The 72,089-nt window shown below is 46.6% G+C and overlaps 1 protein-coding gene across 1 annotated transcript; it reads right to left on the reverse strand.

The window, feature by feature from the left end:
* Positions 1-41,827: 41,827 nt before the first annotated feature.
* Positions 41,828-60,076, reverse strand: LOC141050110 (olfactory receptor 1500-like). The gene is made up of 2 exons (XM_073546943.1): positions 59,726-60,076; positions 41,828-42,772 (listed from the first exon to the last, which is right to left on the reverse strand). Exons 1-2 carry the CDS (start codon positions 60,074-60,076, stop codon positions 41,828-41,830), a joined length of 1,296 nt encoding a protein of 431 aa, XP_073403044.1.
* Between the last annotated feature and the right edge of the window lie 12,013 nt (positions 60,077-72,089).

Consider the following 72,089-nt stretch of genomic DNA (forward strand, 5'->3'; position numbering starts at 1 on the left):
GTTTTCTTATTTTGACTCTCATAGTTGTGGTCTACCTATGATGTCAATTACAGGTCGCTCTCATCTTTTTAAATGGGTGAACTTGCACAATTGGTGGCTGACTAAATACATTTTTCCCCACTTTATGCTATTTATTTAACCAATAGAAACTTAGTATTTTTAATATAGCCTTGCTGACACATGGCAACTGCAGGCTAAGGCCGGGGTCACACTTGCGTATGGCATCCGATGCGAGCGCAAAAGTTGGGTCGAACGAAATCGGCTGATTATTGTGAAAAGTTGAAGTCCGACTGAAACACGAAACCCAATGTAAGTCAATGGGGAAGAAAAGTCGGCAGTGAGTGAAGGACAGGAAACACACCTACAGTGCCCATTTTAATGCCAAAAACATCAATTCTTATTACTTAAGTTTGTCAACCTTAATTTACTTTATAATAATAGTTAGGCATTGAAAACTGGGGGTTATTTGGCTAAAGTTGTGGGGGGTAGGGCTGGCTCCAGATTTTCGTGGGTCCAGGGCCAAAGAGTGTCACTGGGCTCCTTTAACACATGACACAATTCATGATCCTTTGATTCGGCAGAGAAATAGCGGTACAGTACAATGAAAAATACTTCAATTCCTACATCACATGACTTATATCCATTTTAAATTCTCCAATAGCTCCAAAAACAGACAGTATATTCCTCCATACAGTATTATGGCCACCGCATAGTGCGCCATAAAGAGTAATGAGGCCCATATATTTCTCCATGCAGAATCATTGGTCCCATATAATGTTTGATACAGTATATGATGAGCTCCATATAATGCTACAGTATATGTTGTTCACCATGGATGAAGCTCCAGTGTCTTATGGGCCCAAATAATGCTCCATATATAATGGGCCCCATTTCTAATGATCCAGTGTATAATGGGCCCTGTAAATGCTGCTCCAGTGTCTGATGTCCACCTTTGGAATGCTCCAGTGTATGGTGGGCCCCAGATATCATTCCCCAGAGTATAGTGCTCCCCAAAAATTGCTCCCAACCTTTAAAGCAATTAAATAAGTCTCCTCGCTAAGGAATCCCTGTACTCTGGACTCCTCGTCGCCCCCATCTTCCATCTCTCTGCACTTGGACTGTTTAGGCAGAGGGTGTACAGACGTGATGTCATCGCGCTCTTTGACCAGAATGTCACTGTCAGGAAAAGTGTTTGGTTTCCAGAGGCAGCATGGTTGCAAAGCTGAACCTTAAAGGAATGTCCAGAAGGACACGACCAGGAGTGGAGCCTGCGGCTTAATTGGACTCAACACGGGCAACCTCAACCATGCCATCCACAAAAAAGCTGCACAGATTGCAAGCTTAATTCCGTTAATGAACGAGACTCAGTCATGCCCCCGTGGTCCGTGTCCAGCTTACTAGAGGGACACACGAGGCTCTAGCACGCGAGATCGGCCAATAACAGATCTGTCAAGCCCTTACATGTCCGGGGCTGCACACGTGCTACAATGAAAGGACCAGCATGTATCGCTTACAGGTGCGGATAACACGCTGTACCCCGTTAGTGATGGGGATCTGGGATTACAATTCTTCCCCGCGAACAAGTATTTCCCTGTAAGTGCAGGTCAACAGTAATTCCGGAATTAGGCCTAAACGGCATTCCAGAAAGAATGTGAAAAAATTAAGTGTCCAAACCACAGGTGCTGTAGCTTGCTTAACAGCTGAGCTCCTCTGCTGAGTAGCACACAGTTCTTACATAAACAGGCGGCATAGCTTGGTTCACGGGTGGCCAACTCTGCTGAGTATCATACAAAGTTACTAGGCCCAAAGTCTTAAGTGGTGTAAATGCAGTCAAAAACTGGTTCTTTCATAAACAGGTGGCATAGCTCGGTTCACAGGTGGGCTCCTCTTCTGAGTAGCAGACACAGTTACTAGGCCCAAAAGGATTTTCAGGACAATATGCGGTAAAAAATTATTAGAAACACACACGGTGTAGCTCCTTCACAGATGTACTACACCGCTGGCTACCAGACACCGCTACTATGCCCTAAAACTGTCTATTATCATTGAAAACCATTATTAATGTGAAAAAAAGATGCGCTTTTGTTTAACAAAACGTTCTCGAATGGAAACTCGAACAGCCGAATTTTAATCAAAGTGTTGTAGTTCGACGAATGGGTCTAACACCACCCAAAACAGCTAGAATTTGAACTTGGCCAACAGTTCCACTCAAACACCACTCATCTGTAATCAGGAGGCAGACTCAGACGGTCTCAGGCACAGTATGGATTCGACAAGATTGCAGAAAGTTGAGAAAGGGTACAGTATCACCAGATAACAGGTATATATAGCATAGTTTAAACATTTAAAATCTCCTTGTTTATTTCCGGAGTCCGACAAAGACACTCACAGCCTCAGTATGGATTAGACAACAATCTAAAAAGTAGAAAAAAGGAAATGTTTTTGAAGTGTACACCAGTATACACTGTTGGGGTATTTTTAAATCTTCATATACATTTCTGTCTCAGTAAGACAGTCCAGACTCTCCGCAAGAGGAAACGAGATGGATAAAAGTACAGACGTAAAGTCGAGTGATTGCAGAAATTTAAGAATTACTAATCACGGGAAAAACTCCCGGGAGAATTCTCAGGGGCGATGCTGACCCTCAATTACTTTGTGTGTGGAGACAGTGAAAACAGTTCTTTGTGAAGAAAGGGTTGCTGTATCGCAGTACCGTTGATCCCATCACCGTTACTCATCTCCATCAAATTGTGATCACAGGGAGAGATGTAGACATGGTCCTCACTGCCTATCATGATCTGTCAGGTAACTTTGGAGTGCAAAAGGCACAAGCCACAGGCTGTACGCGATTCTATTGGATTGGAATGAGAGGGCACGTTTAAAAATGTGGGCAGGAATGTCACACGTCTGTGAGTAGGAAAACTGTGAAAGCTGATGATAAACCACCACTGCAGTCGATGTCCATAAGAAATGGAAGCCAGTGCTCATCTGATGCTAGAGCCCGGCCAGCAGGACAGGGCATAGTTATTTCTTAACCATCATCTATCAGTTAACCAAATTTGTAGTGGTAGTCCAAGGGAAGGATTTGACAGCCCAGACTACACTGCGGAAGAGCAGGGAGAGGTAAATATTGCAAATGCTGGGGCCCTGCCCAAGCAAGAGGAGCCCACTAGTGGGAGTCGGTACTCGCACTGGGCCCCTCATAGTACGCCGGTGTGTCTGACGGCGGGTTTGCACCCCCACCGTCAGAGACACTTGATTGCACTATGAGGGATCCTGTGCCAGTGCCGGCGCCCAAGAGTCAGCCCACCCACCTGTCCAGGGCAATGGCACTCGCAAGGTTGCGTGCGCTAGGTGGTGACCCTGGCCATGTGGGGGGGGCAGCCCAGTTAGGGAGGTTTAAAAAATGGCATATGCTGATGTTGGACATTCAGCAGCTGCAAATGGAGGAATTGGTGAAGTCCGAGGAAGAGGAGGGCAAAAGCGAGCCATTTTTCTGGCAACCTATGTGGCATCAGGGGAAGGTGGGGAAAAATCCTTAGAAACCCATGCATGGTTCATTTTAATGAAGGTTAGATCATCAACATTTTGGGTCGACAGACGGGTCCTTTTTTCTGTCAGGATTGATCCAGCAGCACTGAAGACTGTTTCCGATAGCACACTAGCAACAGGGCAAGCGAGCTCCTGTAAGGCATATTGTGCCAATTCAGGCCAGGCGTCCAGTTTAGAGGCCCAATAGTCAAAGGGGAATGACCTGTGAGGGAGGACATCGATATGGGACGAGAAGTAGTTTGTAACCATAGTTGACAACTGCTGTCTCCTGTCACTTTCAATCGATGCAGTATTACCAGTCGTGTGAGCGGGACTTGAAAAATCAGTCCAAAACATGGTCATGAAACCCCTGTTTCCAACGCCACTTCTGATGTGTGTACCACGAACACCTCTTCCATGTTGCCCCCTACAGCTCGTTGGAGAACCATCACCGCTGCTGTGTGCTGGGAATGCCTCAAACAAACCGTTTACCAGAGTTGCTTGTTTGTTAGCCAATATTAGGTCAAGGTTCTCCTGTGGCATGATGTTTTGGAATTTGCCTTTATAGCGTGGATCCAGGATGCTGGCCAACCAGTAGTCGTCATCGTTCATCATTTTGGCAATGCGGGGGTCCCTTTTTAGGATCTGCAAGGCATAATCTGACATGTGGGCCAAAGTTCCAGGTGTCAATGATGCACTGCGAGTGCTGGGTGGAGGAGCACTTTCTGGCAAATCCACATCCCTCCAGTCACGCACAAACCCTGTACCTGACCTTGCCACGCCAACATTTTCTCTTGCCCCAGGAGAAGCATCCTCCTCCCCTAAATAATCATTCCCATCATCTTCCTCCTCCTCCTCTTCCTCTTCTTCCTCCAACTCGTCCAGGAGAGGTCCCGGAGCAGACAATGGCTGACTGTCATCAAGGCTTCCCTCCTCCTCTTCCTCATCCTCCTTGGCTGCAGACGCCTGCTCCTTAATGTGCGTCAAAGTTTGCAAGAGCAGACGCATAAGTGGGATGCTCATGCTTATGATGGCGCCGTCTGTGCTTACCTGTCATGTGTATTCCTCAAAACATTGAAGGACTTTACAGAGGTCTTTCAGCTTTGACCACTGCACACCCGACAACTCCATGTCTGCCCTCAAAGTGCCTGGCTGTGTATCCTCCCACAAATGCATTACAGCCTGCCTCCATTCGCACAGCCGGTCAACCATGTGCATGGTGGAGTTCCACCTTGTTGCAATGTCGATAATTAGGCGGTGCTTGGGAAGTTGGAGCAATCGCTGCAGCTTCTGCATATGACTGGAGTGTATGGGCGACCGACGGATGTGCGAGCACAGTCTTCGGACCTTCTGGAGCAGGCCTGTTAACTCCGGATAATTATTGAGGAAGTACTGCACCATCGGGTTCAAGGTGTGAGCCAGACAAGGTATGTGTTGGAGTTTTGAAAGGGCTATGGCTGCCACAAAATTCCGGCCGTTATCACTAACTACCTTGCCTGCCTCAAGATGTAGACTGCCCAGCCATGACTCGGTTTGTCGCTGTAAGTAGTCGGCCAGTACCTCCGCGATGTGTCTGTTGTCGCCCAAACACATCATCTTCAACACAGCCTGCTGATGCTTACCACTAGCTGTTCGATAGTGGGACACCGAGTGTGCATCACTGGCAGCTGTGGATGGAGTGCTCGTGCAACTGCGCTCTGTGAACGAGCTTTCGCTTCTGGAGGAGGAGGAGGGTCGAACGCTTACAGCCAACTGTTTCCTATACCGTGGGCTAGGCAGCACTGTCCCACCGCCGCTGTCCCCTGTGGACCCTGCATCCACCACATTAACCCAGTGCGCAGTGATGGACACGTGACGGCCCTGGCCATGCCTACTGGACCATGCATCTGTTGTGAGGTGCACCTTTCCACTCACTGATTGCTTGAGTGCATGCACAGTGCAGTCTTTCTCATGAAGGTGGAGGGCTTGGATGGCTTTGCGAGAAAAGAAGTGCCGACTGGGTAGGTCATAGCGTGGTACTGCGTAGGATATGAGTTCGCGGAAATCTTCGCTTTCAACCAACCGGTAGGGCATCATCTCTAACGAGATTAGTTTGGCAATGTGGGCGTTCAAACCCAGTGAACGCAGATGAGAGGATGAGTACTATCTTGTCCTACTCATAGTCTCTGGTAGGGTGAGCAGGACTTGAGAGCTGCATATGGTGGAACTAGCAGTGGACATGGCGGACTGAGAGAGGGTTCGTGATGGTGAAGGAGTTGGAGTTCTTTCTGATGGCCTAGATTCAGTCTTTCGTAGCAATAACATTGTGGTTCCCTGACTGCTTTGGCCTTACGATGACACCTCATCATTTGCTGCTGTTGGTGCGCTAACTGGTGGGCTTACAGTGGGGGAAATGATGTAGCATTGCTGACTACCTTCATTGGGAGCAGTTGCACATGTGGTACGTGAGGTTTGGTAGTCCGTCCACGCTTGCAAGTGCATGGTGGTTAAATGTCTAAGCATGCAACTGGTATTCAAATTTCTCAGATTTTTCCCTCGGCTAAAGGTCTTTGCGCACTTCTTACAGATAACCTTTGCCTGATCATTAGGATTTTGCTCAAAAAAGTGCCACAATGCACTCTTCCTACTATGGAAGACATTTTGAGGCCTTGCACACTGTGCTAATTTTACCGTCTGGCCTAGAGGTCCTGCTACTCTTTTGGTTTTTGTAGCCCGTTTTTGGACTGCTCCGGGCCTGCCAGATAACAGCTGTTGCGATGTCGATGCCTGCTGCGGATGCTCCTCCTCCTCTTCTGAGCTATTGGCAGCGGCACTCTCTTCCCCCAATGGATGCCAATCTGGGTCAACAACTGGGTCATCCATCACCTCCTCTTCAATGTCATGTGCACCTTCCTCTGTGTCACCATGTAAGTTGGTATAGTATGCGGGAAGGGGCACCTGAGTTTCATCAGGGTCAAATTCTGGCTCAGTACACTGCGAGGACAGTGTAGTGCTCTGAGTGAATGTACCAGCAGATAAATCTAGCTGTGGCTGTGCATCAGTGCACTCCATGTCAGATTCTTCTTGGACTGGGTAATTCACGATTTGACTAGATAACCCAGGCATGGTATGTGAAAAGAGCTCCATGGAGTAATCTGTAGTGTGGCCTGTCGCATCCTTTACTTTTGGTAGGGGTGAAGGACACAAGGAAAGGTGTGGTTCCTGACCATGAGCCTCCAATGACGACTCAGTACTTTTATTTTTTGAAAGTTCAGAAGAGGAGGCGATAGAGCTGGAGGCTGTGTCGGCAATGTAAGCCAAAACTTGTTCCTGAAGCTCCGGCTTTAAAAGCGGTTTACCTACTCCCAGAAAAGCGAGCCTTTGAGGCCTTGTGGAGCCAGACGATGACGCAGGCTCAACACCTCCTGCATTAGGTGCTATTGTGCTTTTGTCACTACCAGCATATCCACCACCAACACCATCATTACCAGCTGGCAACCCCTGCCTACTTCCACGGCCTCTTCCAACACACTTCCTTATTTTTGGGAAAATGTACCCAAAGTACCACCAGCAATATGGTACTGTAAAACAAGGTACAAGGTGTATATAGTATTGGGGAGAATTTGAATCTCCCTACAGACTTGAGGACACTGAACTATTATCTCAGGCCCAGTGTAGATTACACCTCAATAGAACAGGCTGAAATTGGATGGTGTATAAAATGTCTATATAGGACTGGGGAGAATTTGAATCTCCCTACCGACTTGAGGACACTGAACTATTATCTCAGGCCCAGTGTAGATTACACCTCAATATAACAGGCTGAAATTGGATGGTGTAAAAAATGTCTGTATAGGACTGGGGAGAATTTGAATCTCCCTACAGACTTGAGGACACTGAACTATTATCTCAGGCCCAGTGTAGATTACACCTCAATATAACAGGCTGAAATTGGATGGTGTATAAAATGTCTATGTAGGACTGGGGAGAATTAGAATCTCCCTAGAGATTTTAGCAAGCTGACAATGATGCTCTCTGTCCCAAGTATGGCAGCAGGCAGCCTAATAAGCAGGACTGCTGCACACAAAAGTGTGGAAAAATGAACGCTTGGTAACTGGGCAAAAAAGAAAGTACTTTTGCTTTTAAAAAGCAGTTTGCACAGCAGAGGGAAAACAGCCATGCAGCTATCAGGGAGCCTTATAAGGCAGCCTAATAACCAATAGAGCTGAATGCACCAAAATATAGCCTTCCCTTGCACTGCACACAAACTGGTGTGTTGTACAGGCAAAATCGCTAGCAGCAGAAGCAGTTTTTGTATCTTCTTCCCTGCCTAATGCTCTCCCTACAGAATCATCAGCAGCACCTCTCCCTATTCTGAGATCAGCAGAAGTAAGATGGCGGTCGGTGTGCACGCCCTTTTATAGCCCCTGTGACGCCACACAAAGCAAGCCAATCACTTGCATGCCCTTCTCAAAGATGGTGGTGACCGCTGCCTATGTCATTGCGTTGCCCACAGTGTGCGTCCTCCATCATTGGCTGAAAAAGGGCGCTGGAAGCATCTTTTGAAACGCGACTTTGGCGCCATGGTCGCCAACCTCGTGGCCGACCTCATGCTATGGTTGGGTTTCGTTTCATGAAACCCGTCTTTTGCAAAAGTCGGCGACTTTTGAAATTGACCGACCCGTTTCGCTCAACTCTATTCAGCAGGTTTTGCCCAACTGCTAGATAAATATTAGCTACTAGCTTTAGAGCCCGGCACTGCCCAGGCATAGTAACTAACTGTGGATAGCTATAGCAAATTATAATTACCCTCCATCCCATAGTCCCGTGCCCATATACCCAAAATACACATCCACGATCCCTTAGGCCCGTGCCCATATACCCATCATACATATCCTCCATCCCATAGTCGAGTGCCCATATACCCATCACACATCCTCCATCCCATAGTCCCATGCCCATATACCCATCACACATCCTCCATGCCATAGTCCCATGCCCATATACCCATCATACATATTCGCCATCCCATAGTGGAGTGCCCATAAACCCATCACACATCCTTCATCTCATAGTCCCGTGCCCATATACCCATCATACATATCCTCCATCCCATAGTCCAGTGCCCATATACCCATCACACATTTTTGTTTGGTGAATTGGAACGCGTGGGATTAAAATTTCGCCTCACAACATAGCCTATGTCCTCTCGGGGTCCAGACGTGTGACTGTGCCAAATTTTGTGGCTGTAGCTGCGACGGTGCGGATGCCAATCCCGGATATACACACATGCAGTTGTGGCCAAAAGTATTGACACCCCTGCAATTTTGTCAGATAATACTCAGTTTCTTCCTTAAAATGATTGCAAACACAAATTCTTTGGTATTATTATCTTCATTTAATTTGTCTTAAATGAAAAAACACAGAAGAGAATGAAGCAAAAAGCAAAACGTTGATCATTTCACACAAAACTCCAAAAATGGGCCATACAAAGGTATTGGCACCCTCAGCCTAATACTTGGTTGGACAACCTTTAGCCAAAATAACTGCGACCAATCGCTTCCGGTAACCATCAATGAGTTTCTTACAATGCTCTGCTGGAATTTTAGTCCATTCTTCTTTGGCAAACTGCTCCAGGTCCCTGATATTTGAAGGGTGCCTTCTCCAAACTGCCATGTTTAGATCTCTCCACAGGTGTTCAATGGGATTCAGGTCTGGACTCATTGCTGGCCACCTTAGAAGTCTCCAGTGCTTTCTCTCAAACCATTTTCTAGTGCTTTTTGAAGTGTGTTTTGGGTCATTGTCCTGCTGACCTCTGATGGAGACCCAGCTTTCTCACACTGGGCCCTACATTATGCTGCAAAATTTGTTGATAGTCTTCAGACTTCATAATGCCATGCACACGGTCAAGCAGTCCAGTGCCAGAGGCAGCAAAGCAACCCCAAAACATCAGGGAACCTCCGCCATGTTTGACCGTAGGGACAGTGTTTTTTTCTTTGAATGCCTCTTTTTTTGTCCTGTAAACTCTATGTTGATGCCTTTGCCCAAAAATCTCTACTTTTGTCTCATCTGACCAGAGAACATTCTTCCAAAACGTTTTAGGCTTTTTCAGGTAAGTTTTGGCAAACTCCAGCCTGGCTTTTTTATGTCTCGGGGTAAGAATTGGGGTCTTCCTGGGTCTACTACCATACAGTCCCTTTTCATTCAGACGCCGACGGATAGTACGGGTTGACACTGTTGTACCCTCGGACTGCAGGGCAGCTTGAACTTGTTTGGATGTTAGTCGAGGTTCTTTATCCAAGATCCGCACAATCTTGCATTGAAATCTCTTGTCAATTTTTCTTTTCCGGCCACATCTAGGGAGGTTAGCCACAGTGCCATGGGCTTTACACTTCTTGATGACACTGCGCACGGTAGACACAGGAACATTCAGGTCTTTGGAGATGGACTTGTAGCCTTGAGATTGCTCATGCGTCCTCACAATTTGGTTTCTCAAGTCCTCAGACAGTTCTTTGGTCTTCTTTCTTTTCTCCATGCTCAATGTGGTACACACAAGGACACAGGACAGAGGTTGAGTCAACTTTAATCCATGTCAACTGGCTGCAAGTGTGATTTAGTTATTGCCAACAGCTGTTAGGTGCCACAGGTAAGTTACAGGTGCTGTTAATTACACAAATTAGAGAAGCATCACGTGATTTTTCGAACAGTGCCAATACTTTTGTCCACCCTCTTTTTTATGTTTGGTGTGGAATTATATCCAATTTGGCTTTAGGACAATTCTTTTTGTGTTTTTCCATTTAAGACAAATTAAATGAAAATAATAACAACAAAGAATTTGTGTTTGCAATCATTTTCAGGAAGAAACTGAGTATTATCTGACAGAATTGCAGGGGTGTCAATACTTTTGGCCACAACTGTACATACATACACACACTTGAGCTTTATATATTAGATTTCAGCAATAGTTGAGGAATATTACTTAGGCTAGTTTCACACTTGCTTTTTTTTGCAGCGCGTTTTTCCCGCAAAAAAACGCATTGAAAAAACGCATACAAACGCATACAGATGCTGCGTTTTTTTCAAGCATTTTTATGAGCATGCATGAAAAAAACGCAGCGTTTTTATGCGTTTGTATGCGTTTTTAGTGCGTCTTTACCGCGTTTTTACCGCGTTTTTTGTCTAAACTAATGGTAAAAAAAAACGCATGTGCAAAAAAACGCATACATAAGCATGCCAATGCGCACATATGCTCACCATAGACTTATAATGGGTGTCTTGCTGTAAAAAAACGCATTGCGCGCGCATGCGTTTTTTTGAGGCAAGTCGGACGCCCAAAAAATGCAACAGGATGCATTTTGTACGCCTGAGCGCATACCGCAAAAAAACGCATGCGCGGAAAAACGCGTACAAACGCATGTGTATTCGCACATAAGCGCATCCCATGCAAAGTATAGGGGAAAAAAACGCATGCGCTATTTAGCGCTAAAATACCGCGAAAAAAAACGCAAATGTGAAACCAGCCTTAGCAATTAGCTTCTAAGAAGGATGTTGCTATATGCTTGCAATGAGGAATATTTTTTAGCTGTAAAAAAAAGTTTTTTATATGATGAATCGCAGAAATATTATGTAGCTCCAAAAAAATTGATTTAGTATATGCTGGTACTAACTAATATTATTTGACTTTAATAAAAGCTGCTTTTATATATTATGGGAGTGGATGAAACCCTGCCTATCTCTTCCTCATCCCACAGTCTATTCCTAAACTGTACAACACTGTCAGAGACACCGCACTGAACTTGCTCACTGAGCCAGTGCGCGTGCCCTGAGTAAAGCGAAAGCGTGCTCAAAGCTACCTGTGGAGCGGGCAGCAACCGAATAGATGCGTACTTCAGAGCCGCAGGACCTGAAGCACGTGACTGCTAGAGGCATGGCCTAAACTCCACAGAGCTAGGAGCTGCAAGACAATTCCTAGCAGAGTAACTGCGAGACAAAGTTACCAAGGGGCATAGACAGGGAGAATAGTCAGGACGCAGCCAATGAGTCACACACAGAGATAGCTGCAAGGTACCAGAGGGGCGAGCAGAGAGTAGTCAGGTCACAGGCAATGAGTCATACACAGATAGCTGCAAGGTACAAGAGGGGCGAGCAGAGAGTAGTCAGGTCACAGGCAATGAGTCATACACAGATAATAACGCAGTACAAAAACAACAGGCAAACTCACAACGGGAAACAGAATCGGGTCAGAACCATATAAACAAGCTATAGCAACAAACAGGCACACGGGGGTCAGCACACTAGGCCAAAGGCAAAAGTATAACTGGCAGGGATTGAAGCTACCCAGAGGTTTATGAAGCTCTCCCAGAACCAGAAAGAGGCCACAATCATTAACCCCAAGTGTGCAGGTCAAAACCTGCACAGAGCTCCAGACATTAACCCCCGGTGTGCAGCTCAAAAACCTGCACTGGGATCATGACAGTACCCCCCTCTCAACGGGGGGCCTCTGGACCCCCAGGCTTCCCCGGGTACTTGGCATGGAACGCCTGAACCAGGCGATCTGCATGTACCGAACGAGCAGGGACCCATGAGCGCTCTTCTGGTCCATATCCCTTCCAGTGGACCAGGTACAGCAAAGAGCGGCGCACCCGCCGAGAGTCCACAATATGTCCGACCTCATACTCCAATTGACCCTCCACCAGCACTGGAGGAACAGTCTCAGAGTTCTCTTTGACAGATCCTGCTGGTTTCAACAGAGACTTATGGAACACATTAGATATTTTTAAGGAGGCGGGGAGATGCAACCTATATGCCACAGGGTTGACTATCTCCATAATCTCGTACGGACCAATGAACTTTGGTCCCAACTTAACTGATGGTACCTTTAAGTTGATGTTACGCGTGGAGAGCCAAACCTTCTCTCCCACCTGAAATATGTCTCCCGAGGATCTCTTTTTGTCTGCAAAATATTTGTATCTCCCCTGGGCCCGAGAGATATTACGCCGGACTTCAGCCCAGAGGTTTTTTAACCGTTGAACGGACCCCTCTGCTCCTAGACAACCGGAATCCACCCAAGAAAACTCCCCAAAATGCGGATTAAAGCCGTAGTTAATCAGGAATGGGGACATGTTGGTGGACTGACTCACCCGGTTGTTAAAAGCGAATTCAGCCAACGGTAACGCATCACACCAGTCCTCCTGTCTGGCGGAGGTCAGACACCTGAGAATTTGTTCCAGGGATTGATTGGTGCATTCCGTCTGACCATTGCTCTCCGGGTGATATGCCGACGAGAAGGAGAGTGAGATGCCCAATTTCATACAGAACGCCCTCCAAAATTTGGCCACAAACTGCACACCTCTGTCAGACACAACATTCAGGGGTACCCCATGCAATCGGACCACATGCTGCACAAACAACCTTAACAATGTTTCTGCTGAAGGTAATGCTGCCAAGGGAATGAAATGGGCCTGTTTAGAAAACCTGTCCACCACCACCCAGATCATGGTATTGCCCCTGGAAGGTGGAAGACCGGTAATAAAATCCATGGAAAGATGAGTCCATGGCCTATCAGGAACCGGTAAAGGTATGAGTTCCCCAGCCGGTCGGGTTATGCGAGCTTTTGGAACGGGCACACATGCCACAAGCAGAAACAAATTCCTTGACATCGGACCTTAATGAAGGCCACCAAAAACCCCTGGTTACTGCCTCTCTAGTGGCCGTGATACCTGGATGAGCACTCAGCCTAGAATCATGAAACTCCTGCAGAAGTCTAGGCCGCAATGAATCTGGAACAAACAGTTTATCGCTTGGCCTGGTTGCCGGGCCCTTAGGATTTCTTGTTCCAACTCAGTTGAGACCCCCGCCACTACCACCCCTGGGGGAAGAATGGAGGATGGCGGCTCAGGGGGAGACACTGGATCAAAACTTCTGGATAGGGCATCCGCTTTAACATTTTTGGATCCCGGTCGAAAAGTAATTGAGAACTGAAATCGTGAAAAAAAAAGTGACCAACGGGCCTGTCTAGGAGTAAGCCTCTTAGCAGATTCAAGGTATGCCAAATTTTTGTGATCTGTGACAACCGTGATAGGGTGAGCCGCCCCTTCCAAAAAGTGCCTCCATTCCTCAAATGCCAGCTTGACCGCAAGAAGTTCTCTATTGCCTACATAATAGTTTTTCTCAGCTGAAGAGAACTTCTTGGAGAAGAAGGCACAGGGTTTGAGATTGGTAAGGGTGGCCGGACCCTGGGACAGCACAGCCTCCACCCCCACTTCAGAAGCATCCACCTCCACAATGAATGGTTTGGATGGGTCAGGTTGCACCAACACCGGGACAGACATAAAACATTTCTTAATTGCTGAGAAGGATTCCTTAGCGAGTACAGACCAATTTTTTACATCAGCTCCCTTCTGGGTAAGATCTGTGAGTGGTTTAACCACTTGTGAGAAACCTTTAATGAATCTCCGGTAATAGTTCGCAAATCCTAAGAAGCGCTGGAGCCCCTTGAGATCTCGAGGCTGAACCCAGTCAGCGATCGCCAGCACCTTCTTAGGATCCATACGAAACCCCTCACAGGACACAATCAACCCCAAAAAAGACAGCTCCTGGACAAAAAACGAACATTTTTCCAATTTGGCGAACAATTGGTTCTCCCTGAGTCTCTGGAGAACAGTCTTTAGATGTTGCAAGTGAGATTGACTGTCCGGGGAATACACCAAAATATCATCCAAATAAATAATAACAAAACGGCCTATCAGATCAGAAAACACAACATTGATGAAATTTTGGAAAATAGCGGGTGCATTAGTTAACCCAAATGGCATTACCAGGTTCTCGAAGAGTCCTTCTGATGTGAGGAATGCCGTTTTCCACTTGTCCCCTTCCCGAACCCTTATCAGATTGTAGGCCCCCCGCAGATCCAACTTGGAGAACCATTGGGCCCCAGCTAACTGGTTACATAAGTCTGGGATGAGGGGAAGCGGGTAAGAGTTCCTAACCGTTATCTTGTTCAGTTCCCGAAAGTCGAGGCACGGCCGCAAACCACCATCTTTTTTCTTCACAAAGAAGTACCTGCTGCCACAGGTGACACAGAAGGCCTGATATGCCCTTTGCGGAGACTCTCAGCTATGTACTCCTTCATGGCTTGGCGCTCAGGCCCAGACAAATTGAACAATCGAGCCTTAGGTAACTTGGCTCCGGGTACTAAATCAATGGCACAATCATAGGGTCTATGTGGTGGCAGCGCCTCAGCCTCACTTTCGGAAAAAACGTCTTCGAAATCTTTCAGGTACTCCGGAATACCTTCCAGATCGACAGACGACACAGACACTGATTTAACAGCGTTAACAAGATGTCCCCGGTTACCACATTTACTATTGCATCCCCATTGAGTGATTTCCCCTGTAACCCAATCAATGGTAGGATTATGGCGTTGAAGCCAAGGCATCCCCAGTACCAGTCCTGCAGGCAAGTTAACTACCACCAGACAACTTAGTTTCTCCACATGAGTGGAACCCACTTTTAGAGAAAAAAGTTCAGACCTGCAACAGATACCGTTTTGGGTAAGAGGAGATGAGTCAATTGCCACAAGTTTAACAGTATCGTGAAGCCTTACTGTCCCTATCTTATAAAGAGTCATAACCTTGGTATCAATCAGGTTCACAGCCGAACCGCAGTCAATAAAAGCAGTAGTCTGAATAGGACCATAACCAAGTTCCAGTTCCACCTGCAGCACCATTTTTGCAAATGAGGAAAATTGTACCTGAAGGTCTGGGTAGCCTCCTCGATTACTACCCAGACCTAGTCATTTCCCGCCATCTTGGAGGATGATGGACAGGAGGGGCAGTCCTTCTTCCAATGTCCAGATTTCCCACAATAGAAGCACAACTGCTTTTCCCGGCGGCGTCTTCTTTCCTTGCCCTCACAGGTGACAGTGTTCACCTCCACAGCCATAGGAAGAGTCTGGGTCTCATCTCCACTGAAGAATAAGGGCGTTTCCCGTTGCATAATGCCTCTAACCCGCAGCCTGCGATCCATGCGAACCGCTTGGACCATGGCATCCTCCAGGGAGTCAGGCGGAGGATGAAGTGCCAAAGCATCCTTCAGACGTTCACACAGGCCTCTGTGGAACAGCCCCCGCAGGGCGGCGTCACTCCGGGAAATCTCCGCTGCCCAACGTCTAAATTCAGTACAGAACCATTCGGCCGAGTGCTCCCCCTGACAGACACTCATCACTTTGTCCTCAGCCAACCGCACTCTATCAGGCTCATCATAAATAAGCCCTAAGGCTTCAAAAAATGCATCCACAGACATTCTCTCAGGGGCAGAAGAGGAAAGTGAGAATGCCCAGGCTTGTGGGGACCCCCTAAGCAGGGACATCACCACCCCCACCCTCTGTTTCTCATCCCCAGAGGAGCGGGGTCTCAAAGAAAAAAAAGCTTACAGCCCTCCTTAAATGCCCTGAAATCATCCTTGTTACCAGAAAACATATCTGGTAATTTAACCGGGGATTCAGGTGGGACTAAAATGACATCTCTATTCCCCACCTGCTGGAAGCCAGCGGAAAGTACCCCCTGAACTGAGTCCTCAACCCGCCGTTGGGACTGGGCCAGAGCTTGGTGTTCCAAACTAAGCTTCTGCAGTGACTGAGTCAAGCTTTTCACCTGCTCAGATAAAGCACACATTGGGTCCATGCTGCAGAAGTGAGGAGAGAAAAAAAAAATTGTAGGCCAGTTATAATGTCAGAGACACCGCACTGAACTTGCTCACTGAGCCAGTGCGCGTGCCCTGAGTAAAGCGAAAGCGTGCTCAAAGCTACCTGTGGAACGGGCAGCAACCGAATAGATGTGTACTTCAGAGCCGCAGGACCTGAAGCACGTGACTGCTAGAGGCGTGGCCTAAACTCCACAGAGCTAGGAGCTGCAAGACAATTCCTAGCAGAGTAACTGCGAGACAACGTTACCAAGGGGCATAGACAGTGAGAATAGTCAGGACGTAGCCAATGAGTCACACACAGAGATAGCTGCAAGGTACCAGAGGGGAGAGCAGAGAGTAGTCAGGTCACAGGCAATGAGTCATACACAGATAGCTGCAAGGTACAAGAGGGGCGAGCAGAGAGTAGTCAGGTCACAGGCAATGAGTCATACACAGATAGCTGCAAGGTACAAGAGGGGCGAGCAGAGAGTAGTCAGGTCACAGGCAATGAGTCATACACAGATAATAACGCAGTACAAAAACAACAGGCAAACTCACAACGGGAAACGGAATCGGGTCAGAACCATATAAACAAGCTATAGCAACAAACAGGCACACGGGGGTCAGCACACTAGGCCAAAGGCAAAAGTATAACTGGCAGGGATTGAAGCTACCCAGAGGTTTATGAAGCTCTCCCAGAACCAGAAAGAGGCCACAATCATTAACCCCAAGTGTGCAGGTCAAAACCTGCACAGAGCTCCAGACATTAACCCCCGGTGTGCAGCTCAAAAACCTGCACTGGGATCATGACAAACACAATGCAAACTAGCAGAGATCTGCAGCATATACTTGCAATGATGATGTGATAACACGCAGGTACCTGCCTTTCACTCTCCCTTGTACTGAATCTATCCCTTTTGTGATAAAACACTCCGGGATCGCCTTTCCTGGGGTCAAAGGTCACGTGCGTTCAGCATGAAACTCAAGCGCAGAGCTGGGATTCGGGTGTAACTGACCCTGGGTCAGGTTTATTAACGGTGAAAGCAATGCAAAAAGGAAATAAAACATAAAACAAATCCTTGCCTGTCCGGCACTAACTAAACAATGGACAACCTAACTACCAACTGGCGGGCTTCTCCCGTCCAGCCAAACCACAGTTGCAGTGGGCACTGCTTCCACTCACGTGTCTCTCACACAGACAGGCTCTCTGTGTTCCCAGGCTGAGACACTCACACAACCACCTGGCATCCTTTTATATCCACCTCCCATTATTCATTAGCCAGCAGGTGCGATACTGACCAGACTAGGCCACATAGGAAAGGAATCTGGGCGAGATATACCTGCCCTCATCCACTATTCCCACATGATTCTCACATATCCCCCCCTTCTGCTCAGACCACTCCGGTCGAGCAATGACACCCGCCAAACAGTGCACTCGGGACAGGGCATCTGCATTTCCCATCTGTACCCCTGGGCGGTGCTCCACCGTAAAAGTGTAGGCCTGCAGGGCAAGGAACCACCGGGTCACCCGGCTATTCCGTTCCTTGTTCAAGTGCATCCACTTGAGAGGGGCATGGTCAGTGATCAGCCTGAACTTTCGGCCCACCAGGTAATATTTGAGGGCCTCTAGAGCCCACTTAATGGCGAGGCACTCTTTTTCTACGACTGCATACCTTTGCTCGTGTTTATTCAGCTTCCTGCTGAGATAGAGGACTGGGTGTTCCACTCTGTCCCTCACTTGTGAGAGTACGGCCCCGATACCGGTATCAGAGGCATCCGTTTGTACCACAAACTCACTGCGGAAGTCCGGAGTCACCAGTACGGGCTGAGAGCAAAGTGCCCGTTTTAGGCTATGGAAGGCTTCTTCAGCCGCTAAATTCCATTTAATCATGACAGAGTCTTTCCCTTTTGTAAGATCCGTCAGGGGGGTAGCGATGGCTGCAAAATTGGGTATGAACCGGCGATAATAGCCGGCGATCCCCAGGAAGGCTTGCACCTGCTTCTTGTTGACAGGTTGTGGCCAGTCCTGAACCGCCTGAATCTTATCAACCTGGGGTTTAACAACACCCCTCCCAATTACATACCCCAAATACCGGGCTTCTTCTAGCCCGATGTGACATTTCTTGGGGTTCGCGGTTAGACCTGCCACCCACAGGTCGTCAATCACAGCTTGTACTTTCTGGAGATGAGTCTCCCAGTCCAAGCTGTAAATGACAATGTCGTCCAAATAGGCTGAAGCGTACTGCCTATGTGGCCTCAGGACTCGATCCATCAGTCTCTGGAAGGTCGCCGGTGCTCCGTGCAATCCAAACGGCATATACACATACTGAAATAGACCTTCTGGGGTAGCAAATGCCGTCTTTTCTCTGGCAGCCTCCGCCAGAGGGATCCGCCAATACCCCCTTTCTAGGTCCAGGGTCGTAATATACCGGGCTTTTCCCAACCGATCCACCAACTCGTCGACCCGGGGCATAGGGTAGGCATCAAATTTTCAGTTTCCTGAAGTCATTGCAGAACCGGATGGTGCCGTCCGGTTTAGGAATTAGCACAATCGGGCTGGACCAAGCACTGTGCGATTCCTCAATGACACCTAACTCTAACATTGCCTTCACTTCTTGGGAAACGGCTTCACGGCGCGCTTCCGGGATTCGGTAGGGCTTTACGTGAACTGTGACACCAGGTTCCGTTACGATGTCATGTTTTATTAGCGTAGTCTGCCCGGGTTTTTCTGAGAAAAACTTTTGGTTGTGAAGTAGAAACTGCCTGACCTCAGTCTTTTGCCGCTCCGAGAGAGTCTCTGCAACCCGTACCTCCGGTACGGTATGCGAGCAGACAGGACGGGCCAGCTCCGCTGACAAGGCAGACCGATCCTTCCAGGGCTTTATCAGATTTACATGATAAATCTGTTCAGGTTTCCGTTTACCTGCCTGGTATACTTTGTAGTTTACTTCACCAACTCTTTCCTTGATCTCAAAGGGGCCCTGCCACTTTGCCAGGAACTTACTGTCCACCGTGGGGACCAGGATCAACACCCTATCTCCGGGTGCAAACGTACGGATCTTGGCGCCCCTATCATAGATTCTTTTTTGGGCTCCTTGAGCCTGTATCATGTGTTCTTTGACGATAGGCATAACAGCCGCAATACAGTCCTGCATTTGTGTGACGTGATCTATCACTGTTTTAAACGGAGTGACCTGACTCTCCCAGGTTTCTTTTGCAACGTCTAACAGTCCGCGAGGACGTCGGGCGTACAATAACTCGAAAGGCGAGAATCCCGTGGAAGACTGGGGTACTTCCCTGATGGCAAAAAGCAAATACGGAAGTAAATAGTCCCAGTTCTTCCCATCCTTGTCTATCACCTTTCTCAGCATCTGCTTCAGAGTTTTATTGAACCGTTCGACCAACCCGTCTGTTTGAGGGTGATACACGGATGTGCGCAACAGTTCAATTTGTAACAATCGGCAGAGCTCCTTCATTACCCTGGACATAAAGGGGGTCCCCTGGTCAGTGAGTATCTGTTTTGGTATACCGACCCGACTAAACACATGCACCAGTTCCTTGGCAATCGTCTTGGTGGCCGTGTTACGCAAAGGGATGGCCTCCGGGTAACGAGTGGCATAATCCAAGATGACCAGGATATGTTGGTGTCCACGTGCAGACCATGGAAGGGGCCCAACTAAATCCATCCCAATCCTCTCAAACGGGACTTCAATAATAGGTAGGGGTACCAAAGGGCTACAGAACCGGGGCTTAGGTGCAGAGGCTTGGCAGTCAGGACAAGACTCACAATATACACGGATATCGTGATGCATGCCTGGCCAAACAAAACAGTGTAATATCCTTTCGGTGGTTTTCTGGACTCCCAGGTGACCTCCCATCACATGTCCATGGGCCAGGTCCAGCACCTGCCGCCGGTAGGGCTTTGGCACGACTAATAGTTGCACCGTATCTTCCCCCTTTTTCTCTATCTGATAGAGTAAATCATTCTCCAGAACCATGTAAGGATATGCCAGCCTAGAGCCAGGTTCTACGGGTACCCCATTTATCACTTTTACATTTATCCTAGCCTGAGAAAGGGTAGGATCCTTTATTTGCTCGCTTTGGAAGTCATCTTTCTGAACTTCTAAATCCGGCAAACGGGGAGGTGGACGGCTGTCAGCGTCCTCCTCTTCCCCGGTCTCCTCCGTATCACCCGCCATGACTGAAAACGGGAACTGTAGGTCATTTCCCGCAGACTCTTCCCCCGAGTCTTCCGGGGAGACATCTTCCAGGGGTTCGAGACCCACACGCACCCTGGGAGAAGAATCATGTACACTATTACCCAAAGGCATCAACTGATTCTCCCACAATTGCCAGAAGTGGGGAAAATCCCGGCCCAGGATAACATCATGCAATAACGCCGGGACGAGTCCCACTTTATGTTGCACAGACCCATAGGAAGTTGTAATGCATATGACCGTGGTGAGGTACGAACAGGTGTCTCCATGCACACACGTTACGGAAAATTTGTCTGATGGTCCAGTCGGGGCTGACACCAGACTGGCCTTCACCAGAGTCACCACACTTCCCGAGTCTAACAATGCCACCACATTTTTGCCATCAACAGTTAAATCACACAAATGTTTTTCCACATCTTTTTGACCGGCATTCACACTCACTACCCGTGCAACCATAGACATGCGGTTTTTAGAGTCTGTGACGTCGCACTGCATGGGTTCAGTAGTGACCGGACAGTTCGCAGCAATATGTCCCATCTCTTGGCAGCGGAAACACCTAACGGGCCCCTTGCTTAGACCATAGTTCGTTACTCTCAGCCTCACAGTGCGGGCAGTCCCGTTTTCCTCCCCCACAGTCTTAGGGATTTTTCCATCTCCCCTACTCCCTGGAACAGTCTTACCGGTTCACCGTGGAGATGATGAAGAACGAGGTGGGGTAGCGTCGTCTCGGAGTCCTTCCGCCACGGAGTAACGTTCAACCAGATCCACCAGTTGATCTGCCGTCGTAGGATTTCCATGGCTTACCCACTTCCTCAGGGCTGGCGGTAGAGCTCTCAGGTACTTGTCCATGACAACTCTCTGAATTATCTCTGGTGCTGTCAACACCTCGGGTTGTAGCCACTTCTTCGTCACGTGGATCAGGTCGAACATCTGTGACCGCGGTGATTTATCCGGCTGATAAGTCCATTGATGCACTCTCTGTGCACGGACAGCGGTCGTCACTCCCAGCCGGGCCAAGATCTCGGCTTTCAGTTTGTCAAAGTCCTGCGCAGCTTCAGGCTCTAAGTCATAATAAGCCTTTTGGGCCTCACCGGAAAGAAACGGGGCAATCAGGCCGGCCCATCTTGCCTTCGGCCATTTTTCTCGCAACGCCGTCCGTTCAAACGTAGTCAGGTATGCCTCGACGTCATCTTCTGTCGTCATCTTCTGCCAGTACCGACTCACGTGAATCACTCTCGACTCGGCTTCCAGGTTAACCTCCTGTAGGCTTGCCAGGCGCTGCGCCACCTTCTGGAGAAGCGAACGATCGGTAGCTGTCATGTCCACCAACTCCTTCAGCTGGGCCATCATCACCCGATTAGCTTCTTGCTGGACGGCGGTGGACTGTACCAGCGCTTTCACCACGTCCTCCATGCTCATGCTTGCAACGTGATGCCCGCGTTCTCCACCACAATGTGATAAAACACTCTGGGATCGCCTTTGCTGGGGTCAAAGGTCACATGCGTTCAGCATGAAACTCAGGCGCAGAGCTGGGATTCGGGTGTAACTGACCCTGGGGATTCTGTGCCTGCTGCGGGCACCAGTGAGTCAGCATCCCCCAGTTTTAGCAGGCAACAGTCCTTTATGCGCAGCTTTGTAGGACCTCGCCATACCCCACTGCTGTGGGAGGAACAAATTGAAGCCGTTGTCAGATGGATTGCAGCTAACGCATCGACTTCAATGACTTCCACGTCCTCTCAGGGCAAGAGCAATGAAGAGCAACCATCTGTCTCTTCACCACCTGCCAAAGTGCCCAGGCAGTCAGAGAGCCCTGGACAGGAGCCATCACAGTCTCTACTTCTGTTCTCTGAATCTGTTGGCTTGGAAAGAGGGGGCCAGCCAAGCAGCATTCAAGAATGTGAAGAAGAGGGAGTATGCAGTGATGCGCAACTTCTTTGTCCCTCTGAATCTGAAGAGGCGGGTGGGCCAGTGCCTATGGTCAGCACACCTCAGTATGCATCAGATGATGACGAGACTCAGGTGCCACTTTCTGGTGCGTACGGTGCTGGCGAGATAACCCAGGAGAAGCAGGTGTTTGAAGAGGGGAGTGGAGATGATGATGTCCTTGACCCATCATGGCGTGAGGAACAGGAAGGTGGTGGGAGCAGCTCTGAGGAAGAGATTCCACGAACGGCCAAAACAGGAGGGAGAGGGAGGGATTTGGTTGCCTGTAGCCTCCACTTCGGCACCCAATAGGAGCATTCCTCTTCCAAAAGCCAAAACGGGCGCTCCCAAGACTTGCAGTGCGTGGTCCTTTTTTGACACAGTTGCAGATTACATTTGCTTTGTCAAATGCAAGCTGTGTCATCAGAAAGTCAAAAGAGGGAAAAATGTCAGCAACCTCAATACCACAAATATGTGGAAACATGTGCGGACCAAGCACGAGGTGGAGCTACACAGACACACTGAAGACGTAGGCCAACGTACAGCACCACCTACCACCTCTTCAGCTCATGTTGGGGCCTCTTCCTCCAGCTCACACACAGCTGGTTCGGCTTCCTCACAGGATCGCCAAGGAAGAACCTCTGGCACTGTTTTATGGAGACCCAGTGACATTCCACCCACAGCACCACGTTACCAGTCATTCTCACACTCCCAAGCCACTCTACAGCCATAGGTAGCACAGGCATGGAATAAAAGGCGGCCATACTCGGCAAGCCATCCCCGAGCACAGGCTCTGAATGCTGGCATTGCCAAACTACTGGCCCTGGAAATGCTCTCGTTCAGGCTGGTGGAGACTGACACCTTCCGGAACTTCATGGCATTGGCAGTCCCACAATACACCGTGCCCAGCCGCTTTTATTTCAGCAGGCAAGCCGTCCGTGCCCTGCAAAAGCATGTGGAGGGAAAAATAAAACATGCGCTACTAAACGCTGTCAGTAGCAAGGTCCACCTGACCACCGATGCATGGACCAGTAACCATGGACAGGGACGATACCTTTCCCTCACTGCCCATTGGGTCAATGTTGTGGAGCCAGGTACAGATCTGGAGAGTGGCGCTGTACGTGTTCTGCCAACTCCACGGATTGCAGGACTCCAGTCTGTACACATTGACTCCTCCTCCTACTCAAGTTCATCAGAAACAGCGCTGCAGGAGCCTGTTACAACCGATATGAGCACAGCCGTGGCCAAACGTCCACAGGACGTACTGAAATTAATTTCTTTGGGGAATCGAAGCCACACAGCGCGCAGGAGCTCTGGAATGCCATCAAGCAGGAGAGCGACGTGTGGTTTGTGACAGCGAATCTCCAGCCAGGCTTGGTAGTGTGTGACAATGGCCGAAATCTGGTGGCAGCTCTGGGCCTAGGCAACCTCACTCACATCCCATGTCTGGCACATGTGCTCAACTTGGTCGTGCAGAGCTTTCTGAGGGACTATCCTGATCTTGATGCACTGCTGCACAAGGTCCGCATAGAGTGCACTCACTTGCGGCGTTTCAGCATGGCAAGATCGCGCCTTGCTGCTCTGCAGCGCCGATTGCGCCTTCCGGAACATTGCATCATTTGTGACCTACCCACCAGGTGGAATTCAACGTTACCTATGTTGGAGCGGTTGTGTGAGCAGCAGGCAGCAGTAATGGAGTACCAGCTGCATCAGGCGCAAACAAGTCGCACTGTGCGCCAGTCACACTTCAGCACCACTGAGTGGGCCTCCTTGAAGGACATCTGCCTCATTTTGCGTGCCTTCGATGATTCCACGCAGATGGCGAGTGCAGATGATGCACTAGTCAACATGACTGTCCCCCTTATCTGCCTGCTTCAAAAAACACTGCAAGCACTAAGGGAGGAGGTTTTGAAAGAGGTGGAGGATGAGGAGTCACAAATGCCATCTGCTTCTGGACAGTCTGCGCTACGTGGTTCCTCACAAAGGCCTAGGCAGGGGACACTTTGTGAGGAGGATGAGGAGGAGTCAATGGAGGAGGAAGACATCTCTCCAGAGGAGGGAGGTACACAATGCTCTAGTCAGTATGTACAGCGAGGGTGGGGTGATGCAGAGCAGGCAGAGATGACGACTCAAGCAGGGGACAGCGTTTCTTTGCAGCACACGGTAGATTTCATGCTGCAGTGCCTGAGAAACGACCGCCGCTTCGCCCACATTCTCAACACGGCTGATTATTGGGTGTACACCCTCATAGATCCTCGCTACCGGGACAACTTACAAAGCCTCATACCCCGTTGAACCGGGAGCGTAAAATGCGGGAGTACCAAGACACACTGGTGCAGTCCATTATGTTCTCCATTCCACCCGACAGCAGTGCTGCTAGTGCTTTACAAAGCACTAATAGTAGTGGGAATGTGGACAGAGCAGGAGATATTGCCGGACACAGATAAGGGGATCAACTGACGTTGGAACAAGTGTGGATTGTGCAGACGCCACTTCAGAGCAGCAACTGCCGGGGTTGGAGGCCAGAGGAAATACTAGAGACAGTGAATCCAGAGGCCTAAGCGGAGCACGGTTACAAACAGTAGTAGTGTACAACCGATATAAAACTTGCTTCAAGTAGGCCTCAGCCTGCTCCATGATTGATCCTGGGCTTCAACACAGCCAGTTGTTGCTCGGAAGTGCTGTCTGCACAGAGAAAAACACATGCTCCAGTGTTAAGGTACTGTCACACTAAGCAATATCTCTAGCAATATCGCTATAACTTGTGATGTTATAGCGATATTGCTAGCGATATCGCTGTGTGTGATACTTACCTACAACCCGCTCCCCTGCTGGTTATCGCTGATCACGCGAGAACGTCCTGGACTGTTTCTCGTCGTCAGCTTCCTGCGGCGCTTCCTGTGGAGAGACGAGCGACGAGCATGGAGCCGGGCAGGAGGACGCAGGATCGCCTAGTGTGACAGGTAAGTAGCGACTCTCATCCCCTGCGATGTCGCTGGTGAGATCTGCCTGTGTGGCAGCTCACTAGCGACCACTTAGCGATGCACCAGCGATCCTGACAGTGTCATATCGCTGGTCGGGATCGCTGGTACATCGCTAAGTGTGACAGTACCTTTAGTGGGGTTCAGTAACACCAGCTACTCCCCTGCTGTGTGGATGACAAAGTCTCCTGCTGCCTCCAAAATCACACTACATCTTATTTTATACTTGTTCCAAGTAGGCCTCAGCCTGCTGCATGATTGATCCTGGGCTCCAACATCGCCAGTTGCTGCTCAGAAGTGTCTTTGGCACGGGTACTCCCTCCTGCCCATCCTGGTTCCAGCACGCCTGCTGTTTCCGGGTAGTGTCAATGTCACTTTGCCACCGACTCGTTGTCCGGTCGTGCTGCGGTCGGGTTGGCCGAATCTATGGTGCCTGCAGTTTAGGTGCTTCCTATGTGGGCTGCGGGTTCTGGTAATAAAGGCTGGTTCCGTAGTGCCAATAGGACTAGCACCCCTGTTGGACTGTGGGTTTCGGTAACTGCGGCCTGCTCGCGGCTTTGCAACTTTGTTTATTATGGGTACTTTCTGCTACCCATCCGGGTTCCAGCACCGTCAGCTGGTTCTCAGCAGTGCCTTTGGCCGAGGTGCCTCCTTCTCGGTATCCGAGTTCCAGCAACGTCTGCTGGTTCTTGGTAGTGCTTTTTAGCACAGGTACCTCCTGCTTTGAAACCGTGTTCCAGCACCGTCAGCTGGTCCGCGGTTGTGCCATTGGCTCTTGTTCCTTCTGCTGCCCCTCCGGGTTCCAGCACCGTCAGCTGGTCCTCGCTAGTTCCATTTGCTCTTGCAGCTTCTGTTACCCATCCGGGTTCCAGCACCATCAGCTGGTTCTCAGCAGTGCCTTTGATCTAGTTTCCTCCTTCTCGGTATCCGAGTTCCAGCAACGTCTGCTGGTCCTTGGTAGTGCTTTGTAGCACAGGTACCTCCTGCTTAGTAACCGTGTTCCAGCATTGTCAGCTGGTCCGCGGTTGTGCCATTGGCTCTTGTTCCTTCTGCTGCCCCTCCGGGTTCCAGCACCATCAGCTGGTCCTCGCTAGTTCCATTTGCTCTTGCAGCTTCTGCTACCCATCCGGGTTCCAGCACCGTCAGCTGGTTCTCGGCAGTGCCTTTGGCCTAGGTGCCTCCTTCTCGGTATCTGAGTTCCAGCAACGTCTGCTGGTCCTTGGTAGTGCTTTGTAGCACAGGTACCTCCTGCTTAGTAACCGTGTTCCAGCACCGTCAGCTGGTCTACAGTTTTTCCATAGGCTCTTGTTCCTTATGCTGCCCCTCCGGGTTCCAGCACCGTCAGCTGGTCCTCGCTAGTTCCATTTGCTCTTGTTCCTTCTGCTAACCATCCGTGTTCCAGTACCGCCAGCTGGTACTCAGCAGTTCCTCAGCCTTCTTGTACCTCCTGCTACTTTTCCAAGTTCGAGCTTGTGGAAATGGTTTTTGGTTCTCACTCTGGATCTCCCTGACGACGACCCTGAAGATGACGACCCTGAAGACCACACCGAAGAAGACCAAAAAGATGACCCTGAAGAAGATGACCAAGAGGACAAAGAACATGAAGACAACCACCAAGATGCAGAACAACAAGAGACAGAAGACCAAGAAGCTGAAAAACCAAAAGCAGAAGAACATTAAGCATAAGACTAAAAATCAGAGCAAATGATATTATCTAAATTATAAGCAGAAGAAGACTAAGCAGTGTATGGGGGTGAGTCCGTTCCTCCTCGTGGTGCCCCTGGAAAATGCCTGCTGCTGCAGGCCAAACTGAACGCGGACAAATCCTGTTGTAAATCTTTTGTGACAGGCAGAACGTAAGGTGTAATCTTCAAACTTTTATAGATAAAAACTACAGGAATGCCTGTCACAAATAAGAATATGATGATGAAGAAGAAGAATAGGAAGAAGATGAAGAAGTAGAAAATGAAGAAGAAGAATCGCTGAATAAGAAGAATATGAATAATGTACAAAAAAGAATAATAGGAAGAAGGTGAAGAAGAAGAAGATGAATAAGGTGAAGAAGAAGTTGATGAGAAAGATGCTGCCGCTGAGGATGATGAAGGAGAAAGTGTGGGAGAAGTAAAAAAGAAGGTGAAGAACATGGAAGTAGTGAAACATACATATGTGACAAAATATAAAAGAGGTTAACATAGTCAATATCTTTGTAACTCCGAACGTCTTTAAAAAAAAAATAACTCCTGCTATTCCATTTGATTGGGCTAAACCTCTATGGCTTTAATGTCTCCTCCACCTCCCCCAATACATTCTACATTATTATTAGTTGTTTTTCTTCATGTAGAATTAACCTACAAGGAAAGAAAGGGTTTTTTTAATTCCGATATTTCTGTTCCATTGACTTGAATGGGACTTCCGGCATCGGAATCGGCGATACCCAATACTTTTTGGATATCGGCCGATCAAATCCGATCCGATATTTTTCAATATCGGGTGGTATCGCTCAACACTAGTGGTGACTGCCCCTAATTATTTTAAATGAGAAGATTCCTGGTTGGGTTTTTTTCATGTGTGTTGCCCGTAGCTGTAGGCCTCTGTGACGGCAGGCCTCCGCTACCTTAGACTCAACTACCCATGTTACTATCCTTACAATTTTCTGACAATAGTAGACAACAAAACTGATATTTGTGTCGCCAATTGTGGCTGAGCATCAAAGCAGGTAAAGCTGTTGCAAGTGGTATCAAGGCTTCCAGCACAGCAGGCCTACCCTGATCCCTTACCCACCTTGTCTTAATTTGAAGTTCAATTCAAAGCTATGAATGCTGGCCAAGACCCTGATACCTCAAGCAAGGCTGATTACTGCCATGCCATTATAAAATTGTACTGTGGGTGAATTGAGGCCACTTCCCAGGTGTTTGCAGCTAATTTGATGTATTTTGGAAGCTTTTGGACACGTTTGAATGTGCAAAGTATGCATCTGTTTTTGCCTCCCATTGATTCCAATGACGTTCGAAGAATATTGCAGAATTGTTGATTGTAATCCGAACCAATCTAATCTCTAATTTTTAGCCATGGAAAGCACTTTCCAAAGTTGATAGAACACATAGACAACAGTGTCATTGCCACAAGAATGGATGGCTGACATCAAGTGCAGGACCCTCCACGAATCATTCATAAAATGCATCAAGGTTAATCAGGTTTGCAAAATTTCAATTGCTGTCATGGACTTAGAGGCAACATCAAAGCATTGTACCTGATCATAACATTCTAAGAGGGATACTTTTTGGACAGGTTTTGTTAATTTTGAAAGCTCATAAAAAGTCTGTGCTGTGATTTAATAAAAAAGGCTTTTGGACGCCATCGGCTGACATCCATTTTGCCCTATCCAGATACATTATTTTAGGCCACATGCACACAGTGAGTTTTTGGTGAGTTTTTTACTTTAATATTTGTAAGTCAAAATTAGAAGAGGAACAAATATAATAGAAAGACGAGCCTCTCTTCAGCATTTATCACCCGGGACTTGTTCTAGCTTACAAATACTGATGTAAAATACTGACCGAATACTGACTGCGGCTTTAAGGTTAAGAGCTAAAAAAGCGTTCACTACATTTATAAGACGCCTCGGTGGCACTCATTGTTTTACCTAAATTTGAGGGATTGAGAAATTGTGATTTGCTGGGAATCAATTTATTTCCAATATAATGTTTGAAAAATTTGTTGAAATCAGTGAAATTGAAATTCAAAAGATTTGATCATATCTAATTACTAATATGTGACTATTCTTATTAGTAGTAGTAATAAAGGTAGTAGCAGTAGTTTAGCTGTATAACCCCATAACACGTCAGACCTTGGTAATAATCCCTCCACATTCCCGTTACTATCAGTGTTACATGTATCAGGAGGTCACTTGTGTGCGGCCGTTCTCTTCACTGAAAGTAAACGACATTGGAAACACAAAGTTCTCTACAAATAAAAGTTTCTTTATCTGTGCAGTAATAGAAGAAATACAGAGAGAGCAAATAATCAGCCGAGGGACATCGGATAATTGAGTCTTTGGTTTTCACGTGTAATACAGCAGCAACGTCTCCTGGGGAATAAACCGCTACAGGAGAGAAATCAGAGAGAAGAAAAGCGGAAAATCCTCATAAGTCTAATTACTGAAAAGAGAATGAATTAGATGGCAATGATGTCACGGGCAAGTCACAGCTCCCAATTATCACTAATGAGCAGATTAAATCACTTCTTAATTATAACTATGTAACAAATCCATAAGAGATATGAATGTGCGTCTGAGATAGAGAAAGTGTACAGTATGTGATTAACTGTTCACGGGCTGGATGACTCATAAAAGAAGCAGTAAAAATGATCATAATAATAATAATAATAATAATAACAATAACAATAATAATAATAATAATAATAATAATAACAATAACAATAATAGTAATAATAATAATAATAATAATGTGATATTACTGTTGTTAATAAAATATGACAAGATACATTGTATGTATTAATAATAATAATAATAAATGACAAATATTGATGAGGAAAATGAGTGAACGCTCAGAGTTATCTGCTGTGTAATAATTTCATCCTTTAAGTAGATGAAAGAAGCAGTCTGCTTCCTAACATTTACCTACTTGAGCTCGTCCTTCATGCTTTTTCCTCTTGCTCTTCCAGGATACTTGTTTCCTTTTCTGGATGATTTTTTTGCTTCACATATTTTTCTTTTTTTTTTCCTTTGACTTCAGCTGTATTGGTACCAAACATTTTCCTGTTTTTAATGAAAAACCATGATTTGTGTCCCAGTTCCGCCTATCGATTTGTCTGGACGCAGTGATTGACCGTTCAGCCGTCCAATCCAGGGCAGGGGAGTGCTGAGCTGTTAGTATGGTGATGCACAGCTCAGCCTTTCAATCGGAGCCTGAGGCATGCTGAGCTCTCAGTACGTTTAATGACAGATCAGCCGTCCAATCATGGCCGGGGCTTGCTGGGGCTTCTTCCATGTGTCTTCTGTTCAAAGTAAATACCTGGCTACTTAGCTGGCTCTCTGCCTCCAATTACTGCCAGTTGTAGTTTAGCACAAGTGGTGTGCGCTTGCTCTGTACTTTGTGTTATTGTAGTTTAGGTTTGTTGCTCGACCCTGGACCTTGCCTTTGACCATCAATTTATGACTTGCCCTTTTGTCTTAATCCACTACATTCTTGAAATTCTGATTTGAATACAAAAGCACATTAAAATCAACTCACTGGGTAGGAAGATATCTCAAAGTCGGATATGGTGCATTGCAGTCTTAGGCCGGTTTCTGAGTATCTGAAGCAAGAGAAAGAAGGAAAAAATGCCAGCATCTGCAAAAATTAGTAAATCAAAACATCACAGTCAAAGATTGAAAATACATACAAAAGATGAGACACCTGATCTACGCTTTTCGAGATTACTCTCTCTTAGTCAATACTAAGCTATGACCTAACTACACCTTTGCCTTACCCCTTTGCTTCTGACGAGAACTCTTGGCATCTTACCCTGGACATCTTGACTACCCAGCCTCACGGCTAGTCCATGGGTAGAGACTATCATCACTACTGATGAGCGAACGTGCTCGCCACTACTCGGTACTCGCCCGAGTATCACTGTGCTCTGGTGACTAGGATTAGTTGGCGAGAACTCGTGTCTCCACCCAGCATTTTTGGCGGACTTTAGAGACCCAATCATGGTGAAGGGATTGTCTGCCAGACCATGAAACCCCAGACATCTTTCTTGTGGTTGTGCAGTGATTAGCTGGCCGCACAGCATCATCAAGAGTATAAAGGAGTGGACGCCTCCCTGCTCGGCACATTCAGCTCCAGATAGAGAGAGTGTATGTTGAGCGGCTGCCTTGATAGGGTCAGAATAGGGCATTTCTCAGTTGGTGTGGGGTCTACCATCCTAAATACTCACATCCAGCTAAACCAACAGTCCTTGTAAGGACTAATTCTGCATTTCATAGGTTAAAGTGTAAGGCAGGCAGGGGAGTGTACATCACTATATAAACATCAGTGCAAGGCCTGCAGGCACTGTATGTGTGTATATACAGTCATGGCCAAAAGTATTGACACTCCTGCAATTCTGTCAGATAATACTCAGTTTCTTCGTGAAAATGATTGCAAACACAAATTCTTTGGTATTATTATCTTCATTTAATTTGTCTTAAATGAAAAAACACAAAAGAGAATGAAGCAAAAAGCAAAACATTGATCATTTCACACAAAACTCCAAAAATGGGCCAGACTAAAGTATTGGCACCCTCAGCCTAATACTTGGTTGCACAACCTTTAGCCAAAATAACTGCGACCAACCGCTTCCGGTAACCATCAATGAGTTTCTTACAATGATCTGCTGGAATTTTAGACCATTCTTCTTTGGCAAACTGCTCCAGGTCCCTGATATTTGAAGGGTGCCTTCTCCAAACTGCAATTTTTAGATCTCTCCACAGGTGTTCTATGGGATTCAGGTCTGGACTCATTGCTGGCCACCTTAGAAGTCTCCAGTGCTTTCTCTCAAACCATTTTCTAGTGCTTTTGGAAGTGTATTTTGGATCATTGTCCATGACCTCTGAGGGATACCCAGCTTTCTCACAGTGGGCCCTACATTAAGCTGCAAAATTTGTTGGTAGTCTTCAGACTTCATTATGCCATGCACACGGTCAAGCAGTCCAGTGTCAGAGGCAGCAAAGCAACCCCAAAACATCAGGGAACCTCCGCCATGTTTGACTTTAGGGACCGTGTTCTTTTCTTTGAATGCCTCTTTTTTTCTCCTGTAAACTCTATGTTGATGCCTTTGCCCAAAAAGCTCTACTTTTGTCTCATCTGACCAGAGAACATTCTTCCAAAATGTTTTAGGCTTTTTCAGGTAAGTTTTGGCAAACTCCAGCCTGGCTTTTTTATGTCTCGGGGTAAGAAGTGGGATCTTCCTGGGTCTCCTACCATACAGTCCCTTTTCATTCAGACACCGACGGATAGTACGGGTTGACACTGTTGTACCCTCGGACTGCAGGGCAGCTTGAACTTGTTCGGATGTTAGTCGAGGTTCTTTATCCAACATCCGCACAATCTTGAGTTGAAATCTCTTGTCAATTTTTCTTTTCCGTCCACATCTAGGGAGGTTAGCCACAGTGCCATGGGCTTTAAATTCTTGATGACACTGCACACGGTAGGCACAGGAACATTCTGGTCTTTGGAGATGGACTTGTAGCCTGGAGATTGCTCATGCTTCCTCACAATTTGGTTTCTCAAGTCCTCAGACAGTTCTTTGGTCTTCTTTCTTTTCTCCATGCTCAATGTGGTACACACAAGGACACAGGACAGAGGTTGAGTCAACTTTAATCCATGTCAACTGGCTGCAAGTGTGATTTAGTTATTGCCAACACCTGTTAGGTGCCACAGGTAAGTTACAGGTGCTGTTAATTACACAAATTAGAGAAGCATCACATGATTTTTCGAACAGTGCCAATACTTTTGTCCACCCTCTTTTTTATGTTTGGTGTGGAATTATATCCAATTTGGCTTTAGGACAATTCTTTTTGTGTTTTTTCATTTAAGACAAATTAAATGAAGATAATAATAACAAAGAATTTGTGTTTGCAATCATTTTCAGGAAGAAACTGAGTATTATCTGACAGAATAGCAGGGATGTCAATACTTTTGGCCATGACTGTAGAGCATTGCATATATCACATCTGTGCATGCTGAAAGTCTGGCCAGTTTATGGCTTTTTTCTCTTTTTTGCATGGTTGTTAGTTTTTCTGAAATAAAGCAGTATTTAGGTAAAAAAAAAGGCCACCCATTTTTTGGTGCAATATTTTCGTGCCAGCTGTTATCTGTGCGTGGTGAAAGTTTATGCAGTTTACGGCTTTTTTCTCTTTTTTGCCTGGCTGTCAGTTTTGCTGAAATAAAGCAGTATTTAGGTGAAAAAAAACATACAGACCACCCATTTTTTGGTGCGGTATCTTCGTGCCAGCTGTTATCTGTTCGTGGTGAAAGTTTGATCAGTTTACGGCTTTTTTCTCTTTTTTTGCCTGGCTGTTAGTTTTGCTGAAATAAAGCAGTATTTAGGCCAAAATAAAAAAGGCCACCCATTTTTAGGTGCGGTATCTTCGTGTCAGCCCATCTCTGTGCGTGGTTAAAGTTTGGCCAGTTTGTGTTTTTTTGGCCTGGCTTTCACAGTCATTATATCCAGCAGTCTTTTGCATCACAAAAATAATCAAAAATTAATACAGTTTGTTATCTCATGCTGAGGTCTTGTGTATCTGTGGTGGAAAATTGTTTGCTTTGCCGGCATACTTATCACATCTAATTTTTCTCCCGAGAAATCCATTTATATTGGGGTTTTACAATATTTCAGCAGTCCATTTATTTCAGCAGTCCATTTAAAATGGGCAAGGCAAGGGACAAGGGATGGGGAAGTGGACGTGATGCTGATGGTACATGCAGAGGTCGAGGCCATGGTCAAGCAAAAAATGGGCCACAGCAAACACCAACATCTTTTCGCTCGACCTTCCTGGCCCGGTTTCTAGGGGACCACACCACACCACTATTGAATGCAGAGCAGTGTGAAACGGTTGTTGGTTGGATAGCAGACAATGCTTACAGTCACTTAGCCACCACCACCACCACCATGACTTCCACATGGTCATGTCTGAGTAGACGTGAGTGTGGACCGGATCTTACTTACCCTGATCCTCCTTCCTCTCATCATGCCGAGTGCCCTGTAACAACTGATAACACACTCGGACACTCTGAAAAGCTGTTCATTTATCCATTTGGATATTCGTGCCTCTCGCCCGCCCCAGTTGAAGCAGGGCATGATGATATTCCATGTAGCCATGCACTAATTTTTGAGCAGCCATGGTCACTTGAGATGGATGATGATGACACACAATTGCCGGAAAGTCAGGAGAAGGAGCAGCGTGCACATGTGGAAGACGAGGTGGTGGATGACATAGTGACTGACCCAACCTGGCAGGAGGACATGCAGAGTGAGGAAAGCAGCACACATGGGGAAGGAGGCATAGCACCCCAACAGGCAGGAAGAAGCAGTGTGGTTACAGCATACAGAAGGCGTGCATCCGATCGCCGTAACACCAACAGGATGGAAGTGGCCATTCCTTCGGTTAGATCTTCCCGAGTCTGGTTATTTTTTAAAGACTCTCCTGATAACCCCAAACAGGCCATTTGCAGCACTTGCCATGCCCAGCAGGGGTAGCAAAACTACCAGCCTGACCACCACCAGCATGATTAGGCACATGGCAGCAAAGCACCCGACTTTGTGTTCCAAACCCCAGGCTCCAGGAACACTGTCTGCAGGTGACATCACTGCTTCTTCCACTGTTTTGCATCAAATCCAATCCCCAGTTCACCGTGCCTGTGAAGATGCCTCGAGCCCTGCACCTGTTGTTGCTCAAAGTCAACCAGCACCATCATCAAGCCCATCCACGTCCTTGTTCCAGCCCAGCCTTCAGTTGTCCATACTCCAGTCATTGGAACGCAAGCGGAAATATGCAGCCAATGCCCCACAGGCCACAGTACTTAATTCGCACATTTCTCATCTGCTTGCGCTCCAAATGTTGCTTTTAGGCTTGTTAAGATGGAAGCTTTTCGCAACCTGCTGGCGGCAGCTGTACCAAGGTACTCGGTCCCCAGTCACCACTATTTCTCCCGTTGTGCCATACCTGCATTACACCAGCATGTGTCCCACAGCATTACCCGTGTCCTCAACAATGCTGTTACTGGGAAAGTCCACCTAACCATGGACACGTGGACAAGTGCCTGTGGGCAGGGATGGTACATCTCACTGACGGCACACTGGGTTAATATAGTGGAAGCTGGGACCCTGTCGGACCTTGTGATGGAACACATCCTCCCTAGACCTAGGATTGCGAGCCCTACGTCAGTCAGGGTTGCCCCCACAGTCTACAGCTCCTACACCTCCTCCTCCTATTCTTCAGCCTCCATCTCTGAAATGAACACATCAGTCAGAAGCTGGAAGCACTGCAGCACTGCCTCAGCAAAGTGACAACAGGTTGTGCTGACCGCACAATGCAGAAAAGTTGTGGACAGTGCTGAAAGAGCAGCCAGATATTTGGCTGACACCGCTGAACCTACAGAAATGGCCAGAGCGAGCCTCCCAACCTCCCATAAGAGGCGTGGGTAGAGGCCAACATGACGGGGGGTTGGATGGTTTAGTGGGGGGAGCCTATAGTAAGGAGTTGGGAGTTACAGGGTATATAGGGGATTGTTGGGGGCGTTTCCATCCTCTGTTCCCGCTCTTCCACCCCCAGAAGCAGTCGCACTTACCCAGCATGTCAGGAGTGGAGCAGGCTCTGGAGCAGTTGCGGACCACAGCCCTGGCGAAGCCTCCGGGCTGGCTTGAAGCACAGGTGGCCGGAATTATGCCAGGTACCTCTGGGCAGGTGGTTTCCGGCTGAAGTAAGGGAGCGCTGCCGGTGGCGTCTGATCCCTCAGACATTTGTGAACTGACAGCAAGCTTTTGCGATTTTGGCAAGCGTTATTGGGGAAAAATCCCCTGACAATTGCTCCGTGCTGTTTTGTTACCTGGATGCCATAAGGGAGGCTTACAGAGTGTATGGGGATCAGGCGTGGCTGAGGTATGACGAGCAATTCCGGCAGAGAAAGGCCGTGCATCCGCCTATTCGCTGGGACCAAAAAGATATTTGATTGTGGATGCATGTGATAGCCCAAAACAAGTTTGGGAGCTCCTTTCTTGGGGGGGCTGGAAGCACCAGCCAGAGTAGCGGCAACTCCAGCGCCACAATTGGAGGCAGGCAAGGTCAGACAGCAACGCACAAGGTGGGGGTGTGCGAGCAATTTAACGACGGCCAGTGTAAGTTTGGGGCAAATTGTAAATTCAAACACCTCTGCTCTAATTGTATCAGTGCCTCACATGGAGCGCCAAAGTGTTTCAGGAAAGGGAAGCCCAGAACCAGGGGCGAAAATTCACAAGGGGGAGACTCCAGTGAATCTGGAAAGGATGGTCCCCTATCTAAATAGGTACCCGGATAGAGATAAAGCAGGGTTTCTGTATGCGGATTTTAAGGATGGTTTTCGTATACCTGGTCCCCCATTCGATATTCCGCTAGTTTTGAAGAATTTACGCTCAGCTCTGGCGCATGTGGCGGTTGTTTCCGAAAAACTCAAAAAAGAAGTTTCGTTGGGCCGTATGGCAGGCCCTTTCATTTCCCCTCCTTTTCCAGACTTGGTGGTTTCCCCTTTGGGAGTTGTTCCGAAGAAGGAGCCAAATAAGTTTCAGCTTATTCAGCACTTTTCCTACCCACGCGGGAGGTCGGTTAATGATGGTATTGATCCAAAGATTTGTTCGGTGGTATACTCTTCGTTTGGCGAGGCGGCTCGGTGGGTGCGAAAATGTGGTCGTGGTGCCCTTACGGCAAAAACTGACGTTGAATCCGCTTTTCGTCTGTTACCGGTTCACCCTGATAGCGTGAAGCTGCTGGGTTGTTTTGGGTAGGCATGTTTTTTGTTGACAGGTGTTTACGTATGGGTTGTTCGCTGTCCTGTGTGTATTTTGAGGCCTTCAGTTCCTTTCTCGAGTGGGTTGTGAGCGACATTTCCGGTTTTGACTCGGTTATTCATTGCTTGGATGACTTTTTGTGCGTTTGTCCGGCAGATTCATTGCGTTGTTCCAGGATTTTGATGGCCATTGAGTGGGTGGCTGATCATTTTGGTGTCCCTTTGGTGCCTGGGAAAACGGAGGGCCCTTGCACATGTTTGCGTTATTTGGAGATCGTCATCGACACTGTGGAGTGAGAGTTCAAGCTGCCCGAGGACAAGCTAGTGGATTTGTGGACTGAAAAGGTCCGAGCGCACCGTTTGAGAAAAATATCGCTGCGTGATCTTCAGTCGCTGTTGGGGAAGCTTAACTTTGCTTGTCGTGTTATGCCGATGGGGCGAGTTTTTTCACGTAGGCTGGCTAGCGCTACTGAGGGGATTCGGGCTCCCCATCATTTTGTCAGGTTGTCGTCGGAGCTCAGGGCCTATTTGGCGGTTTGGGAGTCCTTTTTGGAGGAGTACAACGGCCGCTCTTCGGTAATGGCTGAGGTCGTAGGCAACGATGCACTGGAGTTGTTTTTACGGATGCGGCTGGCGGGATCGGTTTCGGTGCCTATTTCAGAGGGCAATGGTGCTCAGCTCAATGGCCTGACGAGTGGATTTCGGCTGGCCTGGTGCGCAACATCATGTTGTTGGAGATTTTTCCGATTCTTGTGGCGGTGCATTTGTGGGGGCGGGATTTCAGGAACCGGCGAGTGCGTTTCAATTGTGACGTTGTGAGTGCTATTAATGGCCTTACCATCCAGTTGTTCAAGTTTTAAAACAATTGGTGCTGTTATGTTTGTCTTTGAATCCGCATGCGACCGCGACGCACGTTCCTGGTGTCAGGAACGAGATAGCTGATTCTCTCTCTCGTTCGCAGTGCGATCGTTTTCGTTCTTTGACTCCAGAAGCAGAGATGGAATGTTTAGCCTGTCCGGAAGAGCTGTGGAAGGTGGCTTACTGGCCGCAGAGTCGCTGATTGAATCTTCTTTGGCCCCAAAAACAAGGGAGGCCTACCGGGCAGCATGGCGGATGTGGCAGGAGGTCCTTACGGCCGGCCAGGCCAGTGGGTCTGGGCTAGATCAGGAGAGAATGTTGTTGTCCTGCTTGGGGCGAGGTGCTACTGAGGGTTGGTCCTGTGCAAAAGTATCGCGCTTATTGACCGGTTTGTCTTTTGGTTTTCGTTTGCGCGGGAGCAGGGATTTGATGAAAACATTTTTGGTCAAACAGCCGGCAAAGGGTTCGCTGTTTCAAGGGTGGGGAAGATTTAAGGCGGCCAGTATCTTTCAATTTATTAGAGCAATTGGGAAGTATTCTGGAGTCGGTTTGTTCTTCGCGCTATGAGGTTTTGTTGTTTCGCCTGGCTTTCTCGTTTGCATTTTTTGGGGCCTTGCGGGTGGGGGAGCTCGTTTCTCCTAATAAAGAGTCGATAGGTGGACTATTGGCCAGGGATGTTGTATTGACCTCACGGGGTGTTGAATTCTGGCTGTGACGGTCCAAGACGGACCAGTCTGGGATAGGCCGCCGAGTGGTGCTGGGTGACGTGCCTGGTTCCTCGATGTGCCCGGTTCATTGTTTGTGGAGTTTTTGGGAACTTTGTCTCAGCTTGAGGGGTTCCCTGTTGTGCCACGCCAACGGGGGCAGTTTGTCTCGGTACCAGTTTGTCGCTGTTTTTAAGAAGTCCATTCGGTGGTTGGGTCTAGACGATTCTCGCTTTGCCTCTCATTCATTTAGGATAGGAGCAGAGACCGAAGTGGCAGCGGGTGGTCTGGATCCCTCTTCAATACAGCGCATTGGTGGGTGGAAGTCCAATCGGTACCGCAGTTATATTCGGCCATAGGTTTGGGGAGGGGGGTATGGTTTGACTTGACCATGGGACAGGGAGGTGTCAGTGTGGGTTGCTGTTAAATTTATACTTCAAGTATAATTTTGATGTTAGTATTGCATTTTTGTTTCAGGTGCTGAGCCGCTGCTGGTCTGGATTTTTGGTCACTCCTTCGTTTATTGGGGAGCATTGCGAGCCAATGTCAGGAACGAAGGTAGACAGCTGGGGTTTCCCAGGACCGTGGCGGTGGTGCGGTGGCTCGGTTTCAGGGGCCTGGTGTTGCGAAGGGTGTTGCAGGAGATACACGAATGCGCCCGTTTGGACCGTGCACCAGATATTCTCGTTCTTCACGCTGGGGGCAATGATCTGGCGGTTCTGTGTTTTCGAGAGTTGGTTAAGGATATTAAGCAGGATTGCTTGAGGTTGTGGTTGCTGTACCGAGAGGTCACCATCGTGTGGTCTGAGATTGATGCACGCAGGCGATGGTGGTCTATGAGATCCTTGGCAAAGGTCAATAGGGCCAGGATAAAAGTCAACAGAGCGGTGTCTTTTTTTATTGTTAGGAATGGGGGAGTTGCCGTGCGGCATTTTGACTTGGAAAAGGGCGATTTTTGGTTGGCGGACGGTATACATTTAAATGCAGTTAGTTACGATATTTGGGCCCTCGGCCTTCAGGACGGCATAGAGAGGGCTGTAGCGTGGCGGGTTGTGGTGTCTCCGGTCGTTGAGGTGTTCAAGGCCCCCTCGTTGTGGCAGTTTTGGAGGAGGGGGGAGTCCTTGAAGTCGGTTGAAATTGGTTTTGGAGACTCGGTGGATAGGGTCTCCTCCGTTAAAAGGTATGTTGGTGGTGATCTGGTGAAAGGTGGATGGGGAGTTTTCCGTCAGAAGTGGGCGGATCTCCAAGTAGTTCGTGGACAATATTTCTCAGTGTGCTGGTGCTCCTGAGCCTGTGGGGTAACGGCTGGGAGCAAATTGATGGGGTTTGTTCACAGCATTGTGGGCTATTTCACCAAGATCTTGTGGCTTCAAGGACTCCTCCTTCAGTGTTCAAGTCATTGTACTTATGTTATTTATAATACAGTGTTTATTGTTGCTTGTTGGTTTAATAAAAGGCTGCTGTGGCCATAAAAATTCCAAAGATAAAATACTAGTGTCTGTGTTTTAGTTGGCACCGGTATGGGGGTTTTATATTCACACGGGGGTAAGGAGATGTCCAGATGCTTGGTCTCCCCCGAGGTAAACTACTTGACAATACCAACGTCAAGCCAGGCATGGCCGTGTGTGACAATGGCCAGAACCTGGTGGCGGCTCTGAGGCAAGGTGAGCTCACACACGTTACCTTGCCTGGCTCATGTGCTTAACCTCGTGGTTCAACGTTTTCTCAGAAGCTACCCGGAGCTGTTGGATCTGCTAGTGAAAGTACGCCGTCTGTCTGCTCATTTTAAAAAGTCAGCTACTGCTTCATCCGCACTTGCCGGACTTCACTAGTATTTGCATCTTCAGGCTCACCGACTGGTGTGTGATGTTCACACGCGTTGGAACTCTACACTGCACATAAGACATGCACAAAAGTGAACAGGTCGGTTGGACAGTGTTCACACCACCCAAAGACTACAAAGTGGATTAGTATACATTTTTTTGCAAAAAATGTATCAACTAAATACCCTGTTTTTGTTATCATCTTTTTACTAGCACTTGCTGTTTACTGTTATATATTTTTTACAGCAGAATATTTTTGCACGTTTGTTATATTGTGTTTTTTCTGTGTTTCAGTCTCAGATTAGGTGACAGATTCTCTAAATAATCACTTCTAAATTATGTTGAATTTCTCCTTTACAAGCCTCTTCCAAAAGTAAAAATACTGAGCTCGTATGTTTACACATTTCTGCAGCCATATTGGGTGTCACAGTCTTTACAGGCTCACTTGAAATGCTCAGAAGATATTAGTCAAGTAGTTTTATTGCGAATATATGTCCTATCAGAGGAAAAGTTACACGGATGCCATCAGGTATTTTTATTAGGACAGATATGTGTTGGGCTCTGTTCACACGTCCACTTGTCTTCTGCTTGCTTTGGACCAGTATTTACAAGAAAATAGATTTGTGACAGATGAAGCAAAACAGATAGATGCTTTTGGTTTACAATTAGAATTTACAATTTATAACCGCCAAACAATTATTATATTAAAAACATTATTTATTGATATGATCTAAAAACAAAAAAACTAAAGTGATTCTGAGCATGCCAATAAATAATATTTGTAAGCTAATTTAGGCTAGTTTCACACTAGCTTATGGCCAAGCTGCGGAGGGATGCAGACTTCCTCTGTGAAGCTCCGCCCATGGCTGCACCTCCTCCGTTAAGCTACGCCTACGTCGGCATGCGGCCTGCATACCCTTCCTTTAATATTAGGTACGCAGGCCGTGCTGATGTATGTGGATGCCTCTGCATGCGTCGTTTTGATGGTGTGGCGACTGCACCAAGATGCAACTCGTTGCGCTAGACGCAGGTCGCTGCACCGTCAAAACGACGCATGAGGAGGCATCAGCATACATCGGCACGGCCTGCGTACCTAATGTTAAAGATAGGGTATGAAGGCCGCATGCCGACGTAGGCGGAGCTAACTGGAGGGGTTGCGGCCGTGGGTGGAGCTTCACGGAGGAAGCCTGCATCCCTCCGCAGCTCGGCCATACGGTAGTGTCATACTAGCCTAAATGTGCTAATTGTTTGGTGGTAGCTGGATGCCTGTTTTCACTCACATCGACTGTTTATCTGGACCAGGGCCCATTATGGATGATTGCCCGCACTGGTGAGCTGATGGGAATTACTCCTCCTTTATCATTGATTGTACTAATTAGGTAGATTTGAGAACATTTCTGCCCCCATGTAAATGAATGGATCCTGTACAGGCTCATTTTATTTCCAAAAATGGAACAAAAAATGGAAATAATAACTGAAGATATGAATAAAATCTTCTAGAGCAGACCCCAGATCAGAGATAATATGGAGATCTAGTAACGAGAAGCTCTTTCTCACTCCGTGAAATGGCCTTGTTCCATTTGCCCTCCACCAGCTGGAGCTTTACACCGCAACGCTCATTGCTAGTCCCAGCTTCTTTTTCGCTAACTGTATGGCTTTCCAAATATCTTTATTTCTCAAACTGTATATAATGGGATTAATCATAGGGGTAAATACAGTATAGAGTAAGGACATCATTTTACTAATGTTCAGGGTTTGACCTTTTGATGGAAAAATATAAACACCAAAAATAGTCCAGTAGAATAAGGAGACTACGATGAGGTGGGAACTGCAGGTGGAGAAGGCTTTCTGTCTATCGGTATTAGATGGAATTCCTAAAATAGTAAAAATGATTTTACCATAAGAGATAACAATGATAATGGTTGGGATGAATACTAAAGGAATGCTGATCAAATAGATATCTAGCTGAACTGTAAAGATATCAGAGCAGGCGATATCTAACAATGGGATGAGATCACAGAAGAAATGGTCAAGGATATTAGGTCCACAAAAGTTTAGCATCGAAGTTGTTAACATGTCACTCAATGTAATAGAGAAACCTCCCAACCAGCATATAATGACCAGTTTCACACAATATTCATGTGTCATGATAAAAGTATAGTGGAGGGGATTACAAATGGCGAAGTATCTGTCATAAGACATCACCGTGAGGATAAAACACCCAAATGCTTCCGAGGAGCAGTAAAAACAATATTGAGTAATGCAACCAATAGCAGTAATGGTCCCTCCATTTTTCAGTAGGATGTGTAGAGTGTTGGGGACAATATCAGTAGTCAACAAGATGTCACTGACAGACAGTTGTGAGATGAAGAAGTACATTGGAGTGTGGAGGTTCCTGCTGGTGGACACCAGGGTGATGATCAGGAGGTTCCCACATATTGTTGCACAGTAAACCACCAGGAGTAGACAGAAAAGAATTATTCTTAAAGTGTAACTAGCTTGAAATCCTAAAAGATAAAATCCAGTGACACTAGTCTGATTTTGCTCCTGTTTAAAAGTACATAAAAAAAGACAATGATCAGGTAACAAAAAGGTCCTTAACAGGTCGTTATGACGTCCTTATGCCTTTCTGCTGGAAGCACTGTATAACCTGGAGACAAGATGTTTTCAGGGATTAAGCTATAAATCCAAAATGTGAGGCATCCAAGTCATGGGGATACACAAGTATAATCTACCTTTGTATATCTTTGGCTTTTCATACAGAATTAATATATGCATGCATCTCTCTTGATTATTGCCAAAAACACCCTTTACTCAATGGAGGATTTGAACAAAGTAATTTTGCACCAAAAGAGGAGGGTCCAAAGGCTTTTTTTTCCAAACAATCAATTTCAGAGCGTCCTTGAAGCCCTTGTGCACAACCAACAAGTATGTATTCTCAGCTGACCAATCAAAATCCCACACATCCTTTCATCCAAAGGTCTCCAGACGGCTGTCAATCCCCTCTTTGAAGGCTGCTTACATTTTTACTCCTGATTAATCATATGCATATACTGGTTCTTTTGCCAATTAATTAGCAAAGTTGATGATTAAGTTTCCCCAAACTTTGGTCACTTTTGATGCTTTCATGTCAGTTACAACGAGCTTTGCATAAATGAACAGAGTGTGTTCATTGTTGCGATACAGCGAGTCTAAGCCCACAAATCTAATTCATGAAAAGCTACGCCACTTACAGAAGCTTCTCATAAAATTAGAATATCATCAAGATGTTAATTTCTTTCAGTTCTTCAATATAAAAAGTGAGTCTCCTATATTCTATAGAGTCATTACACACAGAGTGATCTATGTCACGGGTTTATTTCTGGTAATGTTGATGATTATGGCTTACAGCCAATGAAAACCCAAAAGTCAGTATCTCAGTAAATTAGAATACTTTATAACACCAGCTTGAAAAATTATTTTAAAATCTGAAATGTTGTCCTACTGAAAAGTATGTTCAGTAAATGCACGCAATACTTGGTTGGGCTCCTTCTGCATCAATTACTGCATCAATGCAGCGTGGCATGGAGGCGATCAGCCTGTGGCACTGCTGAGGGGTTATGGAAGCCCAGGTTGCTTTGATTGCAGCCTTCAGCTCATCTGCATTGTTGGGTCTGGTGTCTCTCATCTTCCTCTTGACAATACTCCATAGATTTTCTATGGGGTTAAAGTCAGGCGCGTTTGCTGCCAATCAAGCACAGTGATACTGTTGTTTGCAAACTAGGTACTACTGGCAGTGTGGACAGGGGCCAATTCCTGCTGGAGAATGGCATTTCCATATCCAAAAAGCTTGCCGACAGAGGGAAGCATGAAGTGATCTAATATTTCCTGGTAGACGGCTGTGTTGACTTTGGTCTTGATAAAACACAGTGGTCCTACACCAGCAGATGACATGGCTCCCCAAACCATCAATGATTGTGGAGACTTCACACTAGACCTCCAGCAGCTTGGATTGTGGCCTCTCCACTCTTCCTCCTGACTCTGGGACCGTGATTTCCAAATGAAATGCAAAATTTACTTTCATCTGAAACCAACACCTTGGACCACTGACAACAATCCAGTTCTTTTTCTCCTTGGCCCAGGTAAGACGCTTCTGGCGTTGTCTATTGGTCATGAGTGGGTGACACAAGGAATGCGACACTTGTAGCCCATGTCCAGGATGCGTCTGTGTTTGGTGGCTCTTGAAGCAATGACTCCAGCAGCAGTCCACTACTTGTGAATCCCACCCAAAATTTCTGAATGTCCTTTTCTTAACAATCCTTTCCAGGCTGTGGTTATCCCGGTTGCTTGTGCACCTTTTTCTACCACACTTTTTCCTTCCACTCTACTTTCCATTAATATTCTTGGATACAGCACTGTGTGAACAGCTGTCTTCTTTAGCAATGACCTTTTGTGGCTTTCCCTCCTTGTCAAGTGTGTCAGTGACTGCCTTCTGGACATCTGTCAGGTCAGCAGTCTTCCCCATGATTGTGGAGCCTGCTGAAACAGACTAAGGGACCTTTATAAACGCTTAGGAATACTTTACAGGGGTTTATTGTTAATTATTCTAATTTACTGACAATGACTTTTGGGTTTTCATTGGCTGTAAACCATAATCATCAACATTCCCAGAAATAAACATGCGAAATAGATCACTCTGTGTGTAATGACTCTATAAAATACATGAGTTTCGCTTTTTGCATTGAAGAACTGAAATAAATTCACTTTTTGATGATATTCTAATTTTGTGAGAAGCTCCTGTAAGTGGAGTAAATTTTCTGATTTGGAGTAAATTTTGTGGCGGAGAGGCTTGGCAGTTATAAGCCCAATTCATTAAGAGTGGTTTGCACAATGCGAGTCTTATGAATCAGGACCATCATCCTATATTTCATGTACTTCAGTTTTATAAACCATTCAGCTGTTTCCCTACACAGATTCTCTGAGCCCTGATCGGGGTAACCAGGAATGCAGTATGATCGACCATTTTAACAATAAAAAAGACAAATTGATTCTTTTCTGCTCAAACATTCATTGCTAACATCTGAACATATCTAAGTCAAATTATAGCACAGAGTAAGAATTATAGAAAACTTTCCCAATCCGTATCCAAAAGCCGCAGAGCCACGGGAATGTAACCATGTCTCCGGCATTCGAAATCGCTGCTGTACAGTATAGAATGTCAGGAGAACATTCTTATTTAAAGTAATATATAGAACTACTGTATATTTAATGAGGCCAATTTCTCCAAATCTCCATGTCTAATAGCATCACACACAACTATTAAAATAAAATCCTTAATATTGTTAAAGTGTTTATCAAGCTACGCAAGCGCGCGTCGTGGAGACAAATCCTGCTCCTCTGAGATCGTTCTGCTCTCCTGATGCTAAGGTCATTCCAACAATCCAGAGCTTCCTTATAAAATCAGGACATTTCATGAGTGAAAATAATAATAATAGACGTTATATTGAATTTATAAAATGATTCATCATTTCGAAAATATGAATTCATCTAACCATTCAGCTCAAAACTTACAGCAAAAATGTTCATGATCCTTTTTTTTCCCAAACAAATTAAAATGAAATGTGTGAAACCTAAATTTCATTTCTCAGCATTTTTCTTGCGCATTTTTATCCTTTTGAAATAATATAGATTTATCTGCTCGTGTGGACTTGTGGGAATGAGACGTAAAGACATTCCATAGAACGCAGAGGATAAAGGGCTGCCTGCGTTTATATGTGTTGTGTTCAGTAGAGAAATTCCACGGAGATCATGGTGTCACGTTAGGGATTTTCTGTGTGCTAATCCATGAAGGTTTAAAAAATAAACTGGTAATTGTTAAGTGGACACTCCCAAGATAAAAAAAAAAAAAATCACAAAGGCATAAGAAATATACCGTATAAAATATATCTTGGTTATCTATTCCATCTAGTAACAGAAGAACTTACACATCAAAGTTTATACACCAGAAAATTTGGGTAAAGGCTTTAAAAAGACCCAGCATTTTAGACACGACTTACCATACCTTTCAATGATTAACATTTTAAATGACAAAGGAAACTACTGTAACGTATCTGCAGTTCTATGCAGAGTCAAGTCATTGACAGTTCTGGTCAAATGCCCCGAGATAAGATGGAAGAATAGATTCCAGTGCAATTGAATTCTACTAAATTTTACAAATATTCATTTTCGCCAAAATGCTGATTTTTTTTTAGATTTGCTTTTGCATGGATTCAGAAAAATGACTCTCTATGGAACCATAAAAGGCCATCAAAAATAATAAGTATACATTAAAACATGACACACATATATACGAGTATGTATAAAACATGAACAAATACACAGCACTTACATATGGAGAACAGACATGTTTTACTTCCTTTATTTCCTTTCTTCTCTTCTATCGTCTCCTCTGCTTTCCTATCCTTTCATTTCTTTTTTCTTTCCTTTCCTCTTCTTTCCTCTCCTCTTATCTCCTTTCCTCTCATTTCCCTTCCTATCCTCTTCTTTCCTTTCCTCGCCTCTTCTTCCATTTCCTTTCCTCTACTTTCCTGTCCTCGTTTTCCCCTCTCCTTTCCTCTACTCTTCTTTCCTTTCTTCTACTTTCCTTTCCTCTACTTTCCTCTCCTCTTATCTCCTTTCCTCTCATTTCCCTTCCTATCCTCTTCTTTCCTCTCCTTTCCTTTCCTCGCCACTTCTTCCATTTCCTTTCCTCTACTTTCCTGTACTCGTTTTCCCCTCTCCTTTCCTCTACTCTTCTTTCCTTTCTTCTACTTTCCTTTCCTCTACTTTCCTCTCCTCTTATCTCCTTTCCTCTCATTTCCCTTCCTATCCTCTTCTTTCCTCTCCTTTCCTTTCCTCGCCACTTCTTCCATTTCCTCTCTTCTACTTTCCTGTCCTCGTTTTCCCCTCTCCTTTCCTCTACTCTTTTTCCCTTCTCCTTTCCTCTACTTTTCTTTCCTTTCTTCTACTTTCCTCTCCTCTATTTTCCATTTCTTTCATTCGTTCCTTCATTCATATTTGGAATAGGCATAATTTTTTATTTTTTTTTTTATTTTTCACTCAATGAGTTCTTGCTTTTTAAGGACTACAAGATCCCAGGTACTTTCAGCTCCATCAAATCTAATGTGGTGTCCTTAATTATTTGTACTAAATGTCCAACTGGGGCCTGTATGAGGGGGAGACAGGGCAAATGCTTAGAACAAGAATGAATTCTCATCGCCACACAATAAGAGAAAAAAGAATGGATCTACCTGTGGTAAAACATTTTTGAATGCCTGATCACAGCACCATGGACGTGAAATTACTTGTATTGAAAGGTAACTTCACATCTCAGAGAAACAGAAGAGTCTGGGAGAACAAACTCATGACGACCTTTGACACTCTCAGTGCAGGAATGAATGTGTCACATGGATTTATGTCTTTTTACATCAATTAAGAAATTTGCTCCTAAGACCTTCTGCGGGCATCACAACACATTAGGAGACCCCAATCAGAGGACTATAAAACGTTCACTCCTTATCTATGAACTGGTCCAATATTTATTGCCATAACTGTCTATCCCTCTCCCATAATGATAGTTCTGCTTCACATCACTTGTCTTATCAATTGCATTATTTCTGTGCTGTGTTGTGTATAAATATGTGATTCTTCAGATGTGAGTAGTCTCGAAAGCTTGCAATCTGTTACCATCTTTTCAGTTAGCCATTAAACGGTATCAACCACTGAGGACTCTCAATTCTGAATAATTTTGTGTTTAATGAAGAATATAAAACAATCTTTTATTTGTGCCATTTACCGATTACCATAAATAATTTCTTCACTGCATTCTATAGTTGGATACAGAGATATCAAATGTTTATGTGAAATAAAATGTAGTGTACTAAAATTAGATTATGGTACATATTTTTCATTATTTTTTAATAATTGTATAATAAGAAAAATTCTGGACTTTTAGTTTACCTCTAATTGACCGGGGATATAGAAATACTTTCTTATATACAGATTTATCTCCATATACCAAAGGATCAATACAATATGCCTATAAAGAATAAGAATAATATTTATTTTGTTAAACAGCATCCTAACTGAGAAGCATGCAATCCGGCTGGGCCTTCGTCATAAGCCCTGTGCAGGTAGCCAGTGGAACATGTGGTTTGTCAGTCCCTGGCTGACAAATAAAACTACAGAAATACATGTAACATTCATAAATGTTTCTAAGTCCCGGCCAAGTAGCAGATCCAGAAGTGCAAAAGATTTTTTCTACAATAATATCCAAAAAGTTTACCCTTTCCAACAATGGGCGTAAACTTACGCCAATATTGGACTCCCTCCCTTTGATCTGGGCTCCTACGGTGAGCCCACATCTTTCCCAGCACATGTCAGCTATTTTGATCAGCTGTCATATGCCTGGAACAACCGGGGGTGGAATCGCGATCCACCCTCAGCATTAACCCGTTAAATGACAAACTGACAAACGCTGACAGTGGTATTTAACACGCGCTCCCGGCAATCGTGCCGGAAATCCGTCAATCGGTGACACCCATTATATGATTGGGGGTCATTGATGGAGGCAAGTGTGCAATCATCAGCCCAGAAGCTGCCCATGGGTCTTACTTGGACGTTTCAACATGACAACTGTCATGATCCAGGTTCCTGACCTCAATATCATTGAACCACTCTGGGGAGATCTCAAGCGTGCATTCCATGCTAGACAGCCCAGGAATTTTCAGGAACTGGAGGCTTTTTGCCAAAAAGAGTGGGCAGTTTTACCATCTGAGAAAATAAAGAACCATTTGGATGTTTTGGGTTGTCATTATGATTTAAAAAGAGAAAACACAATAGTTTGACAATAAATGGCTTCACCCAACCACTAACCATGAGTGGAGAAAAAGTTTTGGTGTTATTATTCATATTCTCTGAAAAAAGGCCAAGAACTCAAAAATTCTGCCGGGGTATGTAAACTTTTGAGCACAACTGTACCAAAAGCCGTTAAAGGGTTAATGTAATAGTAACTAAAAATAATAATGATTAAGTTTTAATTCTAAAGCACTAACATATTCTGCAACACTTTACAATTCAGAGTGGATTTGTTCAAACAAGATAAGTCATTACTGAGTAATCCATAGTTCAAAGCATACCAAGAGGAGTGAGGGCCCTGCTCCCAAGCTTACAATCTATGGGAAGATAGGGGTAACACTAAAGATAAAAATAAAGTGTCTATGTTGTATGGTCCAACCATTCATGTAAAAATTGGGAAATTCAAATAACGCTGAATAAACTGGTCACCAGCCAGTATTTGTACAACTACAGAAAAAAGGGCTGCTAAGAACGTCAAAGAGAGAACAAGGGATAGTTAGTTAGATTGGTGAGGTAAAGTGAAAGGCCAATCTAAAGAAATGTGTTTTGAGAGCACGCCTGATACTGTGGATAGTGAGAATTAACCGGATTGTCTGAGGTAATGCACTCCAGAAAACTGGTGCAGCACGAGTGAAGTCCTGGAGATTGGAGAGGGAGGTTTGGATTATAGAGGATGTTAGTCTTAGGTTATTAGTGGAGTGAAGAGGACAGATAGGGTGGTAGACAGAGATATAGGAAGAGATATGGGGCACTGCAGAACTGTGGAGAGTTTTGTGTGTAATAGTGATGGTTGTATTGGATTCTGTAATGGATCGGCAATCAATACAAAGACTGCCACAAGGTGGTAGCATCAGTGCAGCAGATAAAGCGGTGTAGTGGCAGAAATATGATCCTGCATTCATGATAGATTGGACAGAGGAGGTTTTAAAAAGAGGAAAATCGATTAGTAGAGAGTAACAGTTGTCAAGGTGGGAATGACTCAGTGCACCTGTAAGAGCTTTTGCAGAGTCAAAGGTAAGAAATGATGCTTTTGAGGTGTAGGTGACATGAGAGAGCAAGTGATCAGATATTAGGAGAGAAAGAGAGATCTGAGTCTAGAATTACCCCAAGATAGCGGGCATGCTGGTTAGTAGCTATGGTAGAACCACACGTGGAGATGGCAATTTCAAGTTTAAGGAGGTTAGTACAGGGGAGAAACAGGCAGGGGATGAGGGATTCAGTTTTAAATAGAGGGAGGACACGATGCTAGAGACACTGATTCACATTATAGGAACGGAGAAAAGCACAAATAGGGTCTTATCTGGGAAACTAGGTGAGAACCGTACTAAAATTCTACTCACTTGATATAGGAGAGGTATATCGCATGAAATTATCAGTCAGCTGCCGCACATCCTAAGGTCAAACCAGTGACCGCCGAGACATATGGTTAAATGGAGCTTTTTTATGGATTCAGTGCGCTGCTGAACATAACACACAATTACTCGTGCATTAGAAGATCGATGTTTTATTCATTTCTTTTTCCCAACGCGTTTCGAAGTGCAAATCACTTCTTCCTCAGGCAATGATGCATATGGGGTATTTATGGAGCATCTTCTTGGGCCACCATTAACCCTTGTGCAACACCACCCTCGGCTTATACGCGAGTCAATAAGTTTTCCCAGTTTTTTTGCGGCAAAATTAGGGGGTCGGCTTATACACGAGTCGGCTTATACACGAGTTTATACAGTATCTCAAATAGAGTAACGCTAACCAAGCAGGTACAGAGGTATCTGTTTTGATCTATGTGATTATTGTTATGCTGTAATGTCTATTGTCTGTAGAAGTCCCCTCTATAATGTAAAGTGCTGCGGAATATGTTGACTCTATAGAAATAAAATTATTATTATTATTAATTACAGGGAAGTTCAACCACAGTATAGCGCAAAAAGTTCCTGAACATGTAAAAAATTCCTTATTGGACCATAAAAATCTAATATATAAAGCTCAAGTGTGTGTATGTATGTATGTATGTATGTCCAGGATTGGCATCCGCATCGGCGCAGCTACAGCCTCAAAATTTGGCACAGTCACACGTCTGGACCCCGAGAGTGTCCTAGGCTATGTTGTGAGGCGAAATTTTAACCCCGCGCATTCCAATTCACCAAACAATTTTGCCCCTATCTACATAATGGCGAAAAAGTGTGTGTGTATCAAGCTCCGCCCCTCATTATGATGTCATAATGGTTACCATGGCGATGCTGATGTCATCATAGGTTGCAAGCCCCGCCGCTCATTATGATGTCATAATGGTTGACTATGGGATGGAGGATGTGTGATGGGTATATGGGCATGGGACTATGTGATAGAGGATGTGTGATGGGTATAAGGGCACGGGCCTATGGGATGGAGGATATGTATGATGGGTATATGGGCACGGGACTATGGGATGGAGGATATGTATGATGGGTATATGGGCATGGGACAATGGGATGAAGGATGTGTGATGGGGATATGGGCACTCGTCTATGGGATGGCGAATATGTATGATGGGTATATGGGCATGGGACTATGGGATGGAGGATGTGCGATGGGTATATGGGCTTGGGACTATGGGATGGAGGATGTGTGATGAGTATATGGGCACTCGACTATGGGATGGAGGATATGTATGATGGGTATATGGGCATGGGACTATGAGATGGAGAATATGTGATGGGTATATGGGCATGGGGCTATGGGATGGAGGATATGTATGATGGGTATATGGGCATGGGACTATGGGATGGAGAATTTGTGATGGGTATATGGGCACAGGACTATGGGATGAAGGATGTGTGATGGGTATATGGGCATGGGACTATGGGATGGAGGATATGTATGATGGGTATATGGGCATGGGACTATGGGATGGAGAATGTGTGATGGGTATATGGGCACGGGACTATGGGATGAAGGATATGTATGATGGGTATATGGGCATGGGACTATGGGATGGCGAATATGTATGATGGGTATATGGGAATGGGACTATGGGATGGAGGATGTGTGATGGGTATATGGGCATGGGACTAAGGGATGGAGGATGTGTGATGGGTATATGGGCACTCGACTATGGGATGGAGGATATGTATGATGGGTATATGGTCACGGGCCTATGGGATCGTGGATATGTATGATGGGTATATGGGCACGGGACTATGGGATGGAGAATAATTATAATTTGCTATAACTAACCACAGTTAGTTACTACGCCCGGGCAGCGCCGGGCTCTTCAGCTAGGACTGTATATAACCCAAATCTAAAATGGACAAATAGATCAGTAATGCATTAATTTTAAGTAAAATGCAAATGCAATGAAGCTATAGTGACAATGACACAAAATATCATAATAAATACATTGCTAGCTTACATGTGGATGAAGTTCTAACCCCTGCCTGCTGCCTCAACGCACGTTCCGCCATTCTTCATCCTGACCAGGTTCTTCTGTGCTTACTGTACAAATCTCCTGTATGCAGGATTTCACATCCAATAGAAGCTATCAGCTCCTTTGGTTTTCAAAAATGTTCTCAACATGCAGGTGGAGCCTCATATAAGCATTTTTTCCCTTTACTAAGGAGTCAGTCTCCTAGACTGGTAAAGTGTATGCAATAAGTGCAAGGGATGCCAAAAATTAGAAGGAGGCACTCCAATACCCCTTTGAAGAGATGTAGTGGAGGGCCTCAGGATATATTGTTTTCCCATTATTAAGGAGAGGGTATCCTAGACTGGTACTGCCCATGGACTAAGTGCTTGGACTGAAAAACATTTACCCCTGGGGGGTGTACATATATATCAAATAATGTTAAAGGAAGGTGTTACGTGATACAGAACCACTTAGCACCCAGAATATGTTGTGCAGTTGTACGGATGTATAGTAGGTTCTATGTGAGATGCATGTCCCTAATGCATCAGCATTCCCCTTTTGTCCGCCCTCCCCTCACCTGTGTAATTTCCACAGTAAACATGGCAGGCTCCGGCCACCTGCAGCTTTTGTAATGTATATCTAGCCTGCCGCTTTTCTATTGGCCTGCCCTCTGTATCTGTGTGATATATTCTGTGTCCTGTGAGTAAAGTGTTGTCAGACTGGAAATGCATGGAGAAGGAGTGATCTTTTATATGCGCCCATGTAAACAGGGAATTCCAGCCAGCGTCATTCAATCAGACTCCAGCCAGCGCAGAGTGGACCTCCGAAAACACAGGGTGGTACTGAAAGAGGTACCCCAGCTTGGGTAGACCCCGTTACACTGGTGGCAGACAGCGGGATTTGATACCCTTCTACAGGAGGAAAGGAATGAATGGAAAATAACTACCAGAAGTTAAAGAGGAATACAATAAAAGATCTGGTGGAAGTCCGAGGGTTGATCGCCAGCAACAAAACAAAAGCGGATTTGATAGCAACCATCATGGAACATGACATTGCAGCGCCCCCCAATGTGAACGTGGAGGAGACCGAATTCCAGAGGGAGGTAAAGAACAGACTGGCGTTCTATGGCCTAAACCCTGCAGTAGAGATCATACAAGAGGTGATGGCTGATGTGCATACTGATCTGAAGGAAAAGATGGCCGAGCGGACCAGGATAGAGCTAGCCAAGATGGAGATGGCAGAGCGGACCAAAGTGGAGCTGGCCAAGATGGAGATGGCAGAGCGGAGAGAGGAGAGCCAGCGAGCAGGGGGAGCTCTGGCCTTCGACCAGGTACCTTCAACAGTAAGCCACAAAAAGATCCAGTGTGATGCCTTCCGACAGTTGGGGGAGGCAGAGGAAGACATTGATGGCTTTCTGCAGGACTTTGAGCGGCAGTTTGCCCTTCATCAAGTGAAGCCGGAGGAAAGGGTTCAGATTCTGGCCAGCGGACGCCTATCGCACGGTACCTGATGAGGACTGTATGGACTATGAGCGGATCAAAGAAGTGATCTTGGCCCGGTATGCGCTGACACCAGAGGCCTACAGCCAAAAGTTCTGCAGACTTATAAAATGCGTAACCGATACCCACGCTGAATGGGCCTGTAAATTACGGCGGTCACTGCTACAGTGGGTACAAGGGAGCCAAGCAACCACTAAGGAGGACGTCCTCCAGCTCTTCCTGTTAGAACGATTCTTTAATGGACTAAACCCCGAGACACAGGAATGGCTTCGGGACAGGCGGCCAACGACTCTGGAGGAAGCCACTCGTCTGGCCGATGAACATCATGATGCCAGGAGGCCGCAGTTCTCCGGATCAAAGGTGGTCACTAGAGGCCCGCCCATGGACCTGGAGTGCACCAAACCACCGAAGATTGTAGGGGAACCAGCTAGAAACCCGGCCTACCACAGTCCCCCTGGGGCTCGATGCCACACCTGCCGTCAGCTGGGCCACCTGCAAAGACAATGCCCCAACCGGACTCAGCATACCCAGTGGCCAAAGGCGGGAACAGCTACCTTCAGCGGGCTGCTGTACACTGCTACCAAGGCGAAGCTGACCCGGCATTGGGGGCTACGACTAACCAAGGGGTGGAAGAGATGGAGGAAGTGCTGCATGAAGTAGACCCCGTGTAGGCAGCCCGGGCAGATAATCGACAACAGCATCGACAGGTCGTGTGGGTTAATGTGAAGCCTCATCTCGTCAGGGACCAAGAGAAGACGGACCGGATAGTGGCAGTCCGTGTAGCAGGGGGAGCTATACATCGACTACCCACTGCCAGGATTCACCTGAACTGGGGAGTCGGGGATGGCCTTGTTGAGGTCGGCTTGATGGAGGATTTGTCTGCAGACATCTTGCTGGGAAATGACTTGGGGCCCATGTTGTCTGCATTCTCGGTGGCCCCTCTGGCTGAGACGTATCCTGTGACCACCCGGAGACAAGCTCGAAATGCGGAGGCGGAATCACACTCAGAGGAGGCCCAGGTAAGACATCCCAGCCCTGCACATATTCCCATAGCCAGACACATTTCTTGGGCCACCCCAGATGAATTTAAGAGGGAGTTACTTGAGGATCCTTCATTAGAGGAATATCGTGGGAAGGCACAGGAGGGGAGAGGAGTACTGGAAGGGGAACAGTTTGTATGGAAGCAGGGACTCCTCTACCGGATCACAGAGCAGCACCACACAGGGCCGAGCCCCACTATAAAACAACAGCTGGTAGTTCCCAAGAAGTATAGGCAGGAGCTACTGCGAATCTCTCATGATATACACTTGGCCGGGCACTTCGGCGTCAGTCGCACCAGGCATCGTCTGACACAAAACTTCTTTTGGCTGGGGGTAACCTATGATGTTCAACAGTACTGCCAGACCTGTGACAGTTGTCAGCACATTGGCAAGAGGGGGGATCGATGCAAGGCCAAATTACGCCCCCTCCCCATTGTGGAGGAACCATTTAGCCGAGTAGCTGTCGATCTGATAGGGCCGTTAGCCAAGCCCAGTCCATCCGGGAAAAAGTATATATTGACAGTGGTAGATTATGCCACATGGTATCCAGAGGCAGTTGCGTTACCAAACATACTGGCAGAGACGGTGGCGGCCGCCCTGCTCCAGGTGTTCTCACGGGTTGGATTTCCCCGGGAGATTATCTCGGACCAGGGTAACCAGTTTACAGCAGAGGTGACCAACCAACTGTGGAAGCTGTGCGGCGTAAAGTCCATTAGAAGCGCCCCGTACCACCCGCAAACCAATGGGTTGTGTGAACGCTTTAACGGGACATTAAAACAGCTCATTGGGACTTTTACCAGGACCTGCAGGGACTGGGAGAAATTCTTGCCACACCTCCTGTTTGCCTATCGGGAGGTGCCCCAAGAATCCACGGGGTTCTCCCCGTTCAAGCTGGTATACAGGAGACGGGTAAGGGGACCCAAGACTTAGTGCTGGAACACTGGGAAGGGGAGGGCCTCATAGAAGGGGTACCTATTGTACCCTATGTGCTGGAATTCCGGGACCGCCTACAGGAGCTGACTCAGGCTGTACGTGAGACCCAGCGGCGCCAGCGCATATGTACGATCAGAGGGCCAGAGAGCGCACTTTGGAAAAAGGACAGAAGGTCCTGGTGTTAGAGCCCACTAAGCAGAATGAGTTTCAAGCTGCATGGCAGGGGCCCTACCAGGTAGTGGGGAAAATAGCCGACACAACCTATAATGTCGCCAATTGTGACGACCCCAGGGTTATCTGCATGTTCCACGTGAATATGCTGAAGCCCTACCGGGAGCGCCCTGAAGAGGTAGTGGCCATCTGTGCACCTGAAGCAGAGGATTTAGCCAGACTTCCCTTGCCGGATGTCTTAGGGGAAAGGACTCAGTCTAAAACATGGGACCAGGTACACTTGGGTGAAGACTTAGGCCCCCAGGAGAGACAGCAGGCGGAGGCTTGTTGAGGCTGCGACAGACGATGTTTTCAGAGAGACCGGGGTACACTCGCCTGGCACAACACAAGGTTGAGACCCAGGATCAGACCCCCTGCGACAAAACCCCTTCCGCGTCCCTGAGTCTGTACGAGAGGGGATGTGACAATAAATACAAGAGATGTTGCGTTTAGGGGTCATTGAAGAGTCAGATAGTCCCTGGGCATCCCCCGTAGTGTAAGTGCCCAAGAAGGATGGGACTACACGGTTTTGTGTAGACTATCGTAAGTTCAATGAGAAAACAGTGACGGATGCATACCCCATGCCGCGTGTGGATGAGTTGTTAGACCGGCTGGCGGGGGCAAAGTATTTGACCACCATCGATCTATGCAAAGGATACTAGCAGATTCCCCTTAGTCCTGACGCTATTCCCAAGTCGGCATTTGTCACCCCGTTCGGCTTATTCCAGTTTCGAGTTATGCCATTCAGGATGAAGAATGCCCCGGCGACCTTCCAAAGGCAGGCTGACCGGCTTCTGGATGGTCTCCAGGACTATGCTTGTGCCTACCTGGACGACATCGCCATCTACAGTGCGACATGGGAAAAGCATCTAAATCACCTAGAGACAGTATGGACAGGATCCACCAGGCCGGAATCACCCTGAACCCAAACAAGTGTCACGTGGGCAAAGCAGAGGTTCAGTATTTAGGACATTGGGTGGGAAGTGGGAAACAGCGACTAGAACCAGCCAAGATTGAGGCCATAGCCAAATGGCCCATCCCACACACTAAAACCCAGGTCATGGCATTTCTAGGGACAGCAGGGTATTACAGGAAATTCGTTCCCAATTACAGCAGCGTAGCCAAGCCCCTCACTGATTTGACCCGTAAGAACCAACCCCGCCAGATAACCTGGACCTCAGAGTGTGAGGAAGCCTTCCGCCAACTAAAGGACGCCCTCACCAATACCCCTGTATTGGCCGCACCCGATCCAACAAAACGTTTCCTGGTTCACACAGACGCTTCTATGTTTGGATTGGGGGCAGTACTGAGCCAAGTCGGGCCGGACGGCCAAGAACACCCGGTAGCTTACCTGAGTCGGAAACTACTGCCCCGTGAAGTAAGCTATGCGGCCATCGAGAAGGAGTGCCTGGCGGTAGTATGGGCACTCAAGGAGTTGCAACCATATTTGTATGGATGACAGTTTTCCCTCCTAATGGACCTTAATCCCCTAGTCTGGCTTAATCGGGTCTCTGGAGACAACGCCATATTGCTGCGGTGGAGTTTAGCCCTACAACCTCTGGACTTCACCATCCACCACAGACCCGGCAAACAAAATGGTAGCGCCGATGGACTAAGTCGACAAACGGAACTTGTACCAACCCCATAAACTTCGGTCATCCCCAAACCGATCCGTTGAGGATCAGACTGTGTATGCCGATCGCGTCGCTGAAAAGGGGAGCTGTGTTACGTGTGACAGAACCACTTAGCACCCAGAATATGTTGTGCAGTTATATGGCTGTATAATAGGTTCTATGTGAGATGCATGTCCCTATTGCATCAGCATTCCCCTTTTGTCCGCCCTCCCCCCACCTTTGTAATTTCCACAGTAAACATGGCAGGCTCCGGCCACCTGCGGCTTTTGTAATGTATGTCTGGCCTGCCGCTTTTCTATTGGCCTGCCCTCGGTATCTGTGTGATATATTCTGTGTCCTGTGAGTAAAGTGTTGTCAGACTGGAAATACATGGAGAAGCAGTGATCTTTTATATGCGCCCATGTAAACAGGGAATTCCAGCCAGCGTCATTCATTCAGACTCCAGCCAACGCAGAGTGGACCTCCGAAAACACGGGGTGGTACTGAAAGAGTTACCCCAGCTTGGGTAGACCCCGTTACAGAAGGAATCTCAGAACTGTTAATGAAGGCCTCATAAACATCCTTAAAAAAGTATAGCAAGGGTAGTATGATCAATCTGTTGATATGTTTGGGTGGGAAGGGGTGCATGGAAATAGACTAGAAAGAAAAACAAAAAAAAACATTGGGTTTCAGTTTATGTTCCGCTGCTGTCATTGGTAGTATACAGAAGTCAGCCCATGTTCTTTTTGATAAGAGTCAGCCTGTCAGCATTTTCGGTTGACAGGCATATGCGCCTATCGGTTATAAAACCACACTGGTCTGGCTTCTAGAGTGGTGTTCAGTGCCACCCTACAAAGTGGGTCAGGAAGTTAGGTCGACATGATATCTGTGTGTTTGTTGTGCTCCCGCAGCAGGCACAGTTTCACCTTACACACGGCCTCGGCTTCTGCACTCACCATTAGCATCATCTCATTCATTTCCATGTACCTTAGCACATGCCTTGACCATTTTAAACTATGTATGATATTTCCCTGTTGAGAAAACTTTGCAGGATTACTATCGCAGGAAAATTTGGCCATCTCACATGAACTTGTTACAGTGCAGGAGCAATACAGCGATACTTTTGCTAACCAACCAAGTCTGGCTGTATGCTTTTGATGTACAACTGGCGCAATATAAATAGTGTATAATTCTGTAGAATGTAAGCCTGCAAGGACAGGGTCCTCTTCCCTCTGTACCAGTTGTGGTAGAGTGGTAGGCTCACTTGGCTGGACACAGAGGTAGAACCAGAATGCTGTCTCTTTAAGAAAATGCTTGGTTTATTGAAAACAGCACAAACCAAGCTGGGAAAGTAAACACGGCCCTCTGGGCAAAACAACAAAACAAAGAAAGAAAAAAGAAGAAACAATCCTTTTCTTAGCGGGTGTCAGCTCACTCACAGGCAGCAATGTCCATGGTTTAGGTTTAGCACTCACTTCCCTGGAGTGCTCTCTCTCCAGGCACACAATTAACAATGAAAGCTTTGGCAGTTAGCCATTTAAGCCCAGATCATGTGACTCCTCCATCATGTGATTGATCACATGATCTCAACATCACACAGGTCCTGTCAGGACACTGCAGGTGGAGATACGTAAGCATTCTCCCTCACACTCTATGAATGTCCACTAAAATAGCCCATAATATGACTTTCAATAAACTGTACCAGCACGTAGTGTGCTGGAGGAAATTATTCTGGTTTCACATCACTTCCATTGTCGTGCGCTGTGACACCCATCTCCTCTCCATCACTTCGCCAGTGACTCTGTCACATATTCCCCACCTCTGCATCTTCACTGGCTAAACAGGGGACTCTGGATAGGGCATCCATGCAACCTTCCTGGCCTGTGCTCCACATGGAAAAGTGAAGTCCTGGAGTGCCAGAAGCCATCTAGTTACACTGGAATTCTTACCTTCTTTTCCCTCATCCATTTCAGGGGTGCATGATCAGATATTAGCATGAACCTTCTGCCTAACAGGTAATATCTCAGGGTGTCGATTGCCCACTTGATGGCCAAGCATTCTTTCTCCACAATGGCATAGTTCTTCTGACATGAGGAGAGTTTCCTACTCAGGTAAACTGGGACTAGGTGTTCATCACCATCTATTTCCTGGGACAACACAGCTCCTAAATCGACTTCGGAGACATCCATCTGGAGCACAAACTTCTTTGTGAAGCCTGGTGCTACCAAGACTGGTTGTCGACACAGGACGAGCTTCAACTCCTGGAATGCCATCTCCGCTTCAAAGGACCATTTGACCATCGTCGACTTTGTGCCCTTTAGAAGATCAGTTAGAGGGGCAGCTATCATCGTGAAATTTGGGATAAATCACAGATAATATCTCACAATTCCCAGAAACGCACTAACATGCTTTTTGGAGACCGGCTGTGCCCACTTTTGGATTGCCTCCACTATGTCTATTTGTGGCTTTATCTTGCCCCTTCCAATGATGTAGCCCAAGTACTTTGCCTCTTCTTTCCCAAAGGTGCACTTCTTTTTGTTTACAGTAAACCCTGCTTTCCTTAGGGCATTGAGGAGCAAGCAACTGGACCTTCTGCAGGTGACTTCTCCAACCAAACTGAAGATCATGATGTCTTCCAAGTAAGCGGTGGCGTACTTCTTGTGTGGGACTATTATCTGATCCATAACCCTCTGGAAAGTAGCTGGTGCTCCTTGCAGTCCAAATGGCATTCGGGTATATTGTAAACACCCATCAGGTGTAGAGAAGGCCACCTTCTCCTTAGAATTTGGAGACAGGAGAATTTGCCAGTACCCCTTTATAAGGTCCATGATGGTGATGGTGACCGTAGCCTCTCAATATGCTCATCAACCCGGGGCATCGGATTCACGTCGAACCTGGACACCTCATTGAGCTTTCTGTAATCATTACAGAAGCGCAACTTTTCATTTGGCTTTGGCACCAGGACAATAGGGATGGACCAGTCGCTCTTTGACTGCTTGATGACACCCAGGCTCAACATTCTCTTCACCTCCTTTGAGATCACCTCACGGCAGGCTTCAGGAATGTGATACGGCCTTTAGTTCACCCTTACATGTGGTTCAGTCAGGATTTTGTGCTCCTCCACCTGCATACATCCAGGTAACTCAGAAAAAAGGTCTCTGTTCCACTGAAGCAGCTCACGGCACTGTTGTTTCTGGGCCTGTGACAGTGTCTCCACCACTCTGACAGCCTCGACCTTGGCTTCAGAATGGGCCCTTAGGCATGTTGCTTCTACCGGATCCCTGTCTTGCCACGGTTTCAGTAGGTTTATGTGGTACACTTTCTACGGCTTCCTTCTTCCTGGTTGGTGGATCTTATAGTTGACATCACTCAACTTCTCAACCACCTCGAATGGCCCTAGACACTTGGACAGGAATTTTCTTTCCACAATGCGGATCAACACGAGCACCCAATCTCCAGGGCTAAACTGTCCCAGCCTCGCGGCTTGGCTATAGAACCTCGCTTCACATTCGTCATCATCCCTTGAGATTCGGTCCTGCATTTGGGCCACATGCTCGATGAAACTGCGATGGGGGGTAGTTTCTGCTTACCAAGTCTCCATTTCAACATCTAGGAATCCCCGGGTGTGCCGTCCATAAAACAGCTCAAATGGTGAGAACCCCATAGAAGTCTATGGGACTTCCCTGATGGAGAACAGTAGGTATGGTAGGAGGCAATCCCAATCATGGCCATTCTTCTCCACGACTTTCTTTAGCATGGACTTCAAGGTCTTATTGAGCCTTTCCATCAGACCGTCTCTGGGTGGTACACCGATGTGCTAAGTTGGGTAATCTGAAGGACCTTGCACAACTCCCTCATTACCTTGGACATAAACGGTGTCCCCTGGTCAATCAAGATCTCCTTCAGCAAGCCTATCCAGGAGAAAATATGGACTAGCTCTCATGCTATACTCCGGGTGGAGAAGTTTCTCAGTGGTACCTCTTCTGAGTAGGCCATTACAACCAGGATGTATTGATGACCCCTGGCAGACTTAATGTATCTCCCCTTCATCACTTCACCAGTGACTCTGTCACACAGTCTATCGTTGTAAAACTGTTTTTTACAAAAATATATAAAAGCTCAAATCACCCCCTTTTCACCCCATTCAAAATAAAACAATAAAAAATACACATATTTAGAATCGCCACATTCAGAAACGCTTGATCTATCAATGCATAAAAAAAAGTAATGCAATTGGTGAATGGTATAATGAGGAAAAAATCAAAATGCCAGAATTACGTTTTTTTGGTTGCCACAACAGTGCAATAAAATGCAATAACGGGCGATCAAAAGATCGTATCTGCACAAAAATGGTATTGATGCAAAACATCAGTTTGGCGCGCAAAAAAATAAGTTCCCACGCGCAAACTTTAGATTTTTTTTACTACTTGGAAAATGAGCTTATACAGTACATGTATGGTATCTGCAAACTTGTAATGACTTGATTAATCATAATAGAAGGTCAGTTTTAGCATTTAGTGAGCATGATTAAAAAAAAAACTATTGTAGAGTTGCACAATTTTTTGCATTTTCACTGCAGCTTGAATTTTTTTCCTAGTATAGTTTTTTAAGGTTGAAGGTAGTCCATCGAGTTCAACTTAAAGCCTGATGGTGGATGACGATGATGGTAATGATGAAACTGACCATGTAATTCTTGAGGGTGTGGCCTGACAAATGGAAAAAATGGGTGTGAGAAGAAGTGGATTGTGGCTTGCTGTGATTGCTTTCCGGCTTGCTTTTTCTATCATAGTGGGTGATGCTGTTTCTTGTGCTGAAGGAGAGCTGAAGTTCCTAGAGTATACAAGCCCAGACAACCACAGCTTAGTTTCCTCTTTAGTAGCCAGCAGAATGCCAAATAATTGTCTGATGGCAGCAAGCAAATTATTCCCAAATGCAAAATGTCCACTGCTCGACACCACCATGACCAGACCTTTCAATCGCTGTTTAGTCTCAGTCAACATCACTTCCTTGGCATCATTGTCTCTTTCCCATGATTCAAGCAACATTCAACCATCATGACATTGGTATTGTCAAGTTGTTTACCTCAGGGGAGACCACCATCCTGGCTTTCCCCTGTTACCCCCGCGTGACCATGGAAAACCCCCACAACCTCACCGGCGCCAACTAAGACACGGACACAAGTATTTTCTTTGGAATTTTAATGGCCACAGCAGCCTTTTTTATTAAACCAACAAAACAACAGTAAACACTGTATCATAAATAACATAAGTACAATGACTTAAACACTGAAAGGAGGAGTCCTTGAAGCCACAAGATCATGATGTAGTAGTCCAAAATACTGTGAACAAACCGCGTCCATTTGCTCCCAGCTGTTACCCCACAGGCTCTGGACCACCAGCACACCAATAGATATTGTCCACGAACTATTTGGAGATCCGCCTACTTCCAACAGAAACTCCCCATCCACCTTTCACCAGATCACGACCGGCATACCTTTTAACAGAGGAGACCCTACACACCGAGTCTCCAAAACCAATTTCCACTGACTTCAAGGACTCCCCCCTCCTCCAAAACCACCATGACCTGAAATTAAAATAACGCTCCCAGCTGTCAAAAAGAAAGGGAGGGAGGGTGGGACTGCTTTGGTGCCGGGAGAGCGGGAACAGAGGGTGGGCACACCCCCGACCCTCACCTAAATACCCCCGGCTCCCTCTCCCTGTTAACCCCTACCCGCACTAAACCCTCCAACCCCCCCGTCATGATGGCCTCCGCCCACGCCTCCTATGGGGGGGGCTGGGAGGCTTGCTCCGGCCACTTCTTCATCTACATAATCATCATCATCCCTAATTTGGCTGACAATTTCCTCTGTGAGGAAAATGTCTTGAGATACTTTCCCAACTGCCTAATTCCCACCTCCCTCGAGAATTGTCTTGGCTCAGAGTGCTACTACCTCTCAGTGTTGTTGTGGTGCATATGCCTGTCAAATTGTACTAGTAAGGGTGGTTTCACATTAGCGCTTTTTAAGCGCACGCACGGCCGGGGGTAGCTCCGCCCCCGAGCCGGCTCTCTGCCCGGCGTGCCCGCCCCTTGCTTGTCGCGACGCCTCCTAGCGCACAGCGGTGCCTGCAATCGGCGCACCCTATCTTTAGCATAGGGTGCGCAGATCGTGCGCAGGCCGTGCGCTAGTTGCGCTTTGACCTGCGCTGCGCACTTTTGACGGTGCGCCGTGCGCGCCAAAATCCGAAAAGTTTGATTTTGGCGCGCACGGCGCACCGTCAAAAGTGCGCAGCGCAGGTCAAAGCGCAACTAGCGCACGGCCTGCGCACGATCTGCGCACCCTATGCTAAAGATAGGGTGCGCCGATCGCAGGCGCCGCTGTGCGCTAGGAGGCGTCGCGACAAGCAAGGGGCGGGCACGCCGGGCAGAGAGCCGGCTCGGGGGCGGAGCTACCCCCGGCCGTGCGTGCGCTTAAAAAGCGCTAATGTGAAACCACCCTAACAAAGTTATGCAAAAACTTTTCATATATGATGTATATATATTTATTTGTTTAATCCCCGCCCTTCTTAATGAAAATTCTGTAACGCTAAAAGACTATGTTGTTAGGTAGACGAGTAAATGAAGTTGCGGCAACAGTCAGCATTATTTTTCTGTTGCGTATTTTTGTCAAATTGGACTAGTACAAGAGTTGGGAAATGTAATTTTGTTTGTATTATATGTAGTGATGAGCGAGTATACTCATTGCTCGGGTGATCTCTGAGTATTTTGGAAATTTAGTTTTCGTTGTCTCATCTGCATGATTTGTGGCTGCTAGACAGGCTGAATACATGTGTGGAATGCCTGTTTGTTAGGGAATTCCCACATGTATTCAGACTGTCTACAAGACACAAATCATGCAAATAGGACAACGAAAACTAAATCTCTGAGCATGCCAAAATACTCTAAGGACACCCGAGCATGCTCGGGAAAACCCAAGCAATGAGTATACTCGCTCATCACTAATTGTATGCATAAATTGCTTTGCCTAACGTATCTCAGCCATCACTATGATGAAATACAAACCTAAAATGCTACATTTGGTATGTATCTACACATAGATTCTTGCCCGGAATGGAACAAACAGCAACAGCATGCAATAAGGTTATGAGCTGTATGGCTGCTAAATTTAAGTATTAAAACAGGTATTTAAAAACAAAAAATTAAAAATTAAATAACACCACCGTCGGCCTCTACCAAGAAGGAAGGGGCAAGAAAATCTAGGTAGGGTCAACAGCAAGCACCTGGAGCAGCACGCTGTATTAGTGTAGCATGTTCAGGTCTTCAATTGGACTTGGTCAACAAGGAATTGTGCAAAATATACATTTTTCTACAAGGCACACACTTTGTGGGGTATGTGTCAAAAACAAATAAATTGACCAGCAACTCAGAATATAATAAAGCAGGTCCAAGCTGCTATGACTGCACAATGTACAAACAAAAGAATAGAGAAGCACTCGGTAAGCCCATTAGAGGCATGTTTTATAGCTGTTAGACTTAATGTCCCATTATTGTATTTTATATGGTATGCATTGCTGAATTTCCACCACTTTCTCATGCTCCTGAATGCCCTATGTGAACTGCATTGCATTTTATATGGTATGCATAGCTTACCCATCTTCTTGTATCCATAATTGTACTACTTCTTGTTATCTTTGCCACACATCTAAGTGGTCTGTATAACCCCTTCCCCCTTTTATGACCTTTGCTTAACTCTATGCACTTGGCCTGGGCAGTCACACCCCACTTTCACTCACACCTGATTGTTCTTAGCTGCACATATATTCACCACCATGGGTCTGCTCCAGACGTACTCGGCTCCATCAATTTCAAAGTACTAATTTCTAAGTACTTTGAATTAGACTTGAATTGGACTGGAATTGACTGTAAGGTAATGGACTATAACACCACAACAATGCTTCGCCTCCTTTTTACTATCACCCCCATACTACTCTATTTCTCCCTAACTCCTGCAATCCCTCCACCCAGGAACTTGTCATTTCCCCCTCCATCCTTCCCAGCCATCTCACCTCTTCGTCACAACTGTTCCTCCACATACAATCCTTTTTCTCCAGACACACACAGCCACATCATGTCCTATCCTGCTCCCACCTTCTAATGCTCTGTCTACTACTCCTTATTGCTGGTGACGTATCCCCAAATCCTGGCCCTCCTCAACACCTCCCTACACTCATTTCTACCACCCTGCCACGATCCTCTACACGTCTTCGCAACCATGATAACCTCATACCCATTCATCCAGCCCCACTCCCTCAACCCCCTTACCTGGAGCCCTATGGAACGCACGCTCTGTCTGCAACAAGCTATCATTTATCCATGACCTCTTTATCACCAACAAACTCTCCTTCCTCGCCATCACTGAAACCTGGCTCACTCCCTCTGACACAGCCTCTCCAGCTGCGCTTTCCTATGGCGGATTCCATCTCTCTCACACCACTTGCCCCAGCAACAAATGTGGTGGAGGAGTTGGCTTGCTCCTGTCTGATACCTGCTCCTTTACCCCAATTCCTTTGCCACCCTCCGCTACTCTTCCCTCATTCGAGGTGCACTCCGTCCGCATCTATTCCCCCTCCAACCTCCAACTGGCTGTCATCTACCGCCCCCCAGAACTAGTCATCTTCACCTTTCTCGACCACTTCACCACCTGGCTACTCCATTTCCTTTCTGCTGACATCCCCACCATCATCATGGGCAACTTCAGCATCCCCATTGACACTTCCACCCCGGCTGCCTCTAAGTTTCTATCACTCACGGCTTCCCTCGGCCTCACTCAATGGTCCTCTGCGGCCACTCACAAAGATGGTCACACGCTGGACCCTATCTTCACCCATCTCTGTTCCCTCACTAATCTCAATAACTCACCCCTCCCCCTGTCTGACCACAACCTACTGGCATTCTCCTCCCTCTCCTCTCCTACTACGCAACCCCCGCTCCATAAACTCGCTCACCCTCGCAGGAATCTCAAACACCTCAATTTACAATCACTCTCTGAATCCCTTCTCCCTCTTACAGACATAGCTTCCCTTCATGACACAGATGCTGCTGCCACCTTTTATAACACCACAATAACAGCAACGCTTGATTCGGCTGCCTCCCTCACGCAGAGCAAAACTCGAACAATCAACAGGCAGCCCTGGCTCACCAGACTGACCAAAGAACTGAAACAGGTTTCCAGGGCCGCTGAGCAGAGATGGAAGAGAACCCATTCTACTGAGCACTTCAATGCATACAAGCAGTCCCTTGCCAGCTTTAAGTCCACGCTCTCTGCCGCAAAACAAACTTACTTCGCATCTCTCATATCCTCCTTGTCTCACAACCCTAAACAGCTCTTCAACACTTTCAATTCTCTACTCCGTCCCACAGCACCTCCTCCCCCTCCTCTCATTTCTGCCGAAGACTTTGCCTCCTTCTTTAGGCAGAAGATCGACACAATCAGACAAAACTTTGGCCCTCAGCCCCCTATGCCCCTCTTAGCTGCTCAGCCCTGTTCTGCAAAAGCCAGCTTCTCCACCATGACAGAAGATCAGCTCTCCACCCTTCTGTTAAGATCACACCTCACCACTTGTGCCCTCGACCCACTCCCGTCTCACCTCATCCCTAACTTGGCCACAGTCCTCATCCCATCTCTAACACACCTTTTCAACCTTTCACTTACAAATGGTGTCTTTCCCTCATCCTTCAAACATGCCTCAATCACACCCATCCTCAAAAAGCCCTCCCTTGACCAATCCTCTGTGTCTAACTATCGCCCAATATCTCTTCTCCCTTATGCCTCAAAACTACTGGAACAGCATGTATATCTTGAACTGTCCTCCCACCTCTCCTCCTGTTCCCTCTTTGACTGGTTACAATCTGGCTTCCGACCGCATCACTCAACTGAAACTGCCCTAACTAAAGTCACTAATGACTTACTAACCGCCAAGAGCAAGCAACACTACTCTGTCCTCCTTCTCCTGGACCTGTCCTCTGCCTTCGACACCATAGACCATTCCCTCCTGCTATAGACTCTCTCATCTCTTGGCATCACAGACCTGGCCCTATCCTGGATCTCATCATATCTAACAGACCGAACATTTAGTGTCTCCCTCTCACACACCACCTCCTCACCTCGCCCCCTGTCTGTTGGTGTTCCCCAAGGCTCTGTCCTAGGACCCCTACTATTCTCCATCTATACCTTTGGCTTGGGACAGCTCATAGAATCCCACGGTTTGCACCTCTATGCCGATGACACGCAGATCTACCTATCTGGACCCGACCTCGCCTCCTTACTGACTGAAATCTCACAATGTCTGTCTGCTATCTCAGCCTTCCTCTCTGCTCGCTTTCTCAAACTGAACATGGACAAAACAGAATTCATCATCTTTCCCCCATCTCACTCTACCCCTCCACCAGACTTATCCATCAATGTCAATGGCTGCTCTCTTTCCCCAGTCCCGTACGCTCGGTGCCTTGGGGTGATCCTCGACTCTGCGCTCTCTTTCAAACCACATATTCAAGCCCTCGCCTCGTCCTGCTGCCTCAAACTCAAAAATATTTCCCGTATCCGCTCATTCCTCAACCATGAAACCACAAAAACACTAGTGCATGCTCTTATCATCTCCCGCCTTGACTACTGCAACCTCCTACTCTCTGGCCTCCCCTCTAGCAATCTGGCTCCGCTCCAGTCCATCCTACACTCTGCTGCCCGACTAATCCATCTGTCTCCCCGCTATTCCCCAGCCTCCCCCCTATGCCAGGCTCTTCACTGGCTTCCTATCGCCCAGAGGCTCCAGTTCAAAACCCTAACCATGACATACAAAGCCATCCACAACCTGTCTCCTCCATACATCTGTGACATGGTCTCTAGGTACCTACCCACACGCAACCTTCGATCATCTCAAGATCTCCTTCTCTACTCCCGCCTTATCTCTTCTTCCGACAACCGCATACAAGACTTCTCCCGTGCTTCTCCCATACTCTGGAACTTCCTGCCGCAACACATCAGACTCTCACCATCAACAGAAACCTTCAAGAAGAACCTGAAGACCCACCTGTTCCGACAAGCCTACAGCCTGCAATGATCCTCGGTCTACTGAACCACAGCATGACCTGCTCTATCCTCTCCTACTGTATCCTCACCCATCCCTGTAGACTGTGAGCCCTCGCGGGCAGGGTCCCCTCTCCTTATGTACTTGTGTGTCCCTTGTCTTACACATGTTTACTATACTTGTCTATATTTTCCCTTTTCACATGTAAAGCGCCATGGAATAAATGGCGCTATATAAATGCATAATAATAATAATAATAATAATAATAATAATAATAATAATAAAAAAGAAAGGTCACCTTGTCATGGCTGATGTGCTCTCATGTATTGGCCAATTTATACTCTAAGTACCTTCATTTTTAGAAGTATTTTCTATGCAGCAGTAATGTAGTTTACATTTCATATATTCAATGTTTGTGTTAGGGGCTGGCAGAACACACCAAATAATAATAAGATGGTAATAAGGTGTGTTGGCAGCCTGGGGTCCACCGTGCAGAGATGTTAACTGCTGCTCGGTAAAGACGGACACTAAATGGCGGTATCGCTCTGGACACACGTGGGTTAAACACCACCATGTATGTAGTAGCAACGGGATCTGTTGCTTCACTGAGCCACGGAACCGCAGAACACAGACGCCGTACCCTGTTGACTGTCACAGGGCACAGCTGAGTCAGCCCTAGTGTACGTTCACAAGACTCTGCCCCAAGGACGCGGGGTAAGAGCTTCTCTAGACCCACTAGGTGCACGGCGTCACACCTGCAAACGCCACTGATAGACGCTGGCTACTGTGGAGTGCAGACCAAGTACACAGTGGTGTACAGGCAAAGTCACTACTTGTCACTGAAGCTAGCCCTAGACTCTGCCTCCTACCTGCATCAGCCTAGGCACTAACTGGCAAGGCTGATGAACACATGTGAACCAAGGGTAGGGTTTCATAATGAGTCATTCACCAGAGACATTCATGCGTGCATACAACACTCACTCCACATGGTCTATACTAGTGCACGGCCGTGCGATTTTTTTGTGACCGCAGCCCTCCAGGAGCTTGCTGATGGCCCAATCTGAGCTGCTTGAGGACCTGAACATGTGACTTCCAACCACCAATGAGAGGTTGTCTCACGGGCATGCTCAGATGGAGAGAAGCAGGACTTGTTCCCAGGGGTGTCTGCTCGCCGCTGACTAATGCTGAATGCTATAGCTGAACCTGGGGCAGCAGCAGCCAGACACATCGCATTAGCCTGAGCAAGACACTGGGAGCGACGTCTCTACTAAGCAGGATCCTCTGCGGCTACAGAAGAATGGGAGACTGCAGAAAAAATGGCTTGAGATTCCCCCTGTGCAGCGGCAGGAACTTGACGCTTAACAGTATGCATACTGTATTTCTTAGCGCTTACAGAGTACTGGAGTATTCTTTTTCCTGCCCTTTGTAAGGTAAAGGTACTGTCACACTAAGCGATATCGCTAGCAATATCGCTATAACTTGTGACGTTATAGCGATATCACTGTGTCTGATACTTACCTACAACCCGCTCCCCCTCTGGTTATCGCTGATCGCGCGAGAACGTCCTGGACTGTTTCTCGTCATCAGCTTCCTGTGGCGCTTCCTGTGGAGAGACGAGTGACAAGCGTGGAGCCGGGCGGGAGGACGCAGGATCGCCTAGTGTGACAGGTAAGTAGCGACCCCCGTCCCCAGCGATGTCACTGGTGAGATCTGCCTGTGTGGTAGCTCACTAGCGACCACTTAGCGATGTACCAGCGATCCTGACCGCGTCATATCGCTGGTCGGAATCGCTGGTACATCGCTAAGTGTGACAGTACCTTAACAGATTAGATTTCTAGAATGTGAAGATTTTTCTTTAATCATTAAAAAAACCTAAAATAAAGGCAAAAGAAAGGCAAAAAAAAATCTCTCATGGTTTGTCCTTCTCACACGTTAGAATGCAAGGACAAGCCTTGGTTTTAGTATTTTTTTCAGTGGCAAAATTAGTTCAGAGGAGAGTTGAACTTCTACCCTTGTTTGCAGTGTTTCAAGAACTTAAAGAAAAAAACTGGTGTCATAAAGGAGCTATTACTACAGCTTCTCACAAATCATCCAATTCTCTTCACACTTGCACTGACTCCACAGGTTCAGCACCTCCCTATCATTTGAATCTTTGATTTATTATTTGCAGATGGAAATGAGCACTTTTATTTCACTGTTATAAAGCACTGGACACGTACATCACAAGCACATGTAGCTCTTTAACTATCCATTGGTAATGATGAGTTTTCTTGACCTCCTGTAATAAGCCTGTAAAATCCTAAAATGGCTGCTGTGTGCTGGATTCCCAGCCACACCATTTATCACTGCTTTAAAGGGAATCTGTCACCGGAAGTTGGCGGCCTATGTAAGTGGCTTGTTTCCGGTCTGATGGGTGGTGTTTCTTCTTTTTTTCTCCACCCCATCCATGGCCCCTGTCCACGATCTTTTCCGGAATTCTAGTAGTTCTACTCCATAGTTTGCGCATGTGCAAAGCAATCTTGCTTCGCCCACATGCTGTATGCTTTGCCCAACTGAGGGCAAAGCCTAAAATCATTACTGCGCATGCGCCGGTACACTATGTCCTGGAACACAGCGAAATACTTCCGGGCCGGACCGGACACAGGCCATTTACATAGGCCGCCAAAGTCCGGTGACAGATTCCCTTTAAAGTGTCCTATGTGCTACTTCTGAGCATGTTTTACACAAGCCATGAGTGAGATTCCCTCTCTGGACTCTGTGTTTTGGCAACGCCATAGCAGCTAGTCTCACCGCATCAGCTCAGAGTGAACTGGAAATTAGAAATAAATCCGCATGAGTGAAAACTAGTGAAGAATGTAACATAAAAGTCATATAAAAACCAGAAATTGTGTTATTCCTCATGTACACACACACTACAGATGATTCTGATGTCTCCTGAAATTTTAGGAACTTTTTAAAGTGGAATGCTTTTCATTAAGTTTCACTTTTTAAACTTTTATGATCTCTTAAGAACATGAATCATTAGAAGTTTTCTCTTTAGTGATTTAGAACACAAGAGACACATGATGTAATGGATAAAACTTGTCCCAGTGTTTTCTACAGCCCTTTCCTCTACTGTGGATATATAAACAGCGGGAGTAACTCTGTGTCTGATCTCACAGAAGACGACGACGCCGGGAAAAGCTGCGTCATGATCCAAATCTAAGTGACTAAAATTACCTTTATTCACAAG

The sequence above is a fragment of the Dendrobates tinctorius genome, unplaced genomic scaffold (genome assembly GCF_039654945.1).
Source record: "Dendrobates tinctorius isolate UK_male_01 unplaced genomic scaffold, ASM3965494v1 ptg000151l, whole genome shotgun sequence".
Taxonomy (NCBI): domain Eukaryota; kingdom Metazoa; phylum Chordata; class Amphibia; order Anura; family Dendrobatidae; genus Dendrobates; species Dendrobates tinctorius.

Coding starts and splice junctions, on each gene's coding strand:
- LOC141050110 (XM_073546943.1), bottom strand. CDS start 60,076: ATGGTCAAATGGTCCTTTGAAGCGGAGATGGCATTCCAGGAGTTGAAG. Junction 42,773..59,725: donor AATGGATGAGGGAAAAGAAG/GTAAGAATTCCA, acceptor ACTTTTAAACAG/GAGCAAAATCAGACTAGTGT.